This window comes from Mus musculus, chromosome 8 (assembly GCF_000001635.26).
Source record: "Mus musculus strain C57BL/6J chromosome 8, GRCm38.p6 C57BL/6J".
NCBI classification, from domain to species: Eukaryota; Metazoa; Chordata; class Mammalia; order Rodentia; family Muridae; genus Mus; species Mus musculus.
Window position 1 is genome coordinate 21427269 of NC_000074.6, and position 62510 is coordinate 21489778.

Genomic DNA, 62510 nt, shown 5'->3' on the forward strand with positions numbered 1-62510 from the left:
CATCATGATAGTAGCCTTCAGAACAGAGGAACATCAAAGGGATCTTGATGATAACAGACTCTCCCAGTTCCCAGCAAAGAGTACCTTCTCTAAGTGTAGACCTTTCTCTGCCCTATAAATGCAGGTTGGCTACTCACTCTCCACACATTAGGCTTCTGCTCACCAATTCTCCAGGTGACCCCCAGCCATGAAGACATTTGTCCTCCTCTCTGCCCTTGTCCTGCTGGCCTACCAGGTCCAGGCTGATCCTATCCACAAAACAGATGAAGAGACTAATACTGAGGAGCAGCCAGGGGAAGAGGACCAGGCTGTGTCTATCTCTTTTGGAGGCCAAGAAGGGTCTGCTCTTCATGAAGAATGTGAGTAGTGGTACCCAGTGTGATGGATGCTTGCAGTCTCCTGAGGGAGGGATGAAGATGAGCTCTAGAATCCTGGTAGAGTAATGTGGCTCCCTTGGCAACTCTATTTTGATTCCTTTTATATTCATAACAGTAGTAATAAGAGGAAAGTAATTTTAATTGAATTATTTTCTCATAAGGCTTTTAATGTAAAAAGATACACATGGGAATTGCAACAATAAGAGTGCTCCAATACTCTGAGTAGATACTTCTAGATCAGGACTAGACTTGGGTTTTAGTAAAAATTTTTCTTTCTGTAAAGGAACTTTGAATCAATTTATGAGTATACCCTAGTGTCTATACGGTGACAAAAGGAACACAGAAAATAAAGACACATCAGAATGGCTCTTAAGTACATGACCAACACCCATGAAGTGTGTTATTGGTTGAGATGTCCATGCTGAAGGCTGTACTATGTCGAACACAGCACATTCATGCTGTATCACATATCCCCATAGGATCACATACTATTACATGCTGCCAACTGCAAAACTTATTGCCGGATTCTTTTTGTGTCTCCAGTGTCTAAAAAGCTGATATGCTATTGTAGAATAAGAGGCTGCAAAAGAAGAGAACGCGTTTTTGGGACCTGCAGAAATCTTTTTTTAACTTTCGTATTCTGCTGCAGCTGAATATGCAGATGACAAAGATATGACAACCATCGGCTCTGAGGCCACTGATGCTGGGGTCTGATGATCACTTCTCAATAAATTGTTTGCAATATGCTTCCTGTGAGTTTACATTCTTTCAATGTTTGCTAAAAGTCTCAGTCAAGACTCTGTATATAAACTATCAGAAACTTCAAGGAAACCTTTGCAATGAATGAATACTTTAATTTTTAACTTGGAAAATACTGGCTCTAAATACTATCAATTTAAGGATGACTCCAGGTTTAGACACAAGATGTATAGAAAGCTCAGAATGCTCATGATCCTCACATATGCCACTCCTGACTTTTAACTGTCTTTAGGCAGTCTTGCCTCACTATCAAACACATTGCCTATATGTTAAGAACAAATACCACTTTGGGTTTCAGGTGTACAGAGTTCTAAAATGATATTTTTTAGGAAGCTACAGTATCCTTAAAAATTGTTGAAGTTTTTATGAACCAGGCCAGAATCATGCCTCTGGCTTCTAAACCGTGGGTTATTTTTGGCTATGTGGAGACAACTTTTATCAATATTAGAAAAAGTTAGTCAGAGACAGAATGGGTAGGATGAAAAGAAGGGCATCCCACATGATAACCTGCATGTAATCTGCAGTGTCTACAGTGGTATAGGACAAAATACAGTTTTGATAGAGAAAGTGTGCATGTCTAATGACTGCAGTGTGCTCTACAAGGTACACTCAAGTGACTTACCCTACAGCTTTCAAGGGCCTAATGCAGCTTGGCAGAGATATCCAAGATAAAGGTGTTGGTAGGCAGTCTTGAAGCAGGGATTCCAGGGACGTTACACGGTATGAAGAGTCTGGCTATAAATCATCACACATTCCTTCAGGGAAAACCATGTCCTGATGAAAGGACAGCAGTGCTGGTGACCTCTAAATTGCAGGTTCTAGTAGCACAGATGGTTTGGGTTCCCAAAAGACATAGTTGTGGACTCTCAATAGTGATAGAACAATGCTAGGAGAATTGAATACCCTATCACGCTTTGAGGAAAAAAGGTTGCCAGAAGCATCTTACTTGGTAGATTATAGCAACCATGACAAAGACTAGATCCACCGAGTGAGCTAGGAGAGAAAGTCTAACTCTAGCCATTACAACTCATTTAGCCTCAAATATTAGAGAATTCCAATTATAGGATGGCAAACAAAAGGCAGTTGTCATAGTCCCACAAGACATTTCAGTCTTTAAAAAAGTCACTCGTGACCTGGACAAAATAAATTTAATAATTAACTCAATGTGTGTCATCCTTCTGAATGTAATTATCTGAGGATATAGGTTCTCTGTTTCCTGGAACAGTTAGCATAACTCCAGTAACTGTCAATCAGCAAACACATGACACAGTCACATTGGTCAACCTCTCTACTATTGTTCTCCAATACCTCTATTCTATATAGCTAAAAGTCTCTCTCATCTTTCTCTCCAGATTTGATTCTAACACCTCTCCCGGTTGCAAATTCTTGAACCTGGATGATGCAATAAGCTCATGTATTCTTCCTTCCCCCTTTACAATGTGGGGAGAATTTTTCTTGTAAAATGCAAGGTTTCAATGTTTTTAACCTGACCTATATCAGTGGTGAAAATTCTAGATGCTTATTGGTAAGAATTTATGAATGTATGTGGACATTGTGAAATGATTAGGTTGGGAAAGTACCATATCTGTCTCCTCAGGTGTTTATAATTTTGTTATGGTGAAACACCTAAATTCTACTGTACTAAGTGTTTTGAAATACATAATCCATTAATATTTACAACATGTTGTTGTGTAATAATTCACCAAACTCATTACTCCTAACTAAATGTAATTTTGTACCCAGTGACCAAACTTGCCAGAATGAAGTAGCAAGTATACTATTCTTGCCTGCCATTACATTGCTTTATATCTTGGATATGTGAGATCAGGATATCGTGCTCTTAGTGTGTCTGGATATTACACACAAAGTATTCTCAGGTACCATCGCACATATTGAAAATTCCATCTTTCTATGGTTGAGTAGTGATCCAATATGTAGAAGACCCTGGTTCTATGAGAATTTCCCTCAGTAAAGCTGTGTTTGAGATTCAGCTCAGAACAATGATGTTTAGGGTAGACAAAGAACACATGTACCCAGCATTTTCATGTCAGATGCTCTTTGTTAGCAATGATCACATATCCCTTGTGTATTAATTAGAGTATTGAATTCAGTTTCTGGAAACACCCCTGCTTCAGTATTTTCACAAAAATACTTGAGAACCATAAGGAGGAATTCTGATTAGAAAAATTGGTTGATTCAGAAAATAAAAGTGTTGCCCTAACTTTTTTTTTTTCTTTTCCTGATGGATCTTATATGATTGCACAAAGAATGTAGGGTAGTTCTAGAAAGGCTTTGTAGTCTGAAGTTCTAGAAAAATGACAAACACTTGCTAATTTTTCTCATATTCTAGCAATCACAAAGGCCATACAGCCAACACCACTAAATCCCTTCACATGGACAGAGACCTGAACCACACATGGGTTGCACACTTATCTTGCATCCCCATTATAGAAAACTGGATATACAAAAAATAAGAAGTTGTTCACCAAAGCACCCCAAATAGGACAGGACCATATGCCACTTATCTAGCATGTGCTTTCAGAGTTAATCTTCAGAAACTAGGTGAAAAGATGAAGTCTGCACTTCATCAATGCATTGACAAAACAAAGGTTGATATTCAAAATAATCCACACAAGTCACACATTTTATCATTTTGAATGTAAATGAACATGCTCTCCTATCCTACTGCTGTGTAAGATATCATTACAAGAAGAAATGGTTTTCAAGCAACACACACATGTGTTCTAACTCATATTTTCTATTTGGACATTGGTCCATCCATGGGCCCAGAGATGAATGGTCCTCTAGGATTTAGAGTGTCTGTTGCTGAAAAATTCTCCATCATGTTTAGCTAGTCTATACAGAGGTACAGGTGTTAGGAAGGAGCCAAGAGCTGAGAACATGTGTGCAGAGGACACCCATCCATCCTGGCTCAGTAGGGAGGGATCATCATCAACCTGTGGGAAGTAGAGTGGGTTTTTGATGAATTATGTTTGCAAACATTATAAATCAAAATATTTCCCCAATAAAGGTACACATAACAACTACTGTTCTACCACGATAAGGGCCCTCAGTTCTTTCCCTGTGGTTCCCCCAACAAGATTCAGAGTTCCTCAAAATATGGCAGATGGGTTCCAGTGTGAACATCTGCCTTAGTTTATTTGGTCTTATATAGCAGGACAGCACATAACAAGTCATATAATAATTGTATTATGCATAGCAGATGTTACCAGTTTCCTGCAGTTCTGGAATGCATGAAGTCTGAGTCAGGTGATTGTGTGAAAAACTTCACTCTGTTGTGATGTCCCATTTTTCTGGTTTATAAATGAAATTTCAGATGTCAGCACATGGAAAAAGTGACACGGTAGTTTTCTGAATCTCTTTTATAAGAAAAGTAAGCTATCCCTGGGGCTTCTCTCCTTTAACCACAATCCCCTGACAGAAGACTCCTCTTGTGAATGTCATAACCTTTGGGAGTATGATTGCCATATGTTAATTTTAGTAGGACTTAAGCATTCTGGTCACAGCATTATCTAAGAAGGAAAAAAAGGAAATATTAACACTTTGAATCATGGAGACAAATACAGCATGTTGACAAGTATGAGATTTTGCCACTGGTCAAGACATGACCAATTTTATGCTCAATGGAAGCTGGGACAAGTCTGCATTTTGATAGCAGTGTCAGAGGATATGAGGTCATCTCAAAGTACTGTCTTTATTCTTAGGGACTGTATAATAGAAATTCAGTGCATCTCCACAATGGAATGACCATGCTGATCATTCTGGGTGTAACATTGTCTTTATACATGGCCAATAATGGTCTTGGAACAATACTTCTGAGAATGAATCACTAGGTAAGTCTAGCTAGTTCCAATCTCTCTGCCATCTGCCAGCCAGTGCTACATTCAGAAGTCATTACGTTTCAAGGAACAATGTCATGATTGTTTTGCTCACATGGCTCTAGAGAACTGTTTAGCTGTACTCAGTCTCCAAGAAACATTGAGTGCTGTCCTTTCAGAGAATGATTGATAAATATCCTTCAATCATATGGGAGACTCCATTAGAACCTGCACAGTCTCACAGCAGAACTAATGTACAATCTCAGCAATGTCCTTAATCTGCTGAATGGCTTAACTCGTCCTAAGAGTTGTAACTTAGGCCCTGGAGAGGCTCACTGAGACCTAATTTTTAAATCCTTCTGTACATGTTTATTTAGTATGTATCCTAGTCATCTCTACAAAGCATAAACCCTGATTTTAGGCCATACATTTCCCGTGTCCTCTTTCATACTTTCTCATTCCAATGATTAAGTTTCAGACACAGAGCTATGCAGTACAATCTCCTCAGAGTGAGCAGATATGGGCAAATGGGTATGATCTAGAGCTAGACAAGATAAATAAGAAGTCGTTCTGAGAAGCACCCCTTTGCCCCCAGCTTTTCCACATTTCTTAACTGTCTTTGAACCACAAGTGATTGAAGGAACCAATAAAAATTAGCCCACAAAAAAATTAAGACATCACAAGTAACTCATAAATAGTAGAAGTCTGTCCAAGATGTTTCAGCTGCTCTTGTTTGCCATGGTCTGGACAGAAGAGTGCTGTATCTCTTGCTCTACTCTCCAGGCATACCACAATGATCTTTAATTAATGAAAGTAACTTTTTACATATATCATTGAGGCCTAGCTACAAAGGACACACTTAAGGTAAGGCTACAGTGAAGGAGCCCACATGATGAGATACCTTTATAAGATTCTTCTGTCTAGACCTCAACTATCTGTGAAGGACAGAAATTACTGGTTAATGGGAAAATCACACAAGCATTGCCAAAACACAGACTGGTTAGTAATATAATTCTTAAAAAGTTTGATTCAACCTGCAGTCAGCATATAAAGAAATGCAAATCAACCCATTTTTATCTCCCTGTTCAAAGCTCAAGACCAAGTGGATCAATGACTTCCACAAGAAAACAGATACACTGAAATTTATAGAGAAGGAAGTGGGGAAGAGCCTCAAACACATGGGCCTGGGGGAAAATTCCCGAACAGAGCACAAATGTTTTATGCTGTAAGATCAACAATAGACAAATGTGACCTCAAAAATTGCAAAGCTTCTGTAAGACAAAGGACAATTTGTCAATAGGACAAAATGACAGCAAACAGATTGGCAAAAGATCTGTACCAATCCTACATCTGAAAGGGAACTAATAACATATATATATACCTCAAGTAGTTAGACTCCAGAACATCAAATAACCATACTTTTAAAATGGGGTATAGATCTGAACAAAGAATTTTCAACTGAGGAAACTCAAATGGCTGAGAAGCACCTAAAGAAATGTTCAACATCCTTAGTCATCAGGAAATACAAAGCAAAACAACCCTGAATTCACCACACACCAGTCAGAATGGCTAAAATCAAAAATTCAGGTGGCAACAGATCCTGGCAAGGATGTGGAGAAAGAGGAATACTTTTCCATTACTGGTGGGATGGCAAGCAGATAAAACCTCCCTGAAATCAGTTTTGTGGTTCCTCAGAAAGTTGGACATGGTACAGCCTGCAGATCCAGCTATACCACTTCTGTGCATATACCCAGAATATGCTCTAACATGTAATTAGGACACATGCTCCACTATGATCTTAGCAGCCTTATTTATAATAGCCGTGAGCTGGAAAGAACCCAGATGTCCTTTAACAGAGGAATGGATACAAAAAATTGGTACAATTACACAATGGATTACTACTCAGCTATTAACAATGATGAATTCATGAAATTCTTTTTTTTTTATTACGTATTTTCCTCAATTACATTTCCAATGCTATCCCAAAAGTCTCCCACATCCCCCCCACTCCCCTACCCACCCATTCCCATTTTTTGGCCCTGGCATTCCCCTGTACTGGGGCATATAAAGTTTGCCTAACCAATGGGCCTCTCTTTCCAGTGATGGCCGACTAGGCCATCTTTTGATACATATGCAGCTAGAGTCAAGAGCTCTGGGGTACTGGTTAGTTCATAATGTTGTTCCACCGATAGGGTTGCAGATCTCTTTAGCTCCTTGGATACTTCCTCTAGCTCCTCCATTAGGGGCCCTGTGATCCATCCAAAAGTTGACTGTGAGCATCCACTTCTGTGTTTGCTAGGCCCCGGCCTAGTCTCACAAGAGACAGCTATATTTTTAGACAATTTTTATTAGATATTTTCTTCATTCACATTTCACATGCTATCATGAAATTCCGCTATACCCTACCCCTGCCCTGCCCCACAACCCATCCACTCCCGCTTCTTGCCCCTGGCTTTCCCCTGCACTTAGGCATATAAAGTTTGCAAGACCAAGGGGCCTCTCTTTCCTATGTTGGCCACTAAGGCCATCACCTGTTACATATGCTCCTAGAGGCACAGGCTCTGGGGGTACAAGTTAGTTTATATGGTTGTTGCTCCTATAGGGTTTCAGACCCCTTCAGTTAATTGGGTAATTTCTCTAGATCCTCCATTGGGGGCTCTGTATTCCATCCAATAGATGACTGTGAGCATCCACTTCTATACTTGCCAGGCACTGCCATAGCCTCACAAGAGACAGCTATATCAGAGTCCTGTCAATAACATCTTGCTGCCATATGCAATAGAGTTTGCATTTGCTGGCTGATTATGAGATGGATCCCTGGGTGGGGCAGTCTCTGAATGGTCCATCCTTCCATTGCAGCTCCAAACTTTGTCTCTTTAACTCCTTCCATTCATGGGTGTTTTGTTCCCTATTCTAAGGAGCAATGAAGTGTCCACACTTTGGTCTTCCATCTTCTTGATTTTCATGTATTTTGCAAATTGTTTCTTGGGTATTCTAAGTTGCTGGGCTAATATCCACTTAACAGTGAGTGCATATCACATGAGTACTTTTATGATTGGGTTACCTTACTCAGTATGATATCCTCCAGATCCATCCATTTACCTAAGAATTCCATAAATCAATTGTTTTTAATAGCTGAGTGGTACTCTGTTGTGAAAATATACCACATTTTCTGTATCCATTCCTCTGTTGAGGGACATCTGGGTTCTTTCTAGCTTCTGGCTATTAACATAAGGCTGCTATGAACATAGTGGAGTATGTGTCCTTATTACCAGTTGGAACATCTTCTGGGTATATGCCTAGAAGTGGTATTGCTTGATCTTTGGGTATTACTATGTTCAATATTCTGAGGAGCCAGCAAACTGTTTTCCAGAGTGTATGTACCAGCTTGCAAACCCAACAGTAATGGAGGAGTGTTCCTCTTTCTCCACATTCTTGCCAGCATCTGCTGTCACCTGAATTTTTGATGATTAATGATGTTGAACATTTTTTAAGGTGCTTCTCAGCCATTTGGTATTCCTCAGTTGAGAATACTTTGCTTAGCTCTGTACTCCATTCTTTAATGGTGTTGCTTGTGTTGGATATTAGTCCCCTATCAGATATAGGTTTGGTAAAAATCCTTTCCCAATTTGTTGGTGGATTTTTTTTTGTCTTATTGACAGTGTCTTTTTTCTTACAAAACCAATGCAATTTCATGAGGTCCCCTTTAGTCGATTCACCTGCTATGAAAATAGGTATTAATTAATAGAAGTCCATGGCTCTAGGTAAAGAGCATAAGAGGTAAATATTATAATAGGAAATAATTAAATAATAGGTATTAATTAAATAAATTCCTGTGGCTCCTGGTAGAGAAAACAAAAGATAGAAGGTATAAATAAATGCCTGTGGCTCCTGGTAGAGAACACAACAGACAGGATGACTGCTCTAGGCAGAGAGCTTATTAATTATGAGAAATTTCATGTTCAGAATTAGATAGGATATGTTAGTCATTGACTCCAAGTAGAGAGAGCAGTGATAATTACCTGCTATGAACAGGTATTAATTAATTAATAGAAGTCTGTGGCTCCAGGTAGAGATCACAACAAATAGCTATTATAATGGGGGTTAATTTATGTCTGTGGATCAAGGTAGAGAGCACCCTAATAAGTCTTACAGGATACTCATATTCTGTCTAATATTGGCTCCACAGGAATTTTGGGTTTTATCCTGTTTTGACAAGCTGCTCCTTATAGGCAGATGTAGACAGGAAAGAGAAAAGAGGAAAGGAAAGAAGAAAGGAAAGAGGAAAGAAAAAAGCAAGGAAAGAGGCAAAGAAAGAGGCAAGGAAAGAGGAAAGGAAAGGAAAATAGAAGTGTGAATTTATTGTTTTTAAAATGGTTTAATAAAGTCTGCAGGAGACTCATATTCTGTCTAATGAGGGCTCCATGGGAATTTTGAATTTAAATCCTAACATGACAAATTAGAAAGGCCTAAATTTCTAAAATGTGTGTGATTTTGAGTGTTGTGGTTATTTTATTGTTCCTCTAGAACAGAGGGCAAGCTACAGGTTTTCCTGATTACCAGCTGAAGGATATGCTGATTTGGAGAAAAATGTTTTGTCTTTGTGTTTTGGTAAATGATGATTAAGTTATTTATACCTTCCATAGTTATATGGATCAGATTTGATAGAGGGAGACCACCCATGAGAACTAGATTCCAGAGAATCAAACAAAAAGTTTATCTTAATGATACTAAAATTTCATTTGAGATTTATATATTACAGAATATAGAGTCTTTTTTAATTTCATCATCAGACATGCTGAACTGACCTGCCTGAAAACCTGATGTCTTGGTTTTTCATCTGGATCCAGTCAGGACACAGACATCAGAGACTAATACAATCATTGGTGCGGCCTTCTTAAGGCCAACTAACTCCCCCATTTCCCTACCATTCCCCCTCCCTTCAAAAATATCTCGACACCCATATTCAGCTTCAAGAAGTTATGAAGAGTTGTCGTCCCAGTTCCCTAAGCTTTAGGGCTGGGAGTGGGTATTATAGGTTGTCTTTGGTACTGACAAATTTGAAGTACAGGGCTTAGACTAAGTCCTTCTATTGCTGTTATTATAAACAGATCTGAGATGTGTAAGCCTGTGAGTTAAGGGCCAAATAGGAAATTCATGACTCTGGCTTTATCTTTAGACTGTTTTCAGATTTTTAATTAGTGACTGAGAGTAGTTAACAGACAACAGTCAAGGTTACAATACATAGTTGGTTTTCAAAAACAGAAATCCACAGAATGTGACCTTTAATGTTATTAATTCATTTGTTGTTGAGACCAGTGTGCTCCTGACAGCCTTCTCTGTCTTGGATTCAAAGAAGAAACTGAGCATCTTTGAGTTACTCCAGTTGTGGCAAAACAGCCACTAAGCAAGAATTGCCTCATTTCATTTACAGACATAATATTGTCCAAAGAAAGGACACAATTACAGTAAAGGACAGCTGGATTCTGCCGAGACAGAGTAAACTAGTCTTTAATATTCCTGTTTCTCTAAGTCTTTCAGAGGACTGTGTCCAGTAGGCTGAATATTGATGCTCCAACATATTGAAGTAAGGGACTGACCAGGTGATCAGAGGTCTCTATGGACTGGCTAAGTTTTAGAATCTGTTTTAGGTTTTAATATATATTTTCAGTTATATATCAGTCATTCTTGGACTTCTGATGGGGTTGAAAAACTACATAGTCTCCTATCCAACCCAGGCTTTTTATTTTGAGAACAGTTTTCAGGGGATGGTTTTTAGATGGCAAGACATAGCCAGATACAGAATTATAAGTCTTTTAAGTAAGGATAAATGACAGAGGTTCTGTTTAATTAACAAACATGATGGACTGGGTGTTAGATCTCTTGTACTTTATAAATTACAAAATAGTAATAGTTATGTTCATTTATATCTGAGATAAAATAGTCTTTTAATTGAACAGAAAGGGGGAAATCTTGTGGATTGCCCTGGGGCTAATTTTATTTGATGTTAATTATGTTCTGCTGTAAATGGTTGTGAACCAGGAATGAGTCAAGGCTCTGGTGATTTCCTGTAAACCTGCTTCCCATCTTAATTTGTAAAATAAAGGAGAGCTAATGATAGGGCAAGTAAAAGGGAAGGTGGAGCAGAATGGGGGGTAGAGAGATAGGAAGGAGAAAATGGAAGAGGAAGAGGAGCCAGACTAGGAGGAAAAAGAAAAGCAGAGCAAAAGCACATTGCCTGGAGAAACTGCAAGTTCTAAGGGGTCTCATAAGCTGTGGTAGATGTGCCAAATTTAGGTGCACAGCATGTTATCATATTAACTATGTTGTGTTTTCATTGGGGCATATTTGGGAGGAGATTTACCTCAACAGATCCTGGTAGTTTGGTTTTTTGTTTTTGTTTTTGGTTTTTTTAATCTCCTAGAAAACCCACTGCCCTGAGGATGTTAACTCTGCTCACCACCCTTCTCCTGTTGGCCCTGCACATGCAGGCAGGTTCTCCCCAAGGAAGTACTGAGGAGGCTCCAGACCAGGAATAGTTGATCAAGGAGGACCAGGATATTTCCACATCATTTGGAGGGGATAAATGCAGTACTCTCCAAGATGCAGGGGAGAGATATCATCATGCTAGAGACATGCAATAGAGAGGAGTACAAATAATCTCTAAAATTGGGTCACCCAGGTCACTTTATTACTTCATTATTTTCCTCACTGAACAGCAAGAACAAAACAGATCAATTTCTTTCTGCAACGAATTGTTTGTGAATAACTTGAGAATTAATAAATAAATAAAGAGAATTAATAGATAGTGTTTTCTTCAAGATCTAAATGGTTAGTCTTGGACTATTTAACTGTGTCTATTATATTTTAGTTTGGAGATGTGTTTTTACATATTTAAGTAATGGCAGGAGCACAAAAATGAAAACAAACAAGTAGGGCTTAGTCTTTAGTTTTGTGCTTACCATGAATATTTATTTATATTCATCCTGATAACTCATGTTGCTGCAGTAATGATCAATAAGGAGAACCCATTTCACCCAGCACATATCTTGCCCAGACCTCTTCTGTCCTGCTGATTCAGGAACTAAGTACTTCATATGATCTCTATTCCCAGATATGAAGTCAGACTGGATCTGTGATTGTAGACTCACAGACTGTGGTTTTGGAGAACGGTTTTCTGGGGCCAGCACTTACCAGGGCCACACCTTCCAACCCTGTTGCTGCTGAGCACTAGGAACAAGAAGATTATATTTGTCATATGACTTGAGAATTTGAAAAGGACTGTTACTTGTCAGGTGTTATGCTCTAGACCTCCCTCTTCCTTTCTATGCAAATAAAGTTTTTACAGCAATTCTCTCTGTGTGTGCTTGATTATTGTCCCAAGCAAGACTCTGAGAACCAAGTAACAGAATGCTAGAAATACTTGGCACTCAGGAGGCAGAGGAAAGCAGATTTCTGAGTTCAAGGTAAGCCTGATCTACAAAGTGAGTTCAAGGACAGCCAGGGCTACTCAGAGAAACCCTGTCTGGAAAAACCAAAACACATAAAAAACTTATCTTTGGCCTGTAGGAGTGTCAAGGTTATCATTCTCACACAGGATCCTGATGCATAATAAGAAAGGCCAATGCTGTTGCAAGCATCCTAATCTATCACTTTATAACACAGCCCATTTAGATCTGAACCACTATCAAAGCCATCAGCCATGTGGGAGGTAGGCAACATGGTTATCTTCACTTTTACATTGTCACAATGACCTACCTTTTTAGAGAAACCTATCTCAACATTCTAAATGTTAGGATTTGACAAGCAGGGCAGGACAAGATCATATGTCTGGCTTTGAATTTCTATAAGTGTGTCAGCTCTAAAAACAATACTGTAAGAAGCATTAAGTAGAAAAGGCACCAAATAAGAAGTATGATGGTTTGTATATGCTCAGTCCAGGGAGTGGCAGTTTAGAGAAGTGTGGGCTTGTTGGAGTAGGTGTGTCACTGTGGGTTCTGGCCTTAAGACCCTCATCCAACCTGTCTGGAAGTCAATATTCTGCTAGCAGCCTCAGATGAAGCTGTACAACTCTGAGATCCTCCTCCCCATTGCCAGCCTGAATATTGCCATGTCCCTGACTTGATGGCCTGTAAGCCAACCACAGTCAAATGTTGTCCTTATGGCAACATTTGAGAGAGAGTTTCCTTGGTGTGTCTATTCAGAACAGTCAAAGTCTCTAAGACAAGAAGCAAAGCAGGAAGTCTCACCCAGATATATACAACATGTGAAGAAGTATCTGTACATATCTGTGGAAGCTGGATTTGATATATAGAGGAGTGACTGTAAACACACACACACACACACACAAACACATACCATGTGCTCAGGTATTCAGATATATCTTCAGATATCTAGGTGTAGGTACCTTAAGACACCTTTATCTACCTTTCTCAACTGATGATGAGCTGTTAGAAAATGTGACTTATGTTACTTATATGACCAGATATCCTGTGACACACAGAGATACAGCAAGAGTGATCAGGACCCAGAGACAGTATCCTCAGTCAATATACCAGCTCATGCCCCCGTACAGGTGCCTGAAACCTGAACCAAACATAGTGGCCTGCAGAGGGACCTGGAAACCCTAAGCTTCTAGTTTTGAGCAACCACCCACCAAATTCAACAGGCATATATGAGGATGCTTCCATGTTAATTCCTTGCCCCCTTAAGACACTTTAAGGTCCTAGTTTAACTCTAATAATAGCAGAAGAGATTTCCAAGTCTTCCAAATTCCAAAGTGCTAACAAAGGGTTGTGGTGGCTTTGATGAGCTCAAATTCTCACTGATGTGCAAAAGATCTATTAATGCATAGATCCCAGCCTCTTTTACAAGGTCTTTTTTGCTTTTCTTGGAATGCGGGCTTTGGAACAAGTGTAGTAATATTTAGAGCTCAGTAGACTGGAGCCTGTTGCCCAACCCTACTGCACTGAGTCCTCTGAAGACTCTCTGTAAAAAGACAAACCTTTAGCACAGCCATGCCACCTGATGGTCAGTGCAGGGTATCTGTCCACTTCTCTGTGGAGCTTGCCCTCCTTTCCTGGAACACTCTGGACTCTTAATCAGAGTGTCATGCGGAAAGTTTTTTTGATGTGAAAATACATGGGAGCAGCTGAGCAAAATGTGCAAACACCCCTGGGTCTCAACAGCTTACATTTCATGCAAGGCTATGACAAGGCTGCCCACTTTCTCCCTACCTATTCAATATAGTACTTGAAATTCTAGCCACAGCAATTAGACAACAAAACAAGATCAAAGAATTCAAACTGGAAAGGAAGAAGTCAAAAATCACTATTTGCAGATGATATGATAATATATACAAGTGACCACTGTCTTTTTTCCACTGGATGGTATTACCTCCCTTATCAAAGATCAAGTGGCCATAGGTGTGTGGGTTCATTTCTAGGTCTTCAATTCTATTCCATTGGTCTACTTGTCTGTCGCTATACCAGCACCATGCAGTTTTTTATCACAATTGCTCTGTAGTACAGCTTTAGGTCAGGCATGGTGATTCCACCAGAGGTTCTTTTATCCTTGAGAAGAGTTTTTGCTATCCTAGGTTTTTTGTTATTCCAGATGAATTTGCAGATTGCCCTTTCTAATTTGTTGAAGAATTGAGTTGGAATTTTGATGGGGATTGCATTGAATCTGTAGTTTGCTTTTGGCAAGATAGTCATTTTTACTATATTGATCCTGCCAATCCATGAGCATGGGAGGTCTTTCCATCTTCTGAGATCTTCTTTAAGTTCTTTCTTCAGAGACTTGAAGTTCTTGTCATACAGATCTTTCACTTCCTTAGTTAGATTCACGCCAAGGTATTTTATATTATTTGTGACTATTGAGAAGGGTGTTGTTTCCCTAATTTCTTTCTCAGCCTGTTTATCCTTTGTGAACAGAAAGGCCATTGATTTCTTGAATTAATTTTATATCCAGCTACTTCATTGAAGCTGTTTATCTGGTTTAGGAGTTCTCTGGTGGAATTTTTAGGGTCACTTATATATACTATCATATCATCTGCAAAAAGTACTATTTTGAGTTCTTCCTTTCCAATTTGTATCCCCTTGGTCTCCATTTGTTGTCGAATTGCTCTGGCTAGGACTTCAAGTACAATGTTGAATAGGTAGGGAGAGAGTGGGCAGCCTTGTCTAGTCCTCGATTTTAGTGGGATTGCTTCCAGCTTCTCACCATTTATTTTGATGTTGGCTACTGGTTTGCTGTATATTGCTTTTATCATATTTAAGGTATGGGCCTTGAATTCCTGATCTTTCCAAGACTTTTATCATGAATGGGTGTTGGATTTTGTGAAATGCTTGCTCCACATCTAATGAGATGATCATGTGGTTTTTGTCTTTGAGTTTGTTTATATACAGGATTACGTTGATATATTTCCGTATATTGAATCATCCCTTCATCCCTGGGATGAAACCTACTTGGTCAGGATGGATGATTGTTTTCATTTGTTCTTGGATTTCATTAGAACGAACTTTATTGAGGAATTTTGCATCGATATTCATAAGGGAAATTGGTCTGAAGTTCTCTATCTTTGTTGGGTCTTTTTGTGGTTTAGGTATCAGAGTAATTGTGGCATCATTGATTGAGTTGGGTAGAGTACCTTCTGTTTCTATTTTGTGGAATAGTTTGTGAAGAACTGGAATTAGATCTTCTTTGAAGGCCTGATAGGACTCTGCACTAAACCCATATGGCCCTGGGCTTTTTTGGTTGGCAGACAATTGATGACTGCTTCTATTTCTTTAGGGGATATAAGACTGTTTAGATCATTAATCTGATCTTGATTTAACTTTGGTACCTGGAATCTGTCTAGAAACTTGTCCATTTCATCCAGGTTCTCCAGTTTTGTTGAGTATAGCCTTTTGTAGAAGGCTCTGATGGTGTTTTGGATATCTTTAGGGTCTGTTGTTATGTCTCCCTTTTCATTTCTGATTTTTTAAAATTAGGATGCTTTCCCTGTTCCCTCAGGTGAGTCTGGCTAAGGGTTTATCTATCTTGTTTATTTTCTCAAAGAACCAGCTCCTCGTTTGGTTGATTCTTTGAATATTGCTTCTTGTTTCCCTTGGTTGATTTTGCCACTGAGTTTGATTATTTTCTGACTTTTACTCCTCTTGGGTGAATTTGCTACCTTTTATTCTAGAGCTTTTAGGTGTGTTGTCAAGCTGCTAATGTGTGCTCTCTCTAGTTTCTTTTTGGAGGCACTCAGAGCTATGAGTTTTCCTCTTAGAAATGCTGTCATTGTGTCCCTTAAGTTTGGGTATGTTGTGGCTTCATTTTCATTAAACTCCAAAAAGTCCTTAATTTCTTTGTTTATTCCTGCCTTGAGCAAGGTATCATTGAGAAGAGTGTTTTTCATTTTCCACATGAATGTTGGCTTTCTATTATTTATTTTGTTATTGAAGATCAGTCTTAGTCCATGGTGATCTGATAGGATGCATGGGAAAATTTCAATATTTTTGCATATGTTGAGGCTTGTTTTGTGACCAATTATGTGGTTGTTTTGGAGAATGTTCCATGAGGTGCTGAGAAGACAGTATATCCTTTTGTTTTAGGATAAAATGTTCTGTAGATATCTGTTAGATCCATTTGTTTCATAACTTCTGTTACTTTCACTGTGTCCCTGTTTAGTTTCTGTTTCCATGATCTGTCCATTGGTAAAAATGGTGTGTTGAAGTCTCCCACTATTAATGTGTGAGGTGCAATGTGTGCTTTGAGCTTTACTAAAGTTTCTTTAATAATTGTGGCTGCCCTTGTATTTTGAGCATAGATGAAGGCCCAAAACAGGACCTGTCCTAGAAGTTGTGCTGCTTCGGCCTGTCACCAAAGTTGTTAGCTTCTGTAGTCCACACTCTCACCTGGACAGACTAGTCTCAGAGGGATCTGGGAACCAAGATGGCTCCCCTAGGTGCTCCTCAAAGCCCTCCCAGGCCAGGCAGACACCTCTACTCTGGCAGGGAAGCTGCCGGGATGTTTGGAGCCCGAAAAGGGGGCTGCCTCAGAAGCTCTGTTGCTCCCACCTGTCCCAGAAGCTATTAGCTTCTGTAGTCCATACTCTCACCTGTGAAGACTAGTCTCGGTGGAGTCCTGGAACCAAGATGTCTCCCGCCAATGCTCAGGCAAAGCCCCAGTACTCATTTTCTGAAAGTAAAAACATTGCAGAATCTCAAACATGTGGAATGACCCCTAGCTTGAGGGTCCCAAGTATGGAGATGCTCCTGGACCACACTATTGTTCCATGTGTTCAGACACTTTGGCTTCTACAGAACAACTCACTCTAGCTGCATTCTTACAAAATCTGTCTCTTAAACTCAATTCACTGTGCCACAATGAGGCCATCTTGCTTTCTCTATAATGGCCCCAAGTAGGGGATTCACATTATTACCCCTCATGAGGATGATTGATAATACCTGAATCATGAAAAGAACTGACTCTCCAGTCTACCTGATCAAGGTCTAATCCAGACTTTCTGAGAATTACAGGCTTCAAGTCCAGAATATAAAAATCCTTTGTTCCTTGAGCTTATTAAATTAGGCAGTGCCCAGCTGCTTCTTCTCTTGCAAATGAGAGGTAAATACTCAAGCAGATGGGAAATGGGAGAAGATTGCAGGGCCTCTTCATGATTATCGGTATCAGGGTTTTTGTTACTGAACACAAAGTGCAACATGATGATGGTAGCCTTGAGGACAGAGGAACATCAAAGGGAACTTGAGGGTAACAGCCTCTCCCAATTCCACACATTGAGCTCCTGCTCACCAATCCTCCAGGTGACTCCCAGCCATGAAGACACTAGTCCTCCTCTCTGCCCTTGCCCTGCTGGCCTTCCAAGTCCAGGCTGATCCTATCCAAAACAGAGATGAAGAGAGTAAAATTGATGAGCAGCCAGGGAAAGAAGACCAAGCTGTTTCTGTCTCCTTTGGAGACCCAGAAGGCTCTTCTCTTCAAGAGGAATGTGAGTACTGGTGCCCAGTGTGATGGATGCTTGCATTCTCCTGAGGGAGGGATGAAGATGAGCCCTAGAATCCTGGTAGAGTAATGTTGCTCTCTGGCAACACTATTTTAATTCCTTTTATATTCATAACAGTAACAGCGAGAGAAAAGTAACTCTAATTGAATATCTTTCTCATAAGGCGTTTACTGTAAAAAGATATACATGGGAATTTCAATACTCACAGTACTCCAATACTCTGTTTAAATGCTTATAGAACAGGATTAGTCTTGGGTATTAGTAGAAATTTTTCTTTGTGTAAAGGAAAATTGAATCAATTTCAAAGTATACTAAAGTGTCTACATGGTGATAAAAGGAACACAGAAATTAAAGACACATCAGAATGGCTCTTAAGTACATGACCAACACCCCCGAAGTGTGTTATTGGTTGAGATGTCCTTGCTGAAGTCTGTATTGTGGCCAACACAGCACATTCATGCTGTATCACATATCCCCATAGGATTACATACTATTACATGCTGCCAACCCCAAATCTTAATGCCTGATTCTTTTTGTGCCTCCAGCGCGTTGAGAGATCGGATATGCTATTGTAGAACAAGCTGCAAAAAAAAGAGAACGCCTGATTGGGACCTGCAGAAAGGGTCATTTAATGTACAAGCTCTGCTGCCGCTGAACATGGAGACCACAGAGGACAAGACAGCCATGAGTACTGAGGCCACTGATGCTGGGGCCTGATGAACATTTCTCAATAAATTGTTCACAATATGCTTCCTGTGTGTTTACATTCTTTCAAAGTATGCTACAAGGCTCAGTAAAGGCTCTGTATATAAAGTACCAGGACCTTCTAGGAAACCTTTGAAGATGAATGAATACTATAATTTTTTACTTCAAGATACCAGTTCCAATTAATATCAATTTTAAAAAGACTCCAGGTTCAGACACAAAATGTATAGAAAGCTCAGAATTCTCATGATCCTCACATATGCTGCTCCTGACTTTTGACTCTGCCTTTAGGTAGTCTTGACTCACTCTCAAAAGACATTGCCTATATGTTAAGAACAACTGACACTATGGGTTTCAGGTTTACAGAGTTCTAAAATGATATATTTTTTAAAAACTACACTGTCCTTAAAAACTGTTTAAGTTTTAATAAACCACACCTGAATTATGCCTCTGGCTTCTAAACCGTGGGTTACATATGGCTCTGTGGAGACAACTTTTCTCAACATTAGAAAAAGTTAGTCAGAGACAGAATGGGTAGGATAAAAAACAGTGCATCCCACACTATGATCTGCATTAATCTGCAGTGTCCACAGTCGTATAGGACAAAATACAGTTTTTATACAGAAAACGTCTTTATATACAGAAAGTATACATGTCTAATGACTGCAGTGTGCTCTACAAGGTACACTCAAATGACTTACCCTACAGCTTTCAAGGGCTTAATTCAGCATGGAAGAGATATGCAAGATAAATAAAGAAGTCGGTAGGCAGTTGTTGAAGCAGGGGACACTAGTGATGTACAGGGTGCTAAGAGTCAGGATATAAGTCATCATACTCCTTCAGGAAAAACCATGTCCTAAATGAAAGAACAGCAGTTGTAGTGGCCTCCAGATTACAGGTTCTAGTACCACAGATGGTGTGGGTTCACAGAAAACATAGTTGTGGGCATTCAATAGTGATGGAACCATGCTAGGTAAATTGAATACCCTTTCACACTTTGAGGAAGAAAAGATGCTAGAAGCATCTTACTTGGTCAGTTATGGCAACCATGACAGAGACTAGCTCCACTGATTGAGCTAGAAGAGAAAGCCAATACAACTCTTTTCACATCAAATATTACAGAATTCCAGTTAGAAGATTGCAAACAGAATGCAGTTATCATAGTCCACAAGACATTTGTCTTTAAATAAGTCACTGGTGAACTGAGCAAAATAAATTGAACAATTACATCAATATGGTCCATCCTTCTGAAATGTAATTATCTGAGGATATAGGTCCTCTGTTTCCAGGAACTGTTAGCATAACTCCAGTAAGTGTCAATCAACAAACACATGACACAGTCATATTGTTCAACCTCTCTACTAAAGTTCTCCAAGGCCTCTCCTCTATTTTACATAGCTAAAACTCTCTCTTTTCCTTGTCTTCAGAGTTTATTCAACACCTATCCCTGTTGCAAATTCTTGACCCTGGATGTTATAAGATCATGTATTCTTCCTTCCCAATTTACAATTTGGATAGAAATTTTCTTGTAAAATGCATGGTTTCATTGTTTTAACCTGACCTATTCTAGTGGTGAAAATTCTAGATGCTTATTAGAAAGGGTTTCTGTAGGTGTGTGCACATTGTGAAATGATTAAGTTCAAAAAGTATCATATCTGTAACCACAAGTATTTATAATTTTTTTATGGTGAAACACCTAAATTCTACGGTACTAATTGTTTTGAAATACATAATCCATTAGTTTTTATAACCATATTGTTGTGTAATAATCCACTAGAACTCATTGCTCCTTCCTAAATGTAATTCTGCACCTATTGACCAAAATCCCCTCAACATTACTTCATGTTGCCAAAATCTAGTAGCAAGTACTGTATTCTCACCTGCCATCACATTGCTTTTTATCTTGGATATGTGAGAACATGTTGTCCTGCACTTTGTGTGTCTGGATAATACACAGTAAGTGTCCTCAGGTACCATCTCAGTTATTGCAAATTCTTTCTTTCTATGGTTGAGTACTATTCCACGATGTCCACATAAACTCACACACACACACACATACACACACACACACACACACACACACACACACACACAGAGAGAGAGAGAGAGAGAGAGAGAGAGAGAGAGAGAGAGAGAGAAAGAGAGAGAGAGAGTTTATGTATGTGTACCACATTCTCTTTATCACCTCACATACTGATGGATATCTCTTGGCAGTAATGTACAACATTGAGAGATATAATACACAAATATATCTCTGCAGCATAAAGAGTTTATTTCTATTTGAAAGTTTGGTTTTCTGAACCCTTTCTACAACAAGAAATAGAATACAAGGGATTAAGAGAACATATTTTTCTTTGCTTTACCAACTTTCCTTTGACACTCAAAGTGCCTCAGCTCATTTAAAAACTTTCAGGTTAGAGGAAAACATTCTCCAGTCTAATGTTGCCCAGATGGTCTCCTTCCCATCTTCTTAATACTTGGACACCTTAGCTGACAGTGACCCTCTCCTCACTCTCTTCAACTAACCAGCCAATGGCCACATGCCCACATACTTGCCAATGCCTAGATTCTCCTCAGTTTGGGTGTTAATCTAAAGCTCCTGGTTTGTAACCTATTCATCTGCCTTCCTGCCTCTGATGTGGAAGACCCCGGTTCTTTGAGAAGTTCCCTCAATAAAGCTGTGCTTGAGAGTCAGCTGAGAACAATGATACACATGGTATACCCAGAACACTTGTACCCAGCTCTTTCATGACAGATGCTCTTTGTTAGCAATGATCACACACCACATGCATGTCAATTAGAGTGTTGAATTCAGGTTCAGAAAACACCCCTGCATCAGTATTTTCACACAAATTCTTGAGAACCATAAAGAGGAATTTTTATTAGAAAAACTGCTTGGTTCAGAAAATAAAGTGTTGCCCTGGCTTTTGTTTCTCCTTCTATTACTCATAGCTCTCATATAATGGCAAATGGAATAAAGGGCAGTTCTAGAAAGGATTTGTAGTTGATAATCCTAGAAAAATAACAAACACTTCTTAGTTTTCTCATGTTCTAGCAATCACAAAGGTCATACAGCCCACCCCACTACATCCCTTCCCATGGACAGAGAAGTGAACCCCACTTGGTTGCACACTAATCCTGCATATCCATTGTAGAAAACTGGATATACAAAGAATGAGAAGTTGTTCATCAAAGCCCCCACATAGTACAGAACCTATGTCACTGATCTAGGACATGTTTTCAGAGTCCTTAAGATAAATTCCAGACTTCATCAATGCATTGACAAAGCAAAGGTTGATATTCAAAATAATCCACACAAGTCAAACATTCACTCTGTATGTACATGAACATGCTCTGCTCTCCTACTGCCCTGTAACATATCATTACCAGAAGAAATGGATTTCAAACAACACACATAAATGCGTTCTAACTCATATTTTCTATTTGGACATTGTTCAGTAAAATTGGCACAGAGATGAGTGGATCTCTAGGATTTAGAGAGTTTATTACAGAAAACCTCTCCAGCATGGTTGCCTAGTCAGTACTGGTGTCAGGAAGAAGCCAAGAGCTGAGAACAGGTGTGCAGAGGACATCCAACTATCCTAGCTAAGTAGAGAGGCATCATTATGAACCTGTCTGAAGTAGAATGGGTTTTGATGAAGGATGTTTGTAAACATTAGAAACCAAAATATTTTCCCCAATAAAGGTACTGATAACAATTTTAATTATACCACTCAGGGTCCTCAGTTCTTTCCCTGTTGTTCCCCTGAAAAGATTCAGAGTTCCTTAAAGTAGGGCATTTGTGTTCCAGTGTGAACATATGCCTTAGTTCTTTTTCTCTTATATAGCAGGACAGCACATAACAAGTCATATAATAATTGCATTTTGCATAGCAGTTGGTACCAATTTCCTATAGTTCTGGTTCTATGAAGTCTGGGGTCAGATGAAAGTGTGAAAAGATTTACTCTGGTGATGTCCCATTTTCTGATTTATAAAATTATTACAATTTAAATTTAATCCATGTTCTTTCAGCGTTTTCTGAGTTTATAACACTGGGAGCTAGGATTTTTATAAAACAAAAGGTTTTAAATAATATCATCCTCATTTTTTAATCCAAGAGTCTTCACAAAGGCATACACCACATATTAATTTTAAGCTGTCTTGTTCCTGTATTGATCACGATGAACCAGAACAGTTCCCATGAAAGAGGTCCATTGTTAAAAATGTGGAAGGAATGAAGACAAGAAAGTGAAAGTTCGGTTGGAAACTCGGTCTTTTATCCAGGCCTTGTAGTAGGTGACCCAGGTAATCACATCCACAGGTAATGCAGATGAGACATGCAGAGGGAATGTGCAGTGTTTGCCATGACAACAGACACAGTAGGGTCCTTGTTGACTGGGGATGGCATCATCACTGGATTCATGGGCTAGCTGTAAACAGCTTCTGATGCTAACACCAAATGTTAATGAATTACTTATAGTATGGATTTTCTACAGGGGACTGAAGTGAAAACTTGATGGTTCTTTGGAAAATCAGTTTTGTTGGAAGCTGTTTTGCTGGGGCAAACACAGGTAAAACACCGAGGCAGACTCTTGAAGGAACATTTTCCTGAAGCAGACACAGGAGAAAGGATGTTCTGCTAAAGCAAGCATGTGAAAGGACATGTGATGAAGGATTCTTTGCAAACAACACATATGTATTGGTCCACCTTACATGCCACAGCTGACCTCCATTTGTCAGGACTCCATGAGGAAAATGAACAAAAAAAATATCTGGTGGTGTGCTCTGACTATTTTGCAGCTTCAGTAGACTGGGGATAATCAGCAGAGTGATGTCAGCAAGTGTTCAGCATGTGTTCAGGCAAGACCCATGGAGGAAACATGGTATTTAGAGGGTATAAATAAGACTCGATGGGCAGTGATGGAGGCTGAAAAAGGCTTGCTTGTAGAGCTGTTGTGCAACTCTTCTTGGTCTCAAGGCTTAGAGATCTTCATTTCCCTGAGAGCTGAGAACTCCTGGCATTCCAGCTAGTGCTTCCTGCTGACTCCTGAAGTGGATGAGGCCTGCATGTATGTGCTAGGTAGAACCACTACTGCTGATTCCTGTTTACTATCCTGACTTTATCAAACTGGACTACTGATGCATCCTTGATGTACTTGCAAGTGGATTGAGTGGTTCACTGCTGACCTTGTGAACTGAACTGTGAATTTCAAGACAACACACATAGGAGTTGATCCACTTCCAAAGTATTCTTTCTTATCCACTACCTCAGGTGGGTGGTGGGCTAAAAGAGAGGTTAACACATTTAAGAACCATCATGAAAAATAAGGGTTGGAAAAAAATTAAGTTACAGGGGACTTTGAGAAGAAAGTACATTGAATGCACATGGTGATATTAATAATCCCTGTGTAATAAGAAAGCAGATTATGAGTTTACTCTTGGTCTGCTTCCTTTACAAAACATAGAGATGAGCTTCATCCTGTAATACAAGTCTTAAGTCAATGTCTTCTGGTGGACTTCTTTTCATGAAAATATGTACCATTGTTGGATCTAGAGACACAGAGGACATTAGGCACTAAAATTAGACCTACCACATAAGAACAGAGGATCTGAGAGAAGTCCCATGCTTAGATGGGTGGGTTTGCTGTGCTGGATACATCAGAGCAAGCAGCTGGAACACTTTGGTGGCAAGAATCAGAGGACATATTTTTCCTCCAAAGATGTTAGGATTTTTCTTACTGCCTTTTCTTGTAGGTGTTTCTGGAATGCCCCTCCATACTGCCCATATGCTTATACACACTCATACACTTCTCCAATGTGTCTAGACTCTTCTAAGAGATAGAGTCAAATAGACTCCGTCATTAAGCTTAAATATTGAACTATAATAGGATCTACTCACAGTTTGCTCTCCTCTAACTTATAGTTAGTATATTTCAAACATATCTTGGAATCAAAAGTTCATGGCAGAAGGAAATCTCCTATACATATTTCATTCTCATGCTTGAAAGCACAGATGAGATATAAATAATCTAACAATATATGTATATTAATATTTATTATTCATATATTTATGTTTATTATTATGACAGAGTAATTTCAGCTGAGACAGATGATCCTACTAAGGCAAGACCCATGGAGGACACATGTGATTTGTTCTCTGTGTGTGTGTGTGTATGTGTGTGTGTGTGTGTGTGTGTGTGTGTGTGTGTGTGTGTTTCTCTGTATATTTAAAACGTCTCCACTGGGGGTGGAGTGAGCTAATTCAAACGAGATTAGAATATATTAAAGGCAAGTTTATTGGGAAAATCCCCCTGAGTGGGATAGTTCACTGAACACAAGGACCAAGGCTAGGGAAGTCACCATGGGTAAAGTGAGGGGGAGTTGAGAAGGGAAAGAAAAAAGAGAGAAAGGGTTTGAGGAGAGAGAGAGAGAGGTAGAGACAGAGACAAAGACATAGAGAGAGCACAAAAATGTCTAAATTATATGGGGAAGAGCTTCAGGAAAGAGCTGTTCACCCCCAGGTCTGGAAAATTCAAACTTGAGGGCAGGATATGCCAGGGAGGGACTGAGGAAGGCTAAGAGAACCTGGCAACAAGGTCTGCTTCAATATATAAACTATGAACCTCAGTAACTTGTCCCATGTTCTGAAAACAAACACATATGTATTTATATAAGTGTGTGTGTGTGTGTGTGTGTGTGTGTGTGTGTGTGTGTGTGTGTGTGTATGTCTTTGCTAAAATCTTTATGAATCTAGTTCCTTATCTCTAGCTATATTACCTCTATGCTGTGTGGCCATTCACATGCTCTTTGATTATGTTAAGGTTCTCTACCCAAGAACTTCCTGGTCCAGAGATGCCTCAGGTTTTTCTCAGACAGCTGCATCCTTGGCCCCTGAGACTACCAGGAAAATAACAGAGAAGAGGGTGACCTCTCTCCTGCAGGATGAGGGAGCAGGAGCTAAATGTGTGAAGGCTAACTGGATGCAGAGGTCTCATGAATTTTTTTGCCAGTAAAATATTAGTAATCCCCCCAAAACACACAGGAGCCAATCAGATGCAACTCACAGCAAGGTCTTATTCTATTCCAGCTAGCTCAGCACACCCACCCCAAAGCATCACCATCATGCAGGATGGATTTGGTGTGGGCAAACCTGAATGTCTATGGAGCAACTAAGCAGCAAACAGGAAATATGTATGCAAGCATCTAATTGGAAAGCTCCTGTGGCCTTTAATATAATTTGCTGCTGCTGGGATCATATCATAAACTTAACTTTTGCTCCCCTCTGCATTGCTCATCCAATAAATTGGTCTTAAGGGGTGGGCTTGTAACTTGGGGTGCATTTTGGCGGGGGGAATAACATGGAGTCCTGCTTGCTAGAGACCAATTTTTTTTCCTCTGCCCACAAAACCTATGCTACTCATACCAGATGTTGAGCAAGTTTTTAACTAGAAGGAGAAAGATATCTGGTCTTGTTGAGGTTGTAACATGGAAACTCTGGTTTCCTTGGGGATTAGCCTAGATACTGGAGCTAGGCTCAGGTTCTGTTAGGGGGCAACTTGGAAACTAATGCTTGGTACCAGTTTTTACTTTACCTGAGTGCAAAATTAAGTCAGGTTCTCTGAAATGGAGTCTGAATTTAAAAGATTTGGTGTCTTAGTCCCTGTCAAAAGCGCGGGGGGGGGGGGCTTCCTTTGTTAAGCAGTTTCTCATTTGAGTTTCAATTCAAACTGGGAGAGTTTTCAACTTATTCAAAGTCATCACATTGAGGTTATTCCATGCCTGATGCATAGCCCCATGTTCTCAAATACTAGCCTTCATCCTCTATTAATTGTTCAGCATTTCACAGAACCAGATATTCTCACTGTCTGGAATATTTGTGTTCTGGGCCAAGAACCCAGTGATTGATCACCTAATATGAGTATATGCTTAAAACATTCCTGCCTTTGAGACTGAATGAGAAGTCTTACTCTTTTATCTATAAGAAGTTGAAGTAAAGCTATTACCAGGCAACAGGGTAAGTCATAATTTGCATATATATCATGATTTAGTAAATGATTAAGGTAAATCCAGGAAATGGTGGCTGAAGTTGCATTGACTTCCACCCTGCTCTAAGGCACAAAACAAGGACAGGATCAATTGGCTAATTAAAGACTGTGGGATGCAGAGAGTTGTAAGGAGAAATAAATTATTGAAGCAGCTCCCCATCTTGTGGTTCAGGACTGTACATGCCATGAAAGTACATAAGTTTTTGTCAATAGCACATCACTTCTGATCCTACAAATAAGCAACAAGTTGGCTGTAGAACAATTTTCTTTTTCCCCCACCCAGACAGCCTCTGCTTCTCACAGGTGATGTTGAGCAAGACATTCACTTGAAGGAGAATGATAAAGCCTTAAACAACAAAGAAGTCATGCATTAAAAATAAAAAATAACGCCGCAGACATCTTCCAGTAACTCACCAAAATGACGAACACAAAGGGAAAGAGGAGAGGCACCCAGTACATCTTCTCTAGGCCTTTTAGGAAACATAGCGTTGTTCCTTTGGCCACATACATGCGAATCTACAAGAAGGGTGATATTGTAGACATCAAGGGAATGGGCACCGTTCAAAAAGAAATGCCCCATAAGTGCTACCACAGCAAACCCGGAAGAGTCTACAATGTGACCCAGCATCCCATGGGCATCATTGTCAACAAGCAGGTCCACATGGATTAAAAACTAAAATTAAAGGAAAAAAGGAATTGAACTTGGATGGATGTTGGATGAGTTTGCTAAGTGATGAGTATTATCCAAATAGGCTAACCAGTTGTTGCAAAATTTCAAAGAACTATTAAAAATAGCCAAGAAGTATATTTTAAAGTGTTCAACATTCTCATCAGAGAAATGGAAATTAAAAGTTCTCAGAGGTTTCATCTATGCCTAGTCAGAATGACTAAGATCAAGAAAACAATTGTCCACAAGTGGGGGTGAGGGTCTAGGGAAAGGAGAACCCTCAGGCACTGTTGGTGGGATTGCAAGCTGGCACAGGAACCAAAGAAGTCAGTGTGGAGAATTCTCACAAAACTGCAGGGAAATCTCCATGGCACAGCTGTACCACTCATTGGCAAATGCCCAAGACACAGGGACCTCCCTCATAGTTACTTGCTCAACCATCTTTATTGCCTCTGGGATTTCAGCAGCTATAGAAAGGAAAGGACATAGTGTCCTTCAACTGAAAAAAATGGATCGTGAAAATGTGGGTCTCATTTTTGAGGGTGAGTCTTATCTAATGAACAGAGGAGTTGATAGAGAAGTAACTAGAGCAGAATGCCTGTCTCTTTGTATGTAACCTGCTGAGCATCCTTGATATGACTGCTAAATGTAACCAAGACTTCCTTTATAAGGGATTCACTGAAGATTCTACTACAAGGATTAGAAGAGACCTTTCGAAGATACCTAGAAAACATCAAAGAAACATAAACACAGATGATTTTTCAGCAAGGAGTTTATGAGAGAAGGAATTGCAATTGAGGCTAAGCACAAAGAGATCGTGGAGACCAAAGGCAAATGGTCATCTCAACCCAGATTCCACATTCAGCTCAACAGCCTTTATGATGTGTATTTGGAGCTTGGGTGGTGATAGCAGTTTTATTTTGCCTTTCTTTGCACAATGGCTGCTTTGGGCACTGGGGGCATGTCGGGCACACAGGGCACTTCTGGCACACTTCGCACTTCTGGCACACTCGGCACTTCCGGCACCACGGAAATCTTCTTTGGGCTGAGGACACAAACAAAGCATCAGGTTTTAAGTAAGGAGGCCAGCAGTGTGTTAGTAAACAATTCTATGAAGATATACTGTACATGGTACAGAGTAGGTTTGTTGTACTGGTGACATCACAGTCAACACCATGGACACGAGACATTTAACAAGTATTGATCATGTACAGGACATGACACCCACACCATATTTCTTAAAAAATTTCTGTATTTTCCTGACAGAACACATTCATGCAATGGCATTTGGTTTCTAAGTCAAATTTTTTTAAAGCAAAACAGATTCTTCTTTCTTAACAAATTTATTAATCATGTATAAGATGACTTATCAATATGTTCTATATTTTGAAGGTTTCTCACAGATAATTTTTTTTCTTGATGTCTGTGACTCCATTTATCCCTGAACCTATCATGGGGAACAGAGCTCAGGAGTCACAGGCAAATGAATTTTTAAATGAAAAAACTTAACACTGGGTTGACTCTCACTGTTACTTCTATTAATAAGACAGAAAAAATCTTAGAGTATCAAGGGACAACTACCTGAACCAAGCTGTTATGGACATGATTCCAGGCTCATCTTCAGTCCTGCCTCAAGAGACACCAAACCTCCATCACAGGGCTTGAGCACTCACCTACATCTTGAAGAGCAGAGCCTTCTGTGCCTCCAAAGGAGACAGAAACAGCCTGGTCCTCTTCCCCTGGCTGCTCCTGAGTTTTAGTCTCTTCATCTGTGTTTTGGATAGGATCAGCCTGGACCTGTAAGGCCAGCAGGGCAAGGGCAGAGAGGAGGACAAGTGTCTTCATGACTGGGAGTCACCTGGAAGATTAGTGAGCAGGAGCTCAATGTGTGGAGAATGAGTAGCCAGCCTGCATTTATACGGCAGAGAGGCATCCCCACTGAGAGAAGGCACTCATTGATGGGAACTGGGAGGGTCTGTAACCCTCAAGTTCTATCTTTTGTTCTCATGGCTTCCAACATGATATTGCTCTGTGTGTTCAGTGCCTCCCACCCCTCCCACTGATAATGATGAAGTAGGCCTTGCTATCTTCCCCTGTTTCCCATCTGCTTGAGTATTTATCTCTCAGTGGTCAGGAAAGAAAAGAGCTGTTCATTGCCTAATTTAATAAATAGATGAATCAAAGGATTATTGGCTTTTGAACTTGGAACCTGGACCAGACCTTGACCAGGTAGACTGGACAGTCAGTTCTTTGCATGATTTAGGGAAATCACCCTCAGGAAGGAAGATTTTGTGAATCTTTTCCTATGGGGCCACGAAACTAAAATGGCCTTATGTCACCAGTGAATTGAATTCAAGACAGAGTTTGTCAGAGGGAAGCTAGAGTGGGTTGTTCTGAAGAAGTCACAGTGACAGAACATATATCATAAGAGTGTGCTCTGGGTGCCTCTTCACTCCTGGGAACCATCCAGTGACATGTCTTGATTCCTATATGAGATCTTATAGGAACTTTTTCTTTTGGAAAAAGAGATCAGGAAAAATAAAAAAATTAAAAAACTACATCAATTTTTTTCTCCTTCCTTAAATTATTCATGGTAATTGCTATCTCTGAGTCTATTTTAAAAAACCAATGTCCTCTTCCAATTGTTTGAATTTAGTTGTTTTTGAACTCTTCTAATACCTAGGAAAATCCTAGTGTCTATCATTATATGGCTATATGCATAAAATACTTATACAGATCCCACAGAGCTTAAAAGCAACAGTAATTTTGCTTTTCTTTTGCAACAACCATGCACACCCTACTTGTGACATGATTAGTAGATCATGCTGCTCACTGTCATGAAGTCTCTATGACAAATATCCTTGATTCCTCTATTTCTTTACAAGATGTTACTCACTGACGATTCCTTTATGCTCATTCTGCATCTTGATGCCTAACCAAGACTTGTCCAGCCATTGTTGGAATAGTCCTACAATTTTCATGATTGACTCCTACACTTTTGTTTATATCTAAGGTGTGATACAAGCTGATAATTCAGAGCACCAAGAATGAAGAGAAATTAAAATTACTGTTCACCTTGAGACCTGGAAATTACATGCCATTTACCCATGGTGCTGTGAGGATTAGTCAAGAGTCTCTGGAATGCAAGTGTCAGACTCCTAAATCAAACTGTTTTAAACACAACCCTGACACCAGGTAGTAGAAAATGCAAAGATGAGCACAATTTCCAGATGCAAAGTAAAATGAAGAAGCTCAAATGATGATGCTGCCCTGGTCCACACTCTTCACTTATTATAGCCCTAGTTTATATGGATGCACTCACAAAGACATCTCTCATGTGATAAATTCATATATTCTTCTGAAGCAATCTCATTCAGAGGATCACAAGACACTTCAAGAAGGAATAGCAATGAGTCCATGCAATGAGAAATAAAGTAAAAGTCAAAGAGAAAGGCTGTTCAAAAGATAAAATATCAGAACAACAAGAGCAAGAAACTGAGCACAAGGAAAGCCAGTAACTGAAATGAAACAAACAAAAAACAAGAGGACTTAGTAGGTGAGAGTCTACGAACAGGCCGGGTAAACAGAGTTCAAGTCTCAGGCACTACAGAGTGGAAAGAGCAAACAGCCTGCCACTAGCTGTCCTCTGACCTCCACATTAGTTCTGTGAAACATGAGTTCTCCCTACATATACAATAAGGGAATAAATTTAAAATGAATTTTAAGAAAATAATAACCTTCACAAGACAGACAGCCCCTGATTTAATTATAGAAAGCATGGTTTTGTGCAAAGAAAGTTCCCCTAGGTTAGCCTAATCCCAAAGAGTCTCAAGCAATTCATTTTTCTTGGCCTTGGACAAACATTGAGGAATTGCCAGTTTATGTAATAACTGATGATTGCTGTAGTTTGTGATGCTCAGAAGACATGTCCTGATTGAAATTGCATCACACCACCAACATGGTATTTTCCACAAGTTCCACCCCAGGAGCTAGAGGACATCACTTATCGCTACAGAGGACCTCTGAAGAAATTGCATTGAACAACCTGTGATATCATGAAAAAAATACACTATAGATGCCCAAGTACTTTTGAAATTATCCCACTGATCACAGAAACTTCAAATAGATGACACATGCCTACTGGCTCATAGCAGCCAATTCTGTGACAGGCCCATGTGACAGCTTCTGACTGGGACTCTGCACACTCTGTGGAGAGCATGGAAACACAGATGAAAGTGTGTACAATTTTCATAATTAGAATTGCACTAGACTTCATTAGTCCCTAAATGTGCATCTTTAAAAGAAAGAATACTTGTTTTCATTGTCTGAGTATGTTCCTCAGCCCAGTAAGCTCATCCCACTTCCCATCAACCACTCTTCATCATAGTCTTCTGGTGAGAAATACCTGCACATTACACTGTCAGACCTTTACTGGTTTTCTTCTCATCATCATTAATATCTGAAACGTACTACATCGGTTCTCAGTTCATTCCAGACTCATATATCCTTATATGTAACATCTTTTACATAATTTGTAAAACTGCTTATTTGGTGTGATATCTCTTTAACAAGCAGATGGATTTCATAAAATTCTTGAGGTATTTGAAACTAGGAGTTACATTCCCCATTAGTTTAATAAATAGAAACATTTCATATTGGATAAAACATTTAAATGCAACACTGTGTCACCTTGGGTGCAGAGCTGGCGGTCACCCCCATGGTCCCTAGAGGACTCTCCGCACGATTTTAGGACTACTGGTGAGTGAAACACAACTTCTGTTCCAATACAATAGCGTGGGAACTGAGACAGCATTAGAGAAGAAGAAAACCTGACCAGGGGCACAAGTCCCTTCTGGTCGACACCAGCACCGGGTCACCTTGGGCGTGGAGTCTTTGGACACCCCTAGGGTCCCTTGAGGACTCTCCATGAGATCTTAGGACCACTGGTGTGTGGAACAAAACTTCTCTTCCAATCCAATCGCCCGGGACCTGAGACAGCATTAGGGAAACAGAAAACCGGCCTGACCAGGGCACAAGTCCCTTCTAGTTCGCACCCGCACCAGGTCACCTTGGCACAGAGTTGGCAGGCACCCCCAGGGTCCCCAGAGAAATCTTTACACGACTTTGACACACTCAGAATCTCAGGTTCACAGGAGCCCACAATCAAAGGATCACAGAGAAAGCTGGACTCTGAAGAGTCCTGAATCAACTGGGATTATAGGAAGGAAAGGCTCCAATCAGATATATTGAGGACAGCAAATACTTGAGATAATCAGATGACAGGAGGCAAGCATATGAACAGAAGCAACGGAAACCAAGGTTACTTGGCATTATCAGAACCAAACTCTCCCACCGTAGCAAGTCCTGGATACACCATGACACCAGAAAAGCAAGACATGGATCTAAAGTCACTTCTTATGATGATGATGGAGGACTTTAATAAGGAAATACAGGAAAACACAGGTAAACAGCTAGAAGCCTTTGAAGAGGAAACACAAAAATCCCTTAGAGAGTTACAGGAAAACACTATTAAACAGGTGATGGAATTGACCAAAACCATCCAGGATCTAAAAATGGAAGAAACAATAGAGAAAACCTAAAGTGAGACAACTCTGGACATAGAAACCCTAGGAAAGAAGTCAGGAACTATATATATGAGCATCAGTAACAGAATACAAGAAATGGAAGAGAGAATCTCAGGTGGCGAAGATTCCATAGGGAACATGGACACAACAATAAAAAAAAGACAAATGCAAAAAGATCCTAACTCGAGTATTTTTCTTTCTGTGCTGTGAGCCTGTGGACAGGCTGGGGAGGGGCCCTTTGGCCCTCCCCCCTGGGAGCTGCACTCCCACCTTAACAGAGACCCCAAGTTTTCTGTGATAAGGGGCGTCAGCTTAAGCCCCGTGGCATTTTCTCTTTTGGTCGGTCTGTTGCAGCTTTTAGGCTTATTTGGGCCAGTTTCTAATCGCTGACCTGGTGCCTATCTCAAGCTACTGAGGAGTTAGGTCCTAATCAAATGCTTGCAGCAAATGGGACCCAATTGTTGAACCTCTCCTGCTTTGCTTCGGATTGGTACTTGAGTGTTATAACTAAGGAGAAATATGATTCCCTTTCTGGCTTCGAGGATGTGTTTAATCTTCGACTCAGCTGCATGCTCTCCTCATAATTCTGAAACTGGAAAGAACATATTGAGCTTGGCCTGCTGTCGTTTAGTTGATCTATTGATTATTTGGAGAAAATTCATCAGTGGGAAGACTAGTTGACTGTACATTGGACTTGCACATGGAAGCTCATCTCACAGATATGGAATCATGTGGGGGTCCAACTAGTTCTTTAGCCGGTTAATCTAGAAACACACATGTGGAAGATGATAATGTTGTATTTATTGAATCAGTACATCCTCCAATATGTGCTCCAGCAATACCTAATAAAAGAACTTTGTATTTGCTTCCTCAAAATACGAAAATCCACGAGGAACTGATTCCACGATTTCCCCTTCTTGGAGAGATTTGACTTCTCAGAAGGGAGATACATGTGAAACAATTGTAATTGATGATGAAGGGGACACAGACACAAATAGAGGGGAGGAGAAAAATCCTACCGACTTTATTGAATGAGGACTGAATGGAAATAAAAATAGTACCAAAAATGTGGATTTCCCCATTGCCAGTCTATCAAGAAGCAAGACCAAGGCTGCAGTAGGACCTTGTAATCCCGGTAGGATTGATGTCACAGATGCATTTCAGAATGGAAGATTTGCAGTTCATCACAATCCTGATTCTTATATCTCCCAGTCACCATCATTTCCTCATAACCAGAAACAACAAAAGGTGGATTCTTTATCACCAGTGGCCTAACTTCCTAAACAGAATTTCCAGCCGTCAAACCAACAACATCTTACTAAACCTGCTAATAAAATTACTTGTGCAAACTGAAAAAATCCTTTACAGAAGGGGCAGACAGCTTATCAATGAACAGGATCAGCTCATCTCTTTTGTTAAACCACCTGCCTTTCTTCTTTCTCCCAGAAGTGGACTCAAAGGACACAGAATGTAATGTGTAAAAAAGATTCTCCTGTGAGAACCACAACTATTGTTCCTCCAGTGGAGCCAAGCAAGTCCTTACAAGGATTTTATAATGCATCGCCATCTCCCTATGAAAACTGCCAGAGTCTTAGGAAAGAAGTTTTTACTAAATCCAGATGTATAATCTGTAATTAATTAGGAGAGGTTCGCCATGAAATCAGTGTTAACAGTATAACACATAAACGGTGCAGTAATAATTGCTTTAATGAATACAGATTGATGAATGGTCTAATAATGAACTGCTGTGAACTGTGTAGCAAGTATATGCCCAAGAGTACTGGGCACAGCATTCTGATAACAGGTCAGCAAAAGACATTCTGCTGCCAGAATTGTGCTGATGAATATAAAGAGATAATGGAAGCAAAATCAAAAATACTGCTTTTACAAAATAGATAAAAGAATGCTATCAGAGAAGAAAGTGAAAAATGATTACATGAATCATCAGGTACACTTTCAGGAACCACAGGAGACATACCCGAAAAAAAGGAAAAATCTTCAGAGATAATAAAAGTCACAGCAGACTAGCCTTGGAACATCATCAGAGGAACAAAATGTGAATTTACCTTGTTCTGTGGCAGTAATACCTCATACATTTAAAGAGCAACTAGGAGATAAAAATTCAGAGGAGTTTAATATGTCCATTGTACCTTCTTTGAATCCAGGTTCATGGCCCCAAATTTTGAATATGAAACAACGTGAATTTCTTGTCAAAAACAATTCACCTCAAATAAGAAATTTTAATTTTCCAAAAGACAGTGTAGGCAAGAAGTTTTCAGAAACATATTATACCCGAATTCTTCCAAATGGTGAAAAGGGCACCAGACCCTGGCTCCTCTTCTCAGCCTCGAAAGACTCTGTGTTTTGCCTATATTGCAGACTCTTTGGGGAATGAAAAAATCAGCTGAGAAATGAGAATGGGTGCAAAGATTGGCATTATCTGTCACATCTTCTTAGTAAACATGACGAAAGTGAAATGCACATCAACAATAGTGTTAAGTATTCAAAATTAAAGTCTGACTTGGAAAATAAAACCAATGAGGCTACAAAAGGTGGGGAAAATTGTGTGCAACTATTGTACACATAATGTCCTGTCTGCTCTACTTATGACGGTGTCTGCATTACCCAGACACTGTCATAAAAAGTTTTGTACCATACACTGTGAAAGAGGAACTTACAGGAGTTCATTAGCAATATGTCTAATAGCAAACAAATAATAAAAAAGGTTCCTGTTCTAAACATAAAAGCAATGTGTGAGAGTGTAGCCATTCTCGCAGAATCTAGCAAAGGCAGTTTGACCTTTGTCACTATTAGGGTTCTCACCTTGTAAAATGTTGTTGGAGGACTTGCACTTAATATCCTAAGAGCAAGAGGTGGCAAGATGCATATGTAACAAGCTAAAGAAAATGTATTCTGGCCACAGGGTGGTGGTGTGCACCTTTAATCTCAGTACTCAGATACAGAGAGTTGGATATTTGTGAGCTCTAGGCCTGCCTGGTCTACAGAGCAAGTTCCAGGAGAGGCAAGGTACACACAATCCCTATCTTGAAAAAACAAAAAAAAAAAAAAAAAAAAAAAAGGAAAAAAAGAAAGAAGAAAATGTGTTCAAACAGCTTAAGAAGCAACAGCTGTTTGTTATTAAACCAAATTGAGTTTTATTTCTTTAAAACTTTTTTCATTTGTGCAAAACAGTTATTTCTTGTGGTAAATAGAAGTAATTCATGTTTTATTGATTTTATATTTTTGTTTTCAACTTAATGTGTAAATGTTTTAGTTTTGTTATGAGAATTATAAAGAATATATAGCTATTAGTATAACTATAAGAATTAAAATGTGGAATTAGGGAAGCAAAAAACCCGGCCTGATCAGGGGCACAAGACCCTTCCAGTCCACACCAGCACCGGGTTACCTTGGGCTTGGAGTTTGTGGACACACACAAGGTATACACAGGACCCTCCACAGGATCTTACGACCTCTGTGAGTGGATCACAACTTCTGCCAGGAGCAAGTTCGAACAACAGATATCTGGGCACCTTCCCTGCAAGAGGAGAGCTTGCCTACAGAGAGTACTCTAAACACTGAAACTCAGGAGAGAGCTAGTATCCCAGGTCTGCTGAAGGAGGCTAACATAAACACCTGAGGAACAATATCTAGCCAGAGACAACTACAACAACTAACTCCAGAGATTACCAGATGGCAAAAGGCAAACTTAAGGATCTTAGTAACAGAAACGAAGACCACTCACCATCATCAGAACCCAGCACTCCCACCCCACCCAGTCCTGGGCACCCCAACACACCTGAAAAGATATTCCCTGATTTAAAAGCATATCTCATGATGATGGTAGAGGACATAAAGAAGGACTTTAATAACTCACTTAAAGAAATACAGGAGAACACTGCTAAACAGGTAGAAGACCTTAAAGAGGAAGCACAAAAATCCCTTAAAGAATTGCAGGAAAACACGACCAAATAGGTGATGGAATTGAATAAAACCATCCAAGACCTAAAAAGGGAAGTAGACACAATAAAGAAAACCCAAAGTGAGGCAACGCTGGAGATAGAAAACCTAGGAAAAAAATCTGTAACCACAGATGCAAGCACCAGCAACATAACACAAGAGATGGAAGAGAGAATCTCAGGTGCAGAAGATTCCATAGAGAACATCAGCAAAAAAATCAAAGAAAATACAAAATACAAAAACATCCTAACTCAAAGCATCCAGAAAATCCAGGACACAATGAGAAGACCAAACCTACGGATAATAGGAGTAGATGAGAATGAAGATTTTCAACTTAAAGTGCCAGCAAATATATTCAACAAAATTATAGAAGAAAACTTCTCAAACCTAAAGAAAGAGATGCCCATGAACATACAAGAAGCCTACAGAACCCCAAATAGACTGGACCAGAAAAGAAATTCCTCCCAACCCATAATAATCAGAACAACAAATGCACTAAATAAACATAGAATATTAAAAGCAGTAAGGGAAAAAGGTCAAGTAACATATAAAGGCAGGCATAACAGAATTACACCAGACTTTTCACCAGAGACTATGAAAGCCAAGAGATCCTGGGCAGATGTTATGTAGACACCAAGAGAACACAAATGCCAGTCCAGGCTACTATGCCCAGCCAAACTCTCAATTACCATTGATGGAGAAATGAAAGTATTCCATGACAAAAATAAATTTACACAATATCTTTCCATGAATCCAGCCCTTCAAAGGAAAAACAGAAAAAAAATATACAAGGATGGAAAATACACCATAGAAAAGGCAAGAAAGTCACTCTTTAACGAACCTAAAAGAAGACAGCCACAAGAACTGAATCCTAACTCTAATAACAAAAATAGAAAGCGAAAATTACTTTTCTTTAATATCTCTTAATATCAATGGACTCAATTCCCAAATAAAAAGACATAGATTAATAGACTGGCTACACAAACAGGACCCAATATTTTGCTGCTTACAGGAAACCCATCTCAGGGAAAAAGACAGATACTACCTTAGAGTGAAATGGCTGGGAAACAATTTTCCAAGCAAATGATCTGAAGAAACAAGATGGAGTAGTGATTCTAACATTGAATAAAATCGACTTCCAACCCAAATTTATCAAAAAAGACAAGGAGAGGCACTTCATACTCAACAAAGATAAAATGTACCAAGATGAACCCTCAATTCTGAATATCTATGCTCCAAAAGCAAGGGCAGCCACATTCATTGAGGATACTTTTGTACACCTCAAAGCACACATTTCACATCACACAATAATAATGGGAGACTTCAATACCCCACTCTCTTAATGGACAGATCCTGGAAACATAAACTAAACAGAGACACAGTGAAACTAACAGAAGTTATGAAACAAATGGATTTAACAGATATCTACAGAACTTTTATCCTAAAACAAAAGGATATACCTTCTTCTCAGCACATCATGGTACCTTCTCCAAAATTGACTATATAATTGGTCACAAAACAGGCCTCAACAGATACAAAAAGATATTGAAATTGTCCCACACATCCTATCAGATCACCATGGACTAAGGCTGATCTTCAATAACAACATAAATAATACAAAGCCAACATTCACATGGAAACTGAACAACACTCTTCTCAATGATACCTTAGTCAAGGAAGAAATAAAGAAATTAGAGACTTTTTAGAGTTTAAAGAAAATAAAGCCACAACATAACCAAACTTATGGGACACAATGAAAGCATTCCTAAGAAGAAAACTCATAGCTCTGAGTGCCTCCAAAAAGAAACAAGAGAGAGCACATACTAGCAGCTTGACAACACATCTAAAAGCTCTAGAACAAAAGGAAGCATATTCACCCAAGAGGAGAGGACCAAAGGAAATAATCAAGCTCAGGGGCAAAATCAACCAAGTGGAAACAAAAAGAACTATTCAAAGAATCAACCAAACGAGGAGCTAGTTCTTTGAGAAAATCAACAAGATAGATAAACCCTTAGAGAGACTCACTAGAGGGCACAGGGACAGAATCCTAATTAACAAAATCAGAAATGAAAAGAGAGACATAGCAACAGATCCTGAAGAAATCCAAAACACCATCAGATCCTTCTACAAAAGGCTATACTCAACAAAACTGGAAAACATGGATGAAATGGACAAATTTCTAGACAGATGCCAGGTACCAAAGTTAAATCAAGATCAGATTAATGACCTAAAAAGTCTTATATCCCCTAAAGAAATTGAAGCAGTCATTAATGGCCTCCTAACCAAAAATAAAAGCACAGGACAAGATGGCTTTAGTGGAGAGTTCTATCAGATATTCAAGGAATATCTAATGCCAGTTCTTCTCAAACTATTCCAGAAAATAGAAACAGAGGGTACTCTACCCAATTCATTCTATGAAGCCACAATTACTCTGATACCTAAACCACATAAAGACCCAACAAAGATAGAGAACTTCAGAAAAATTCCCCTATGAATATTGATGTAAATATACTCAATAAAATTCTCGCTAAGGAATCCTAGAACACATCAAAACAATAATCTATCATGACCAAGTAGGCTTCATTCCAGGGATGCAGGGATGGTTTAATATATGGAAATCCATCAACGCAATCCACTATATAAACAAACTCAAAGAAAAAAATCCACATGATCATCTTTTTAGATGCTGAGAAAGCCTTTGACAAAATCCAACACTCATTCATGATAAAAGATCAGGAATTCAAGGCCCATACCTAAATGTAATAAAAGCAATCTACAGCAAACCAGTAGCCAACATCAAAATAAATGGAGAGAAGCTGGAAGCAATCAGACTAAAATCAGGGACTAGACAAGGCTGCCCACTTTCTCCCTACCTATTCAATAAAGTATTTGAGTCCTAGCCAGAGCAACTCGACAACAAAAGGAGATGCAGGGGATACACATTGGAAAGGAAGAAGTCAAAATATCACTATTTGCAGATGATAAGATAGTACATATAAGTGAACCTAAAAATTCCAACAGAGAACTCCTAAACCTGATAAACAGTTTCAGTGAAGTAGCTGGATATAAAATTAACTCAAACAAGTCAATGGCCTTTCTCTACACAAAGGATAAACAGGCTGAGAAAGAAATTAGGGAAACAACACCCTTCAACAATAGTCACAAATAATATAAAATACCTTGGTGTGACTCTAACTAAGGAAGTGAAAGATCTGTATGACAAGAATTTCAAGTCTCTGAAGAGAGAAATTAAAGAAGATCTCAGAAGATGGAAAGACCTCCCATGCTCATGGATTGGCAGGATCAATATAGTAAAAATGGCTATCTTGCCAAAAGTAATCTACATATGAATGCAATCCCCATCAAAATTTCAACTCAATTATTCAACAAATTAGAAAGGGCAATTTGCAAATTCATCTGGAATAACAAAAAAACTAGGATAGCAAAAACTCTTCTCAAGGATAAAAGAACCTCTGGTGGAATCACTATGCCTGACCTAAAGTGGTACTACAGAGCAATTGTGATAAAAACTGCATGGTACTGGTATAGTAACAGACAAGTAGACCAATGGAATAGAATTGAAGACCCAGAAATGAATCCACACACCTATGGTCACTTGATCTTTGACAAGGGAGCAAAAACTCTCCAGTGGAAAAAAGACAGCATTTTCAACAAATGGTGCTGGCACAACTGACAGTTTTCATGTAGAAGAATGGGATTTGATCCATTCTTATCTACTTTTACTAAGGTCAAGTGTAAGTGGATCAAGGAACTCCACATAAAACCAGAGACACTGAAACTTATAGAGGAGAAAGTGGGGAAAAGCCTCGAAGATATGGGCACAGGGGAAAAATTCCTCAATAGAACAGCATTGGCTCATGCTGTAAGATCAAGAATTGACAAATGGGACCTCATAAAATTTCAAAGCTTCTATAAGGCAAAAGACACTGTCAATAAGCCAAAAAGGCCATGAACAGATTGGGAAAGGTTCTTTACCTATTCTAAATCAGATAGGGGACTAATATCTAATATATATAAAGAACTCAAGAAGGTAGATTCCAGAAAACCAAATAACCCATTTAAAAAGGGGGGCACAGAGCTAAACAAAGAATACTCAACTGAGGAGTACTGAATGGGTGAGAAGCACTTGAAACAATGTTCAACATCCATAATCATCAGGAAAATACAAATCAACACAACTCTGAGTTTCTATCTCACACCATTCAGAATGGCTCAGATCAAAAATTCAGGTAACAGCAGATGCTGTCAAGGATGTGGAGAAAGAGGAACACTACTCCATTGTTGGTGGGATTGCAAGCTTGTACAACCACTCTGGAAATCAATCGGGCTGTTCCTCAGAAAATTGGACATAGTACTACTGGAGGATCCTGCAATGCCTTTCCTGGGTATATATCCAGAAGATGTTCCAACTGGTAAGAAGGACACATGCTCCACTATGTTCATAGCAGCCTTATTTATAATAGCCAGAAGCTGGAAAGAACCCAGATGTCCCTCAACAGAGGAATGGATAGAGAAAATGTGGCACATTTACACAACAGAGTACTATTCAGCTATTAAAAACAATGAATTTATGAAATTTCTAGGCAAATGGATGGATCTTGAAGGCATCATCCTGAGTGAGGTAACACAGTCACAAAAGAACTGACATATGTACTCACTGATAAGTGGATATTAGCCCACAAACTTAGAATACCCAAGATACAATTTGAAAACACATGAAACTCAAGAAGAATGAAGACCAGAGTGTGGATACTTCGCCCCCTTCTTAGAATTGAGAACAAAACAACCATGGAAGGAGTTACAGAGTTAAAGTTTGGAGCTGAGATGAAAGCATGGACCTTCCAGAGGCAACCCCAACCCGGGATCCATCACATAATCACCCACCATAAGCAGCCACCATTGCATACACCAGCAAGATTTTGCTGAAAGGACCCTGATATAGCTGTCTCTTGGGAGGCTATGCCAGTGCCTGGCAAACACAGAAGTGGATGCTCACAGTCAGCTATTAGATGGAACACAGGGCCCCCAATGGAAGAACTAGAGAAAGTACGCAAGGAGCTGAAGGGATCTGCAACCCTATAGGTGGAACAAAAATATGAACTAACCACTACCCCAGAGCTCATGTCTCTAGCTGCATATGTAGCAGAAGATGGCCTAGTCAGCCACCATTGGGAAGAGAGGCCCCTTGGTCTTGTAAACTTTATATGCCTCAGTACAGGGGAACACCAGGGTCAAGAAGCAGGAGTGGGTGAGTAGGGGACTGGGGGGGGGGTATGGGGGACTTTCGGGATAGCATTTGAAATGTAAATGAAGATAATACCTAATGAAAAATTGGAAAAAATAACATTTAAATGCTGTGGATATTCAGTACTTCTTACCTAAAGTAAGAATACTAATTTTTATTTATTGGAGACATGGAACAGCTTTGTGTTGTAAATTCATAGAAACCATGATAATTTGAAACTTTTGGTAAACCAGGCAGCATTCTCAAGGTATGTAATATGTACAGAGAGTTTATATTAGCTGATACTTACTAAGTGCTAAGATCTTTTCTCTCTGGATAAGAGGTTTTCACAATAACTCAATAAAGTAGCCAAGTTCATTGACCAATGTTTTGTGGGTTGGTAAAGGCACTTTAAAGAGTTTAAATGCCATACTCAGAAAACACTAAAGATTAGGCAACTGGGCTATGGCCAGATTCTTATACTTTACTGCTATCCCATATGCCACCTTAACTTCTGTGTTTTAGAGTGATGCCTTCTGTCACTTAGTGGGATTATTTGTGTTACCTACTTAGGACTTGATAAGAGTCTAAGGTGGAAAGACATCTCTTGACAGATGGTCTTTTTACTATTTCTTGGTCTCTGCCTCTGCTAATTATCTCACTTGAGATTTGATATGAGATCACCAAAAAAAAAACCCCTATTCTCTAGAAATATCTGAAGAAAGGGTGTTATTTTTGCCAGTTATCACAGGTAATAACTCACATATATGATCCCTACTACAGAAATAGAGTAGATTATTAAGAGTAACTCTAGATCTGTTGAGTTTTTGCACTCTGGCTTGTGATAGAAAACACATACAGAAATGAACACCACACCTGTCTTAGAGTTCAGGATATAGTGCAGAAGAGCATAAGAATAAATAAGTTCTCAAGCTATAACCCATCTTTTCAGCACTTCCTGTGGGTCAGCAGAGTCCTAATGCCTGTGAGGAAGGAAGAGTGGTAGCCCTCCCATGTGCACAAGTGTGTCATGTGTACTATTCGAGGGTTCATAGACCGCTGGCAGTTAACGTCCATTCTTTTTAGGCCATGTTTGAATATATGGTGATGCTTGAACAAGATTTAGTACAAGGAGAAATAGCAATGGACTACAAAGAGCTCCTTCATTTTTCCATCATCACTTCAGTGTCTCTGATTCACCTGTCCATCCACAGCCCTTTTTCCAATGCCTCCTTTGGCATTCACATGTGATATCACATGTTGGAACATTAAAGGTCCTGAACAAGCTCTATGAAAAGGTGGAACATCCTCAGTTGTGACAATGGGTGGTAAGAAAGGTAACACTGCCTCAACCACAGGATGGGGGAGGAATTTTTCTAATGCCACTAAAGGACAAAAGCTTGAGGTTTACATATTCAAGTTGAAAACAAGAAAACTCAGAAATATTATCAAAGAAAATCAAATACCATGGTGTTTGGAACAGGAAACAAAACTGGACAAAGAAAAATGTTAATCTTTAAGGAGATTTTTAACATATGCTACAAAGAGAAAATTTCTAGACTTTTTGATCAGCAGCTAAAGATTAATTAGAGAAAATGAGGGCCTGGAAGCATGGCTCAGATGTAGAGAATATTGGGTGCTCTTGTAGAAGTTATAGATTCAGTTCTAACACTCACATAGCAGCTCATAGCATTCTGGACCTCCAGTTCTAAGCTTTTGGGCTCCCTGCTCTCCACAGACAATAGCCACGCACACACATACAGTCTGGCAAATCACTTATAGAACAAAAATAAGTGACTCTTCCTTTAAAAATGAAAATCAAATGTGCCAACTACTCTCTCAGTGGAGCATTTGACCAAACACAAGTACACACACTTCTTGTGTCAAAGCATGAGAAAAATATACTGTTATAATATTGAAATATCAATGTTATCTATCAGATTGGGATGAGGAATATAAGAAAAACATTATAGTACTTGTGTCAAACTGCAGTAAAACAATAAAATTTCAGCAGACAGTAAATTCACAAAGCAAAAAAACTGCTTTCCCCCAAGGCTCAATATACCTATTAGTATGTAAGTAACTGTGTGCAGTTCCACAGACAGAGGATTCTGGTCTCTACTTTCTCTGGAGTCCATGAGTAAGTGTCTTTCCTCAAGTGAGACAAACTAATGCTACTGGGGCTTGGGTAGGAACAAAAAGAGAGAACATAAAGCAATAAGAAAATGAAAAGATGGGGCAGACTAATTTTGATTGCTGTACTTAAAAAGGACATACTTCTCTATGGATATATAGTGCTAGTTCAGCATTCTCTGGGACTTCAATGACCAGTTCCGTCTGGACACTGGAAGGAAGGGTACAATGTGAAAATACGTAATAAAAATCCTTCACATGACCATGGTGGTCTTTTGAGCATAAATATTTTTAAAAGTGCTACTGAGATCAACTCTGTAATGATCAAGAAAGACAATAATGTGTATGAAATATAAGGTATGCTTCCTTTCTGTGTGTGTGTGTGTGTGTGTTTGTGCGTGTGTGTGTGTGTGGGGGGGGGGGGTGTTTTGAAACAGGGTTTCTCTGAATAGCCCTGACTGTCGAGGAACTCACTTCGTAGACCAGGCTGGACTCGAACACAGAAATCCGCCTGCCTCTGTCTCCTGAGTGCTGGGATTAAAGACATGTTCCACCATGACTGGCAAGGTGTGCTTCTTAACTCATAAATCAAAGTTTACAGATGTATTCAAAAGTTCATGTCCCATTATACATGTATATATTTAGATATAAATAGATATCTATCTATCTCTCCATATATATGTATGTGTGTGTAATTTTATGTGTGTAAAATACTATTCTCACTGCTTAGCTAACTATTGTACAAAACTGTATATAAAAATATTTTGACAAATGAATAATAATAATTAACACATAAATATGAGCTGGCACTTGTGACAGGGTGACTCCATACAGTAACTGAGAACAGCAGGAAGTTCTGTACCTTTGGGTGTGTATGTACTGTGAGAAAGGGGATGAAACTCATAGAAAACAGAGGTCATGTATGATGTGATGACACTTTTTAAGACTGGGTACTACCTTATGACCCTCTCTACATTGTAGATGTAATCTCTTGTAGATCAGTACTCATTTTCTGAAAGTAAAAACATTGCAGAATCTCAGACATGTGGAATGACGCATGACTTGAGGGTCCCAAGTATGGAGACTCTCCTGGACCACACTCTTGTGTGATGTGTGCTGCCACTTTGGCTTCAATAGGTCATCTTACTTTCTCTATAATGGCCCCAAGTAGGGGATTCACAAAGTTATGCCTCATGAGGAGGATTGATAATACCTGAATCATGCAAAGAACTAACTCTCCAGTCTACCTGGTCAAGGTCTGATCCAGACTTCCTGAGAAGTACAGGCTTCAAGTCCAGATCATAAAAATGCTTTGTTCCATGAGCTTATTAAATTAGTCAGTGCCCAACTCTTTTCTTCCATAACCAGTGAGAGGTAAATACTCAAGCAGATGGGAAACAGGGTAAGATAGCAAGGCCCCTTCATCATTATCAGTGGGAGGGGTGGTGTCACTGAACACACAAAGCAACATCATGATGGTAGCCTTGAGGACAGAGGAACATCAAGGGGAACTTCAGGGTAACAGCCTCTACCAGTTCCCATCAAAGAATGTCTTCTCTAAGTGTGGACTTTTCTCTGCCATATACATGCGGGCTGACTAATCACACTCCACACATTGGGCTCCTGCTCACCAATCCCCCAGGTGACTCCCAGCCATGAAGACACTTGTCCTCCTCTCTGCCCTTTTCCTGCTGGCCTTCCAGGTCCAGGCTGATCCTATCCAAAAAACAGATGAAAAGACTAATACTGAGGTGCAGCCGGGGGAAGAGGACCAGGCTGTGTCTGTCTCCTTTGGAAACCCAGAAGGCTCTGATCTTCAAGAAGAATGTGAGTACTGGTGCTCAGTGTGATGGACACTTGCAGTCTCCTGAGATTGTGATGAAGATGAGCCCTAGAATCCTGGTAGAGTAATGTGGCTCCCTTAGCAACTCTATTTTAATTCCTTTTATATTCTTAACAGTAACATAACAACAACCCTGAGATTCCACCTCACACCAGTCAGAATGGCTAAGATCAAAAATTCAGGTGACAGCAGATGCTGGCAAGGATGTGGAGAAAGAGGAACACTCCTCCATTATTGGTGGGATTGCAAGCTTGTACAACCACTCTGAAAATCAATCTGGTGGTTTCTTAGAAAATTGGACATAGTACTACCGGAGGATCCAGCAATACCACTCCTGGGCATATATCCAGAAGATGTCCCAACCGGTATGAAGGACACATGCTCCAGTATGTTCATAGCAGCCTTATTTATAATAGCCAGAAGCTGGAAAGAACACAGAACCCTCAACAGAGGAATGGATACAGAAAATGTGGTACATTTACACAATGGAGTACTACTCAGCTATTAAAATGATTGAATTTATGAAATTCCTAGGCAAATGGATGGACCTGGAGGGCATCATCCTGAGTGAGGTAACCCAATCACAAAAGAACTCACACAATATGTACTCACTGATAAGTGGTTATTAGCCCAGAAATTCAGGATACCGAAGATATAAGATACAATTTGCTAAACGCATGAAATGTGGACACTTTGCCCCAAAAAACCAACCATAGAAGGAGTTACAGAGACAAAGTTTGGACCTGAGACGAAAGGATGGACCATCTGGAGACTGCCATATCCGGGGATCCATCCCATAATCAGCTTCCAAATGTTGACACCATTGCATACACTAGCAAGATTTTGCTGAACGGACCCAGATATGGCTGTCTCTTGTGAGACTATGCCGGGGCCTGGCAAACACTGAAGTATATGCTTACAGTCAGCTATTGGATGTTTCACAGGGCCCCCAATGGAGGAGCTAGAGAAAGTACCCAAGGAGCTGAAGGGATCTGCAATCCTATAGGTGGAACAACAATATGAACTAACCAATAAGCCCCCCAGCTCTTTTCTCTAGCTGCATATGAATCAGAAGATGGCCTAGTCGGCCATCAGTGGAAAAAGAGGCCCATTGGTCTTGCAAACTTTATATGCCTCAGTACAGGGGAATGCCAGGGCCAAGAAGTGGGAGTGGATGCGTAGGGGAGTGGGTGGGGGAGCATGTGGGGGACTTTTGGGATAGCATTGGAAATGTAAATGAAATAAATACCCAATATATATATATATATATATATATATATATATATATATATATCATAAAAAGATAGCATAGACAAAGTTAGAGCTAGTTTAGAAGAGAGAAAACACAACAGAGAGAAACAAGAATATAGGTATAAAAATTGGTTTTCTACTTTTCCTTGAGTCACCACCTTACTTCCCAGCATTTTGGGACCTTTCATGGGTATTTTGCTGCTTTTTCTCTTGGCCCCTGGGCCTTTAGAAAATTAACCAGTTTTGTTAAGTCACAGATTGAAACTGCTTTAAGTAACCTGGTTGCAGTCCACTACCATCAGCTGGATATCCAGGACTCAGACAAAGAGGATCCACCTCCCACTGAGGCAAAAAGAGCGACTGGTCTCCAATTTTCCACCTTTGCTGCTAATGCGAGGTCCCCTTGGTTCCTCAGGCTTCGAAGACAATAGGAACGAGGAAGGGTGACCTCCAGCTCCTAATATAGCGTTAGAGTCACAAATTGTGGTGTTACAATTGGCATAATTCTTGTAGAGGCCTTACTGAGTCTGAGGTTGACAATTCTCCTATGGGAGCTGCACAGAACTCAGAACTGTGCATGCTGGTTCTTGATAAATATGAATCTGGTATGGGCCCAGCATAGGTGCAAGCTAAGAATTGCAGGGGAAGGTCCATATAGACCTTTTCTGAGTTACCTGAGAGACAAACCCGGTTTGGATTGAGGTTGGTATCTAGTTTCAGTTGCAAGTGAATTTTTCTAAGGCTCTGCTTCCCCTCCCCAAAAAGATACCAAGAGCCACAAGTGTGGGTCAGTGACAGCACCCTTGGGAGAAATCGGGTCAATGTCCCCCCCAGCCATGGTACTGCCCACTCATTCAAGGATGAGAAAGATTATATGATCACCTCAATTAAGTGTGGCCTTATTAAATTTAATTCAGAAGGGGGAGATGTCAGAGACCATCCTGTGAAAAAGCTAGCCCTTCACAATCTCCCTAACAGGCCAAATGGCCTCTTGCTAGGAGCTGGTTATCACTCCCTCCTTCCTATTCCCTTCCTGGTACCTGAATCTGTAAAAGCTCAATTATAGTCCCCTCTTCCCTATCTCTTCCTGAACTCCCATGCCATCCAAGGATATGAGTTACACCTGAGCCCAGCCTGACACCTAAGGCTGTCAAGGAGGATCTATGTTCTAGAGATAAGATGCAGAGTGCCTGCTGCCTGGCACCTGACTTCAGCCCCCATGTCAGTAGATGCCTGCTGATTTGTTCTTTGTAAATTTCCCCCTCGACCCCTCCCCTATTCCCTGTGATGTATGCTTTAAAAGAAGGCACTGCAGCATAATAAAGGAGACCTTGATAGGTACCATCTTCTTGGTCTCCTGCCTCTCCTTCCCTTCCTCCCATTTCCTTCCAGGTTTTCAGTCCTCCTCGCACCTACGAATAACTGAATCCCGTGGGATGGGATAACTTTATTACTTCTTTATTTTCCTCATTGAACAGCAAGAACTATACAGATCAATTTCTTTCTGCAAAGATTTGTTTGTAACTAACATGGGAACAAATAAATAAAGAGAATTAGTAGCTAGTGTTTTCTTCAAGATCTAAATGGCTAGTCTTGGACTATTTAATTATGTCTATTATATTTTAGAAAATGGAGATGTGTGTTTAGATATTTATGTAATGGCAAGCACACAAAAATGAAGGCAAGCAAGACAAGTGGGGCTTAGTCTTTAGTTTTATGCTTACCATGCTTATTTATTTATATTGATCCTGATTGCTCATGCTGCTGGCAGTAATTATCAATGTGGAGAAGCCATTTCACCCAGCACATATCTTGCCCAGACCTCTTCTGTCCTGCTGATCCAAGTACTAAGTACTTTATATGATCTCTGTATCCCCAGATGTGAAGTCAGACTTGATCTGTGATTGTAGACCCACAGATTGTTGTTTTGGACAACGGCTTTCTGGAGCCAGCACTTACCAGGGCCACACCTTCCAACTATGTTGCCACTTAGCACTAGGAACATGAAGAATATATTTGTCATATGACTTGAGATTTCAAAAAAGACTGTTATTTGTCAGGTGTTATGCACTAGACCTCCCTCTTCCTTTCTATGCAAATAAAGTTTTTACAGCAAATTCTCTCTGTGTGTGCTTAATTATTGTCCCAAGCAAGACTCTGAGAACCAAGTAACAGAATACAAGGAAGAAATACTTGGCACTCAGGAGGCAGAGGCAGGCAGATTTGGCCAGCCTGGTTTACAAAGGGAATTCCAGGACAGCCAGGGCTATAGGGAGAAATCTCGTCTGGAAAAACCAAAAACCAAAAACCAAAAAACATAAAACAAAATAAACTTGGCTTTGGCCTGTAGGAGTGTCAAGGTTTCATCACACAGGCTCCTGATAGATAATAAGAAGGGCCTGTGCTGTTGTAAGCATCCTAATCTATCACTTTATAACACAGCCCATTTAGATCTGAACCACTACCAAAGCCAACAGCCATACGGGAGTTAGGCAACATTGTTATATTCATTTTTACATTGTCACAATGACCTAACTTTCTACAGAAACCAATGTCCACATTCTAAATGTTAGGATTTGACAAGCACGGCATGGCAAGATCATATGCCTGGCCTTGAATGAATATGTGTGTCAGCTCTACAAACAATACTGTAAGTAGCATTAAATAGAAAAGACACCAAATAGGAAGTGTGATGGTTTGTATAGGTTCAGTCCAGGGAGTGGCACTTTAAGGAAGTGTGTCACTTTGGGTGCGGGCCTTAAGACCCTCATCCAACCTGTCTGGAAGGCAATATTCTGCTAGCAGCCTCAGATGAAGCTGTACAACTCTGAGATCCTCCTGCACGTTGCCAGTCTGAATGTTGCCATGTTCCTGCCTTGATGGCCTGTAAGCCAGCCACAATCAAATGTTGTCCTTATGGCAACATTTGAAAGAGTGTTTCTTTGGTGTGTCTATTCAGAGCAGTCAAAGTCTCTAAGACAAGAAGCAAAGCAGGAACTCTCACCCAGATATATACATCATGTGAAGTATCTGTGCAATCTGTGGAAGCTGGATTTGATATATAGAGGACTGACTTTAAACACACACCGACACACACATACACATACCATGTGCTCAGGTATTCAGGTATATCTTCAGATATCTAGGTGTAGGTATCTTAAGATACCTTTATCTACCTTTCTCGACTGATGCTAACCTGTTGGAACTTGTGGCTAATGTTCCTTACATGACCAGATATACTGTGACACATAGAGATAAAGCAAGAGGGATCAGGTCCCACAGACAGTATCCTCAGTCACTACACCATCTCATGCCACCGGTAGAGGTGCCTGAAACCTGAACCAAACATAGTGGCTGCAGAAGGACCTAGAGACCCTAACCTTCCAGTTCTTAACAACCACTCACCAAATTTAACAGGCATATATGACGATGCTTCCATGTTAATTCCTCACATCCTTAAGACACTTTAAGCTCCTAATTTAACTCTAGTAATAGAAAAAGAGATTCCAAGTCTTATAGATTCCACAGTGCTAACAAGGGGTTGTGGTGGCTTTCATAAGCTCAAAATCTCACTGATGTACACAAGATCTATGAATTCATACATTCCAGCGATTTTTTAAATGGGTCTCTTTTGCTTTTCTTGAAATGCGAGTTTTGAACTAATGTAGTGATGTTTAGAGCTCAGTAGACTGGAGCCTGGTACCCAACCCTACTGCACGGAGTCATCTGAAGACTCTCTGAAAAAGACAGACCTTTAGGACAGCCATGCCACCTGATGGTCAGTACCTGGCTACCTGTACACTTCTCTGTGGAGCTTGCCCTCATTTCCTGGAACACTCTAGACTCTTAATCAGAGTGTTATGCAGAAAGTTTTTTTGATGGGAAAGTATATTGGAGCAGCTGAGCAAAATGTACAAACTGGGTCTCAACAGCTTACATTTCAATGCAAGGCTAGATAAGGCTGCCACTTTTTCCCTACCTATTCAATATAGTACTTGAAATTCTAGCCACAGCAATTAGACAACAAAGGGGATGAAGGGGATACAAATTGGAAAGGAAAAAGTCAAAAATCACTATTTGCAGATGATATGATAGTATATATAAGTAACCCCAAAAATTCCACCAGAGAACTCCTAAACCTGATAAATGGCTTCAGGACAATAGCAGGATATAAGATAACTCAAACAAATCAGTGGCCTTTCTCTACACAAAGGATAAACAGGCTGAGAAAGATTTAGGGAAACAACACCCTTCACAATAGTCACAAATAATATAAACTACCTTGGTGTGACTCTATCTAAGGAAGTAAAAGATCTGTATGATAAGAACTTCAAGTATCTGAAGAAAGAAATCAAAGAAGATCTCAGAAGACAGAAAGATCTCCCATGCTCATGGACTGGCAGGATTAATATAATAAAAATGGCCATTTGCCAAAAGCTATCTACCTATTCAATGCAATCCCCATCAAAATTCCAACAGAGAAGTAGATCAATGGAATAGAATTGTAGTCCTAAATGAGCCCAAACACCAATGGTCAATTGATCTATGTCAAAGGTTCTAAAAACATCCAGTGGAAAAAGGACAGAATTTTTTTATTAGATATTTTCTTTATTTACATTTCAAATGTTATCCCAAAAGTTCAATGTACCCTCAACCCACCCGGCTCCTCCACCCACCCACTCCCACTTCTTGGCTCTAGTGTTCCACTGCACTAGGGCATATAAAGTTTGCAAGACTAAGGGGCCTCTCTTCCCAATGATGACCAACTAGGTGATCTACTACATATGAGGCTAGAGACATGAGATCTGGGGGTACTGGTTAGTTCATATTGTTGTTCCACCTTTCCGATTGCAGTCCCCTTCAGCTCCTTGGGTACTTTCTCTAGATCCTCCATTTGGGGCCATTTGTTCCAACCAATAGATGACTGTGACCATCCACTATTATATTTGCCAGGCACTGGCATAGCCTCACTCAAGACAGCTATATCAGGGTCCTTTCAGCAAATTTGGCTGTCATACCTCCAGAGACTAACCCAACTGGGGATCCTTCCCATAATCAGCCACCAAACCCAGACACTATTGCATATGCCAGCAAAAGACAGCATTTTTAAAAAATAGTGCTGGCACAACTGGCGGTTATCTTGTAGAAAAATGCAAATGGATCCATTCTTATCTACTTTTAATAAGCTCAAGTCTAAGTGGATCAAGGAATGCCACCAAAAAACATTGACAATAAAAAGTATAGAGGAGAAAGTGGGGGAAAGCATCGAAGATATGGGCAGAGGGGAAATATTCCTGAAGAGAACACCAGTGGCTTGTGCTGTAAGATTGAGAATCAACAAATGGGAACTCATAAAATTGTAAAGCTTCTGTAAGGCAAAAGACACTGTCAATAGGACAAAGAGGCCACCAACAGATTGGGAATGTATCTTTACTAATCCTAAATCAGATAGGGGACTAATATCCAATATATACAAAGAACTCAAGAAGATGGACCCAGAAAATCAAATAACCGCATAAAAATTGGGGCACAAAGCTAAACAAAGAATTCTCAACTGAGGAATACTGAGTGGCTGAGAAGCACCTGAAAAAAATGTTCAACATTCTTAATCATCAGGGAAATGCAAATCAAAACAACCCTGAGATTCCACCTCACACCAGTCAAAATGGCAAAGATCAAAAATTCAGGTAAAAACAGATGGTGGCAAGGATGTGCACAAAGAGGAACACCCCTCCATTCCTGGAGGGAATACAAGCTTATACAACCACTCTGGAAATCAGTCTGGCATTTTCTCAGAAAATTGGACATATTACTACCCAAAGATCCAGCAATACCTCGCCTGGGCATATACCCAGAAGATGTTCCAACTGGTAATAAGGACACATGCTCCACTATGTTCATAGCAGCTTTATTTATAATAGCCAGATGCTGGAAAGTACCCAGATGTCCCTCAACAGAGGAATAGATACAGAAAATGTGGTACATTTACACAATGACATACTACACAGGAATTAAAAACAATTAATTTAATAAATTTTTAGGCAAATTGATGGACTTAGAGGATATCATCTTGAGTGAGGTAAACCAATCACAAAAGATTTTGCATGATATGCACTTAGTGATAAATGGATATTAGCCCACAAACTTAGAATATCCAAAATACAATTTGCAAAACACATGAAACTCAAGAAAGAAAACCAAAGTGTGGATACTTCGTCCCTCCTTAGATAATGGAACAAAATACCCATGTCAGGAGTTAGAGACACAGTCTGGAGCTGAAAGGGATGGAGGAACCATGCAGAGGCAGCCCCTTCCTCAGATCCATAACATAATCTGGTATGGATCCCTGGTTCTATGATGGAATTTGATGGTCTCTTATATATACTATCATATCATCTGCAAATAGTGATATTTTGACTTCTTCCTTTCCAATTGGTATCCCTTTGATCTTCTTTTGTTATCAAATTGCTCTGGCTAGGATTCAAGTACTATATTGTATAAGTAGTGAGAAAGTGGGCATCCTTGTCTAGTCCCTGATTTTAGTGGGATTGCTTAGAGTTTCTCTCCATTTAGTTTGATGTTGGCTACCAATTTGCTGTATATTGCTTTTATTATGTTTATGTGTGAACCCTGATTTCCTGATCTTTACATGACTTTTCCTATGAAGGGGTGTTAGATTTTGTCAAATGCTTTCTCAGCATCTAACAAGATGATTATGTGGTTCTTGTCTTTGAGCTCATATAGAGTTTATATAGAGGATTACATTGATGCATTTCCATATATTAAACCATCCCTGTATCTCTGGGATGAAGCCAGCTTGGTAATGAAGGATGATCGTTTTGACCTGTTTTTTTGGATTCGGTTTGCAAGGGTTTTATTGACTATTTTTGCAACAATATTCATAAGGGAAATTGGCCTGAAGTTCTTTTTCTTTGTTGGATCTTTGTGTGGTTTAGGTATCAGAGTAATTGTGGCTTCATAGAATGAATTGGGTAGAGTACCTTCTGTTTCTATTTTGTGGAATAGTTTGTGGAGAGTTGGAATTAGGTCTTCTTTGAGGGTCTGATAGAACTCTGCACTAAACCCATCTTGTGCTGGGCTTTGTTTGGTTGGGAGACTATTAATGACTGCTTCTATTTCTTTAGGGGAAATGAGATTGTTTAGATTGCTAATCTGATCCTGATTTAACTTTGGTACCTGGTATCTGTCTAGGAAATTTTCCATTTCATCCAGGTTTTCCAGTTTTATTGAGTATAACTTTTTGTAGTAGGATCTGATGATGTTTTGGATTTCCTCAGGTTCTGTGTTTATGTCTCCCTTTTCATTTCTGATTTGATTAATTAGGATACTGTCCCTATGCCCTCTAGTGAGTCTGGCTAAGGGTTTATCTATCTTCCTGATTTACTCAGAGAAACAGTTCCTTGGTTGGTTGATTCATTGAATAGTTCTTTTTGTTTCCACTTGGTTGAATTCATCACTGACTTTGATTATTTCCTGCTGCCTACTCTTCTTTGGTGAATTTGCTTCTGTTCGTTCTAGAGCTTCTAGGAGTGCTGTCAGGCTGCTAGTGTATCCTCTATCTAGTTTCTTTTTGGAGTCACTCAGGGCTATGAGTTTTCTCTTAGGACTGTTTTCATTGTGTCCCATAAGCTTGGGTATTTTGTGGCTTCATTTTCATTAAATTCTAAAAAGTCTCTAATTTCTTTTTAAATTTCTTCTGTGACCAAGTTATCATTGAGTGAAGTGTTGTTCAGGTTCCCCGTGAATGTTGGCTTTCTATTATTTATGCTGTTATTGAAGATCAGCCTTAGTTGGTGGTGATTTGATACAATGCATTGGATAATATCAATATTTTTTAATCTGTTGAGGCCTATTTTGTGACAAATTATGTCAATTTTGAAGGAGGCACCATGAGGTGCTGAGAGGAAGGTATTGCCTTTTGCTTTAGGATAAAACATTTTGTAGATAACTTTTGTTTCATAACTTCTTCTAGTTTTCATGTGTCTCTGATTAGTTTCTGTTTCCAGGATCTGTCCATTGATGAGAGTGGGTTGTTGAAGTCTCCCATTATTATTGTGTGAGGTGAAATCTGTGCTTTGAGCTTTACTAAAGTTTCTTTAATGAATGTGGCTGCTCTTGTATTTGGAGCATAGATATTCAGAATTGAGAGTTCATCTTGGTATATTTTAACTTTGATAAACATGACGTTTTTTTGTTTGTTTTTTTTTGTTTGTTTTGTTTTTTGATAACTTTGGGTTGGAAGTCAATATTATTCCACATTAGAATGGCTACTCCACCTTGTTTCTTCAGACCATTTGCTTGGAAAATTGTTTTCCAGACTTTCACTCTGAGGTAGTGTCTGTCTTTTTCCTTGAGCTTGGTTTCCTGTAAGCAGCAAAATGTTGGGTCCTCTTAGTGTAGCCAGTCAGTTAGTCTGTATCCTTTTATTGGAGAATTGAGTCAATTGATATTAAGAGATATTAAGGAAATGTAATTATTGCTTCCTGTTATTTTTGTTGTTAAAATTGGGATTCTGTTCTTGTGGCTGTCTTCTTTTTGGTTTGTTGAAGGATTACTTTCTTGGTTTTTCTAGGGTGTAGCTTCTGTCCTTGTCTCGGTGTTTTCTGTTTATTATCCTTCCAAAGGTTGGATTCTTGAAATGGTATTGTATGAATTTGGTTTTGTCATGGAATAATTTGGTTTCTCCATATATGATAATTGAGAGTTTTGCTGGGTAGAGTAGCCTAGGCTGGCATTTGTGTTCTCTGAGGGTCTGTATAATATCTGTCCAGGATCTTCTGGCTTTCATATTCTATGATGAGAAGACTGGAGTAACACTAATAGGCCTGCCTTTATATGTTACTTGACCTCTTTTCCTTACTGCTTTTAATATTCTATCTTAATTTAGTGCTTTTGTTACTCTGATTATTTTCTGTTGGGAGGAATTTTTTTCTGGTCCAGGCTATTTGGAGTGCTGTAGACTTTTTCTATGCTCATGGACATCTCTTTCTTTAGGTTAGGATAGTTTTCTTCTATAATTTTGCTGACCCATTACGTTGAAAATCTTCATTCTCATCTATGCCTTTTATTCATAGGTTTGGTCCTCTTCTCATTGGGTCCTGGATTTCCTGGATGTTGTGGTTTAGGTATTTCTTGCATTTTGCATTTTCTTTGGTTGTTGTGCCAAGGTTTTCTTTGGAATCTTCTGCATCTGAAATGTTCTTTTCCATCTCTTGTATTTTGTTGCTGATGCTCACATCAATGAATCCTGATTTCTTTCCTAGAGTTTCTATCATCAGAGTTGTCTCCGGTTGGGTTTTCTTTATTGTTACTACTTCCCTTTTTTGATCTTGGATGCTTTAGTTCAATTCCATTACCTGTTTAGTTGTATTTTCCTCTAATTCTTTAAGGAATTTTTGTGCTTCTTCTTTAAGGGCTTCTGTTTGTTTAGCAGTATTTTCCTGTAATTCTTTTTTTTCCCATTTTTTATTAGGTATTTAGCTCATTTACATTTCCAATGCTATACCAAAAGTCCCCCATACCCACCCACCCCCACTCCCCTACACACCCACTCCCCCTTTTTGGCCCTGGCGTTCCCCTGTACTGGGGCATACAAAGTTTACGTGTCTAATGGGCCTCTCTTTCCAGTGATGGCCGATTAGGCCATCTTTTGATACATATGCAGCTAGAGTAAAGAGCTCCGGGGTACTGGTTAGTTCATAATGTTGTTCCACCTATAGGGTTGCAGATCCCTTTAGCTCCTTGGGTTCTTTCTTTTTTTTTTTTTTTTTTTTTTTTTTAACAGTTTATACTTTATTTGACATGATTTTTTTTTTCCATTTTTTATTAGGTATTTAGCTCATTTACATTTCCAATGCTATACCAAAAGTCCCCCATATCCACCCACCCCCACTCCCCTGCCCACCCACTCCCCCTTTTTGGCCCTGGTGTTCCCCTGTACTGGGGCATATAAAGTTTGCAAGTCCAATGGGCCTCTCTTTCCAGTGATGGTCGACTAGGCCATCTTTTGATATATATGCAGCTAGAGTCAAGAGCTCCGGGGTACTGGTTAGTTCATAATGTTGTTCCACCTATAGGGTTGCAGATCCCTTTAGCTCCTTGGCTACATTCTCTAGCTCCTCCATTGGGAGCCCTATGATCCATCCATTAGCTGACTGTGAGCATCCACTTCTGTGTTTGCTAGGCCCCGGCATAGTCTCACAAGAGACAGCTACATCTGGGTCCTTTCAATAAAATCTTGCTAGGGTATGCAATGGTGTCAGCGTTTGGATGCTGATTATGGGGTGGATCCCTGGATATGGCAGTCTCTACATGGTCCATCCTTTCATCTCAGCTCCAAACTTTGTCTCTGTAACTCCTTCCATGGGTGTTTTGTCCCCAATTCTAAGGAGGGGCATAGTGTCCACACTTCAGTCTTCATTTTCTTGAGTTTCATGTGTTTAGCAAATTTTACCTTATATCTTGGGAATTCTAGGTTTGGGGCTAATATCCACTTATCAGTGAGTACATATTGTGTGAGTTCCTTTGTGAATGTGTTTCCTCACTCAGGATGATGCCCTCCAGGTCCATCCATTTGGCTAGGAATTTCATAAATTCATTCTTTTTAATAGCTGAGTAGTACTCCATTGTGTAGATGTACCACATTTTCTGTATTCATTCCTCTGTTGAGGGACATCTGGGTTCTTTCCAGCTTCTGGCTATTATAAATAAGGCTGCTATGAACATAGTGGAGCATGTGTCCTTCTTACCAGTTGGGGCATCTTCTGGATAAATGCCGAGGAGAGGAATTGCTGGATCCTCCGGTAGTACTATGTCCAATTTTCTGAGGAACCGCCAGACTGTTTTTCAGAGTGGTTGTACAAGCCTGCAATCCCACCAACAATGGAGGAGTGTTCCTCTTTCTCCACATCCACGCCAGCATCTGCTGTCACCTGAATTTTTGATCTTAGCCATTCTGACTGGTGTGAGGTGGAATCTCAGGGTTGCTTTGATTTGCATTTCCCTGATGATTAAGGATGTTGAACATTTTTTCAGGTGCTTCTCTGCCATTCAGTATACCTCTGGTGAGAATTCTTTGTTCAGTTCTGAGCCCAATATTTTAATGGGGTTATTTGATTTTCTGAAGTCCACCTTCTTGAGTTCTTTATATATGTTGGATATTAGCCCCCTATCTGATTTAGGATAGGTAAAGATCCTTTCCCAATCTGTTGGTGGTCTTTTTGTCTTGTTGAGGGTGTCTTTTGCCTTGCAGAAACTTTGGAGTTTCATTAGGTCCCATTTGTCAATTCTCGATCTTACAGCACATGCCATTGCTGTTCTGTTCAGGAATTTTTCTCCTGTTCCCATATCTTCAAGGCTTTTCCCCATTTTCTCCTCTATAAGTTTCAGTGTCTCTGGTTTTATGTGAAGTTCTTCGATCCACTTAGATTTGACCTTAGTACAAGGAGATAAGTATGGATCGATTCGCATTCTTCTACATGATAACAACCAGTTGTGCCAGCACCAATTGTTGAAAATGCTGTCTTTCTTCCACTGGATGGTTTTAGCTCCCTTGTCGAAGATCAAGTGACCATAGGTGTGTGGGTTCATTTCTGGGTCTTCAATTCTATTCCATTGGTCTACTTGTCTGTCTCTATACCAGTACCATGCAGTTTTTATCACAATTGCTCTGTAGTAAAGCTTTAGGTCAGGCATGGTGATTCCACCAGAGGTTCTTTTATCCTTGAGAAGAGTTTTTGCTATCCTAGGTTTTTTGTTATTCCAGATGAATTTGCAAATTGCTCCTTCTAATTGGTTGAAGAATTGAGTTGGAATTTTGATGGGGATTGCATTGAATCTGTAGATTGCTTTTGGCAAGATAGCCATTTTTACAATGTTGATCCTGCCAATCCATGAGCATGGGAGATCTTTCCATCTTCTGAGATCTTCTTTAATTTCTTTCTTCAGAGATTTGAAGTTTTTATCATAAAGATCTTTCACCTCCTTAGTTAGAGTTACGCCAAGATATTTTATACTATTTGTGACTATTGAGAAGGGTGTTGTTTCCCTAATTTCTTTCTCAGGCTGTTTATTCTTTGTATAGAGAAAGGCCATTGACTTGTTTGAGTTTATTTTATATCCAGCTACTTCACCGAAGCTGCTTATCAGGTTTAGGAGTTCTCTGGTAGAATTTTTAGGGTCACTTATATATACTATCATATCATCAGCAAAAAGTGATATTTTGACTTCCTCTTTTCCAATTTGTATCCCCTTGATCTCCTTTTGTTGTCGAAATGCTCTGGCTAATACTTCAAGTACTATGTTGAAAAGGTAGGGAGAAAGTGGGCAGCCTTGTCTAGTCCCTGATTTTAGTGGGATTGCTTCCAGCTTCTCTCCATTTACTTTGATGTTGGCTACTGGTTTGCTGTAGATTGCTTTTATCATGTTTAGGTATGGGCCTTGAATTCCTGATCTTTCCAAAACTTTTATCATGAATGGGTGTTGAATCTTGTCAAATGCTTTTTCTGCATCTAACGAGATGATCATGTGGTTTTTGTATTTGAGTTTGTTTATATAATGGATTACATTGATGGATTTTCATATATTAAACCATCCCTGCATTCCTGGAATAAAACCTACTTGGTCAGGATGGATGATTGCTTTAATATGTTCTTGGATTCGGTTAGCAAGAATTTTATTGAGGATTTTTGCATTGATATTCTTAAGAGAAATTGGTCTGAAGTTCTCTATCTTTGTTGAATCTTTCTGTGGTTTAGGTATCAGAGTAATAGTGGCTTCATAAAATGAGTTGGGTAGAGTACCTTCTACTTCTATTTTGTGAAATAGTTTGTGCAGAATTGTAATTAGATCTTCTTTGAAGGTCTGATAGAACTCTGCACTAAACCCGTCTGGTCCTGGGCTTTTTTTGGCTGGGAGACTATTAATAACTGCTTCTATTTCTTTAGGTGATACGGGACTGTTTAGATGGTCAATTTGATCCTGATTCAACTTTGTCCATTTCGTCCAGGTTTTCCAGTTTTGTTGAGTATAACCTTTTGTAGAAGGATCTGATGGTGTTTTGGATTTCTTCAGGATCTGTTGTTATGTCTCTCTTTTCATTTCTGATTTTGTTAATTAGGATTTTGTCCCTGTGCCCTTTAGTAAGTCTAGCTAAGGGTTTATCTATCTTGTTGATTTTCTCAAAGAACCAACTCCTCGTTTGGTTAATTCTTTGAATGGTTCTTCTTGTTTCCACTTGGTTGATTTCACCCCTGAGTTTGATTATTTCCTGTCATCTACTCCTCTTGGGTGAATTTGCTTCCTTTTTTTCTAGAGCTTTTAGATGTGTTGTCAAGCTGCTAGTATGTGCTCTCTCCCGTTTCTTCTTGGAGGCACTCAGAGCTATGTGTTTCCCTCTTAGAAATGCTTTCATTGTGTCCCAAAGGTTTGGGTACGTTGTGGCTTCATTTTCATTAAACTCTAAAAAGTCTTTAATTTCTTTCTTTATTCCTTCCTTGACCAAGGTATCATTGAGAAGAGTGTTGTTCAGTTTCCACGTGAATGTTGGCTTTCCATTATTTATGTTGTTATTGAAGATCAGTCATAGGCCATGGTGGTCTGATAGGATACATGGGACAATTTCAATATTTTTGTATCTGTTGAGGCCTGTTTTGTGACCAATTATATGGTCAATTTTGGAGAAGGTCCCGTGAGGTGCTGAGAAGAAGGTATATCCTTTTGTTTTAGGATAAAATGTTCTGTAGATATCTGTGAGGTACATTTGTTTCATAATTTGTGTTAGTTTCACTGTGTCCCTGTTTGGTTTCTGTTTCCATGATCTGTCCATTGATGAAAGTGGTGTGTTGAAGTCTCCCACTATTATTGTCTGAGGTGCAATGTGTGCTCTGAGCTTTACTAAAGTGTCTTTATTGAATGTGGCTGCCCTTGCATTTGGAGCGTAGATATTCAGAATTGAGAGTTCCTCTTGGAGGATTTTACCTTTGATGAGTATGAAGTGTCCCTCCTTGTCTTTTTTGATAACTTTGGGTTGGACGACGATTTTATCCGATATTAGAATGGCTACTCCAGCTTGTTCCTTCAGACCATTTGCTTGGAAAATTGTTTTCCAGCCTTTCACTCTGAGGTAGTGTCTGTCTTTTTCCCTGAGATGGGTTTCCTGTAAGCAGCAGAATGTTCGGTCCTGTTTGTGTAGCCAGTCTGTTAGTCTATGTCTTTTTATTGGGGAATTGAGTCCATTGATATTAAGAGATATTAAGGAAAAGTAATTGTTGCTTCCTTTTATTTTTGTTGTTAGAGTTGGCATTCTGTTCTTGTGGCTGTTTTTCTTTTGGTTTGTTGAGGGATTACTTTCTTGCTTGTTCTAGGGCGTGATTTCCGTCCTTGTATTGCTTCTTTTCTGTTATTATCCTTTGAAGGACTGGATTCGTGGAAAGATAATGTGTGAATTTGGTTTTGTCGTGGAATACTTTGGTTTCTACATCTATGGTAATTGAGAGTTTGGCCGGGTATAATAGCCTGGGCTGGCATTTGTGTTCTCTTAGTGTCTGTATAACATCTGTCCAGGCTCTTCTGGCTTTCATAGTCTCTGGTGAAAAGTCTGGTGTAAATCTGATAGGCCTTCCTTTATATGTTACTTGACCTTTCTCCCTCACTGCTTTTAATATTCTATCTTTATTTAGTGCATTTGTTGTTCTGATTATTATGTGTCGGGAGGAATTTCTTTTCTGGTCCAGTCTATTTGGAGTTCTGTAGGCTTCTTGTATGATCATGGGCATCTCTTTCTTTATGTTTGGGAAGTTTTCTTCTATTATTTTGTTGAAGATATTAGCTGGCCCTTTAAGTTGAAAATCTTCATTCCCATCAACTCCTATTATCCGTAGGTTTGGTCTTCTCAGTGTGTCCTGGATTTCCTGGATGTTTTGAGTTAGGATCCTTTTGCATTTTGTATTTTCTTTGACTGTTGTGTCGATGTTCTCTATGGAATCTTCTGCACCTGAGATTCTCTCTTCCATTTCTTGTATTCTGTTGCTGATGCTCGCATCTATGGTTCCAGATCTCTTTCCTAGGGT

The 62510-nt window shown here is 39.5% G+C and overlaps 2 protein-coding genes, 1 non-coding gene and 4 pseudogenes across 3 annotated transcripts; 5 read left to right on the forward strand and 2 right to left on the reverse strand.

The window, feature by feature from the left end:
- The first annotated feature begins 159 nt into the window (after window positions 1-159).
- Defa36 (defensin, alpha, 36) lies at window positions 160-1118 on the forward strand. Its single transcript, NM_001270613.1, has 2 exons — window positions 160-359; window positions 921-1118. Exons 1-2 carry the CDS (start codon window positions 188-190, stop codon window positions 1028-1030), a joined length of 282 nt encoding a protein of 93 aa, NP_001257542.1. The 5' UTR covers window positions 160-187; the 3' UTR covers window positions 1031-1118.
- On the forward strand, window positions 17801-18642 carry Defa-ps18 (defensin, alpha, pseudogene 18; annotated as a pseudogene).
- Window positions 27125-27394, forward strand: Gm15309 (predicted gene 15309; annotated as a pseudogene).
- Window positions 28159-29249, reverse strand: Defa42 (defensin, alpha, 42). Its single transcript, NM_001177518.1, has 2 exons — window positions 29078-29249; window positions 28159-28449 (listed from the first exon to the last, which is right to left on the reverse strand). The coding sequence occupies exons 1-2, from the start codon at window positions 29247-29249 to the stop codon at window positions 28271-28273; spliced, it is 351 nt and encodes a 116-aa protein (NP_001170989.1). The 3' UTR covers window positions 28159-28270.
- Window positions 28822-28913, reverse strand: Gm23568. Its single transcript, XR_003947680.1, has one exon. It is a non-coding gene; the product is annotated as a small nucleolar RNA SNORA5 (small nucleolar RNA).
- On the forward strand, window positions 33526-36329 carry Gm15304 (predicted gene 15304; annotated as a pseudogene).
- On the forward strand, window positions 45968-46169 carry Defa-ps17 (defensin, alpha, pseudogene 17; annotated as a pseudogene).

What these genes read in the sequence shown, in the direction of transcription:
- Defa42 (NM_001177518.1), bottom strand. Translation starts at nt 29,249, where the DNA reads ATGAAGACACTTGTCCTCCTCTCTGCCCTTGCCCTGCTGGCCTTACAG. An exon ending in CTCTGCTCTTCAAGATGTAG is followed by an intron (nt 28,450 to 29,077) that starts GTGAGTGCTCAA and finishes TTGTGTCCTCAG; the next exon opens with CCCAAAGAAGATTTCCGTGG.
- Defa36 (NM_001270613.1), top strand. Translation starts at nt 188, where the DNA reads ATGAAGACATTTGTCCTCCTCTCTGCCCTTGTCCTGCTGGCCTACCAG. An exon ending in GTCTGCTCTTCATGAAGAAT is followed by an intron (nt 360 to 920) that starts GTGAGTAGTGGT and finishes TTGTGTCTCCAG; the next exon opens with TGTCTAAAAAGCTGATATGC.